The sequence below is a fragment of the Malus sylvestris genome, chromosome 15 (assembly GCF_916048215.2).
Source record: "Malus sylvestris chromosome 15, drMalSylv7.2, whole genome shotgun sequence".
Classification (NCBI taxonomy): domain Eukaryota; kingdom Viridiplantae; phylum Streptophyta; class Magnoliopsida; order Rosales; family Rosaceae; genus Malus; species Malus sylvestris.
Genome location: NC_062274.1, coordinates 36848435 through 36919360, shown reverse-complemented (window position 1 = coordinate 36919360; position 70926 = coordinate 36848435). Strand labels below are relative to the sequence as shown.

Sequence of the window (70926 nt, the reverse complement as noted above, 5' to 3'; positions counted from 1 at the left end):
TTTACGACAACGATCCAAGGTGTGACCCGAATGCCCGTCTTCTTGAGAATCTAACATATCAAGAGGTGATGGCAAAAGATCTTTCAGTAATGGACATGACTGCCATTACCTTATGCCAGACAAACAAAATTCCTGGTATGTTTAGACAAGTACCTAAAACCTAAAACACTTAGTGCCATTGAGATTGATATTGGCATGTATATATTGCAGCCACACAACCAAGTTGAACATGCTGTTGTTGTTTCTTTCCCATGTGCAGTTGTTGTGTTCAATCTAAACAAGCCTGGTAACATCTCAAAAGCGATAAAGGGGGAGAAGGTTGGCACGTTAATTTGTAAGGAGGATAGTTTACCGCTGAAGCTGTAAGTACGAAAAGCGTCACAATACAAGTTCAAAATGATTCGAGAGTGAGCAGCATGGGAAGTACAGTATGACTTCAGAGGATACAATGTTTTGCCAGCATTCGGCATCTTTTTCCTTATTTGGTGGAACGGTCTTCAGCATTTTAACTGTAAATAAATTTTGAATGTTGAAACTTCCATTTGGTCTCAATTGTTTTGAGGTTTCGAGAATTGTTAATAGATTCAGATTTCGAACAGTTAGGGCTCGTTTGAAAGAGTTTTTAAAATGACTGAAAGTGGTTTTGGTGAGTGTCTTTCAGTTATTTTAAAAGTATTTCCAAATGAGTTTAGTCTATAATGATCTAATCATATGTCAATGTAGGCATATATCTGCCGTTATTATATCATTAAGCTTTCTGATGTCCTCTCATCTTGATGTACCAATTCACAAGTTTCTGCTGACAAAAGGGGACATTGCATGAAACTCACAACAAATGTCCGTACATACGTAAGCACGTACATGTATACATACGTACATAGCAATGGATGATACGAAAAAATAACTGGTTTTTATTTATTTATTTTTTATTTTTTAACAAACGATAGGATCTATACTAAAAAAGTAGGAGAGTGGGCAAGCCTAACTGGTTTTTCTTGTAAGAACTAAATTGAATGGGGACAAAAACACAACCTAGCCTTCCCAATTTCCCATTAATGGTATACTAGTATTTTAAGTCCATTAGTGATATTTTAGATTTCATATTTTTACCAGCGATATTCAACATTTAATTCTACATTGCTACTTAATACAATGGTCAAGTACTAATTCTACACTTTTAGTTAATATTACGGTTGAGTGGTATTCCTCTTCGCTTGTAAATAAGAAGTCTTAAGTTCGATCGAACTCAAATCAAATTAATATAGCTAACATATTGTCAGTTTAACCTATATTTTTTTTCACCCTTTAGCATAAATAATATCGTATGCATTGAAAACACCACAAACTCTTGAATAAGGGGAGGGGGAAATCACGAGGGAAATCCACTATTTATAGTGATAGTTTTGCAGAAACTAGGCAAAGTAGAAACTGAATTCTATTCGGGAACACATTCGTTCTAGTCAATGTAGCTAATCCCATGTCGGAAATGAATAATTATCATAACAGTTAATTAGTAAAACTCCATCTAAATTACAAAATGATTACAAAGACTCGGGCTCAGGGTAACAAATTAATAACCATTGCTAAAATGTAAAATGTAAAAGGTAAATGCTTACGAAACATAGAAGCCAATACACCAAAAAGAAAGAAAAATCTAACCGGGGACTGGGCAGCAAATGTTGAATTGTTAAAAGTAGTGCAAGAAATTGTTAAAGAGGTCCCATGAGCAAGGACTGGGAGATATCAAAGCTGAAGACGGACCAGGGCTAAAAGCCATCCCCATCCAATTATTCGACATTGGGCTGCTTATGACGTCATGCTGATGATGCTGTGAGAAGAACCCACTTGTTACCGCCGGCAGAGACGCTGGCGGCGGAGACAATATTCCCGGAAACTGACCCATTTCATCAAGTTGCACTGACCCTCCGCCGCCGCCTCCTTGATCTTCAGGATTATTGAAAATACTTGTCATGAAGTCGTCATCAGTGGTCACGGGCTTGTTGTGGCCCGAGGTTGAATTAGGGCTTGTTTTGTGTACGGAGGCGAGTCTTGCAGCCGGCGAGAGGCCGTCGGGGGAGGAGGAGGAGGGCGAAGGGGTGGAAGGGCCGGTTAGGCGTTGGACTAAGGACATGAACTCGTTTTCAGTGGTGTGGATGACTTTGGGAGACACTGAGTAGATCACCACCGGCTGTGGATGTGGAGGTGGAGGTGGAGGTGGAGGTGGATGCTGGGTGGATGCTGGATGCGGGGGTGGGTGCGGCGGTGGCTTCTTGATCTTGACGGAGTCTTTGTTGACTTTGAGAGGGGAAGGGCGGGGACCTTGGAGTTGTATCTCCTTTTTGGGTGCTGGAGGAGGCCTTGCTGGGTTCATATTCTCCCTCTCTCTCAAATTCTGTTGAAGTACGAATTTTGCAGAGAGAGAGAGAGAGAGAGAGCAAGTGGCAGTGGTGGTGGATTTGGGTGGGGCTGAATAATCAACGAAAACTAATTACCAGGAAGGAAGACAATTCTTTTGTTTTATGTTTTTTCATGACTTAATGCTTGTGCGCTGTTGATTAGGGTGTTTTTTTCTTTAGTGGTGGGAATGCTTATCCATTTACTTAGTCCTATTAAATCAGTTTAATTTTAAAATGCGTAAATTATATTTTACCACTTCAAGTTTGGGTGCAATTGCAATCTTATCTAACATCTTTAAAACATTTCATTCATATACATTACTTATTGTTTCATTTCAATCTGATACAACCGTTAATCAAACTGTCAGTGTAACTGTTATATGATGACATGGTAAATACAAAAATTTACATTTTTACTGATGTGTGGCAGTCAACTTTGTCCACCTAAAATTAAAATCAATTTATATATAAAAAATTGGGCCCACTCTCTACTAACCCATCCATCCTCAACCTTCTTCCCCAACTCCATCTGTCTTGCCACTCTCTCCCTCCCTCATTCCTCTTCGCCCAACTTAGTTACCAGCCACTCCCACACCTCCTCCTCCCGACAACCCTTCTCGACTCAACCTCTCAGATCCGTCATAGGACCTCTCTCAGTCCTAACCCCACTCATATCTAGAAACTTCTGTAAACACGCAAATTTCTTAAACAAACGAGATAAGAACACATGTACAAAATAATATTTTGTATTAATGATTTTGTAGGTATTTTAGTTTTTTTTTTTCCATTGTAGGTATTTTAATTGATCTCCAAGTTTATTTAATCCCCAGCTTAAGGCGGGCTTAAATAGATTTTGGTGGTGGCTAAAATCCCTTTCCTAGAAGAATTTAATTCCAAGTTAAAGTGAGAATCTACATCAAATTGAGAAACAACTTTAGGCTTACCAAGACAGCTTAGGATTTCTACACCCACTGCCATTTCCTACGAACAGACCAATATGTGTGGATGCATTTGTGGAGCAAAAAATAATCCCAAATATTCTAAGGGTGACACGTGGATTCTCATCCAAGAAAGAAAAGATTACCCATATTAAGTGAGCAGGACATACCACTCGCAGCTTAGCATTCTAGGACATGCATGTAGTAGACTACGATTGCTCAGAGCTCGACTGCATGTGAAAAAGTCAAAGGTATTTAATGATAAGGATTATCCCTAAATTCTATCATTAATACATTTCCAATTAAACACAAACCTATCAAGTAAATAATCCCAATTACATTTATTTAGGGATAATTACCTTAAATTCCAAGATATCATTTACACAATATCTTGAGAATATTCTCACCAAAACCAACCCAAATGGTCGGCCACCTCCTCTATAAATACCCCATATCTCCACCGAAAATGGGAGGACTTTTCTACACCCAGGAAAACCCTAAATATTCACTGTTTTTAGAGAGACTAGCTTAGGCATCAGAGATCTATTGGCCAAACACCACCCCCAACCCAACTCATCGTGGGCACGTGAGTTTTTTGGTATTTAATCAAAGGTGTTGATTGTTTTACAGGTGCATTTTTGTCAAAACCAAAGACGCCAGAAATTTGCATCGATAGCTATCAAATTAAATTTTGTCTTACTGTTTCAGAAGCATTTAAACTAGCCAAATCGAAATTAATTTCCACATCTGTGATCAGACCCAAATTGAAAACCCTAAGAGAGGGACAGAGAATACCATTCGAATCGAAACCCTTATTTTATTCAAAATCCCCAAATCCAAACCCTAGTTACAATTTAAAATCCCCAAATTCAAACGCTTATTCTATTCTAGAATCTTCAAATAGACACCCTTATTACAATTCAAAATCTCAAATTGAAACCCTAGTTCTATTTCTGAATCCCCAAATCGAAACCCTACCCAAATTTTGTGAAATTTCGAAAAATCTCCATTTCAGAATCCCAAATCGAAACCATAGTTAAATTTGACGAATTAAGGTTTGTTGATGCACAAAATCGGTGAGGACTTTGGTACAACATAAAGTGTTAAGTTTATGACCTTCGCTAGATTGCTCCGGTCACTGGTGTGGACAAGTATGTAAATGGATAGGGACAGGGAAGCAAACACAAGATGTACGTGGTTCACCCAGATTGGCTACGTCCACGGAGTAGAGGAGTTCTCATTAATTGTGAAGGGTTTACACAAGTACATAGGTTCAAGCTCTCCTTTAGTGAGTACTAGTGAATGATTTAATACAAATGGCATTAGGAAATATTGTGAGAGAATGATCTCTATTTATAGAAGAGAGTTTCTAGTTTCATTATGACATTGACACGTGTCGCGCTATGATTTGCTTCTGATGTCGACACGTGTTGTGCTGTGATTGGCTTCCTGGTTGGAGGGAAACTCTTCTGGGTCATTGACGGTATAACGTTGACCGGTGCTCAGTAGTTTCGGGATTGGTCAAGTATGGTACAAACAGTGCTCCCCTAAGTTCCCGAGTGAGGGAAGCTCCTCGGTTGGGGACTTGTAAGATCCAAGCCATTGAGTAATCACGAAACTTCTAAGTACCGAAGTGTGGTATCATTTTCACTTGCCTTATCTGTCTCATATGTAGATGTGGCATCTTCTCTGGAAGTACTTTTCCTCCATCCAGAGGTAGTGTCTTTAACCGATGAAGATGCACAAGGTAATGTATGAATTTCACTTGAAGCTTACTTGTAGTTTCGGGCTTGGTCAAGTGCGATACAAACCCTATAGTAGGAGTCCCCCAAGTCGCTAAGTTAGGAGATTTGCCAAAGGAGGTAACAGACAAGGTAAGCAATCAGACTTTCAAGTAAGCAACCTGGATCGGAGGTTCGACTTCGGCTTCCGGTTGATTGTTCTTTTTCTCCTTGTGTCGTAAACAACAACAAGGATAAGGAGAAGCAAATGGAGAAGAGATGATATGAGATACTTTTGCTTTTGAATAAGTAACTTTCCACAGGCTTATTCTTGAACTGGGCTGGAGGGTTTTCTAGTTTCCTCCAAAGTATAAGGCCGACTCAAGAATTTGAGGGTCAAAACAAGTCCATCAAATCTAGAGTACGTTCGACCCTGATCATATGAGATACTTTTGCTGTTGACAAAGTAGTGGATGTATCGGCACATGTTCTGTTACATTTGTCTCCACATGCTTCCTTGTATCCTTCTCACTTGCCCTATATGTTCCTCAAGCAGATATGGTATCTTCTCTAAAAGCATAAGATGTTGAAGATGAGTACTCAAGAGCAATGCCAGGTAAGTAAGCAGGCAAGGGGGTCTAGGCAGTCAGTTCCTGACTGGAAGCTTGATTCCAAGTGCTGACTGATTGTTCTCTTTCTCCTTGTCTTGCAAGTAAGAACAAGGCCAAAGGAAAAGACAGGGAAAAAACATGATATGGGATACTCTTACTTTTAACCTTGATGATACGACATACTCTTGCTATGGTGTGGCTTGTTTGCAAAGGTATTATCGGGAGGAAAAAAAGCTAAGTATTTCGAAAGACTCTACTGAGAGTGCCCTCTCAGATGTGAAGAAAAGTTAAGCATTTTTTTTTATTTGCGGGTATGCCTGGCTGTGGAGGATGGAGGTCGACATATATAGGAGTCTCCCTAACAATAAGTAGTAGTGCTATTCCTTTACCCTTCTTGGTCATAGTAATGTAGTGGGAGCTACAAGCTTCACGTGTTTTAACTTTGTCAGAGCACTTTGAAAAAGTGGTCTGTGGTATCTAGAAAGCTGATGTTGAGGGTGAAGATTGCAGACAAGCTTTATCCAAGGAAATCTGGTTCTCGAAGTTCAGAGAGCGGTGCCTCTTTAGTTTTTGAACAAGCAATCCTGTTGGGGATCTGGCTCTTGAGATTCAGAGAACGGTGCCTCTTTGATTTTTGAGAAAGCAATCTTGTTGGGAGTCTGACTTTTGAGATTCGGAGAACAGTGTCTCTTCGATTTTTGAGAAAGTAATCCTGTTGGGAATCTAGCTCTAGAGATTCGGAGGGCGGTGCCTCTTCGATTTTTGAGCATATAATCCTGTTGGGAGTCTGGCTCTCGAGATTCGGAGAGCGGTTCCTCTTCGATTTTTGAGAAATCAATCATGTTGGGAGTCCGACTCTTGAGATTCGGATAGCAGTGTCTCTTCGATTTTTGAGAAAGTAATCTTGTTGGGAGTCTGGCTCTCGAGATTCGGAGGACGGTGCCTCTTCGATTTTTGAGCACGTAATCCTGTTGGGAATCTGGCTCTCGAGATTCGGAGAGCGGTGCCTCTTCGATTTTTGAGCAAGCAATCTTGTTGTGAGTGTTTTCTCAAATGTGAGTAAAGGTTGGGCATTTTTGCCAGTCTGCCTTGTCACGGAGCACGGAGGTTGACACATATTAGGACTTTCTAGTTATCAAGCAGTGGTGCTGTTCCTTTACCCTTGTGGGTAATAGTAGGGTAGCTGGACCTTAAAAATTTATGTGTCTAAACTTTGTTAGAGATCTTTGGCAAAGTTATCTGTGGTACCTGAGGAGTTGATGTTTCATGTGGAAAGTGGTGCCTCTTCGGAATCCGGAAAGTGGTGCCTCTTCGATTTTTGAACCAACGAGCCCTTTCTTTTATAAGGGCACCAATTGTGTGCAAGAAGTACATTCAGAGAGTTATTGCTTGTAGGAATTTTTCCCTTACTTCAGAGATTTATTGCACCTCATTTCTCCTTCATCATTTCTGAGAATGTCTGGCCCATCCGACCGTCGTTTTGACTTGAACTTTGGTGAAGAGGCAGCCATGCCTTCTCAAGACAACATATGGCACCCATCCTTCTTATCCCCTACTGGTCCTCTTACCGTTGGGGACTCTGTGATGAAGAATGATATGACCGTTGCGGTGGTGGCTAGGAACCTTCTCACTCCCAAAGATAACAGACTACTTTCCAAATGGTCTGATGAGTTGGCTGTTAAGGATTCTCTGGCTCTCAGTGTTCAGTGTGCAGGTTCTGTGTCTAATATGGCCCAACGCCTATTTGCTAGAAACCCCCCAAGTCGAATCATTGGCGGCTGAAGTGATAAATCTCAAACAGGAGATCAGAGGGCTCAAGCATGAGAATAAATAGTTGCATAGACTCGCACATGACTATGCTACAAACATGAAAATGAAGCTCGACCAGCTGCAGGAATCTGATGGTCAGATTTTACTTGATCATCAGAGCTTTATGGGTTTGTTCCAAAGACATGTGTTGCCTTCGTTTTCTGGGGTTGTACCGCGTAATGAAGCTCCAAATGATCAACCTTCGATGCCTCATCCTTCGTTCTCTGGTGCCTCCTCTTTTTGGGGCTCTGCCGACTGTTGAGACTTCTCCTAAGCAACCTTTGTGAAGGCTCCCTATTGTTTGTTTATTTTGATTCATGTATATGTACATATTTGTAACTTATCGGAGATATCAATAAACAAGCTTTGCTTCATTTCAACGTATTGTGTTAAATACACCAAGGCCTTCTTCACTAAGTTCTTTGAATTTTTCCTTTTGTTGAAGCTTGTATGTTGAAGCTTTGTGAGTGAAGCATGTAGGTTGAGGTAGTGCTCCCTTAATTTCCCGAGTGAGGAAAACTTCTCGTTGGAGACTTGAAAAATCCAAGTCACTGAGTGGTCGTGAGACTTCCGAGTATCAAGGTGCAGTAGCATATGGTAGGAGTCCCTCAAGTTTCCGGTCGAGGGAGTTGACAAATGAGGCATTTCCTTTCTAAGTGGTAGCCCAAAACTCCTTCTTCATATATATTTGTTATGAAAGTTGTTAGGCCCAAAGAAGAGGAGGCCTAGGCAATTTTTTTTTTCGAAATATTTTTTTTTTCGAATTTCCGAATTTTGAAATTTCCGAATTTTTGAATTTTTGAATTTCCGAATTTTTGAATTTCCGAATTTCCGGAAAAAAATATATATATATATTAAAGCTTTGGTGTTGAAGCTTTGTAGGTGAAGCTTTGAGGTTGAAGCTTTGTTGGGTACCATGAATTGATTTTGCTTCACACTATCTTGAACAAGATAATGTGAAGCTTTTGTAGGTGAAGCTTTGTAGGTGAAGCTTTTGTGGGTGAAGCTTTTGTCTTTTGTTGGTGAAGCTTTTATGGGTGAAGCTTTTGTGGTGGGGGAAGTTTTTGTGGGTAAAACTTTTGTTGGTGAAGCTTTTGTGGTGGGGGAAGCTTTTGTGGGTGAAACTTTTGTTGGTGAAGCTTTTGTGGTGGGGGAAGTTTTTGTGGGTGAAGCTTTTGTTGGTAAAGCTTTTATGGGTGAAGCTTTAGTTGGTGAAGCTTTTATGGGTGAAGCTTTTGTTGGTGAAGCTTTTGTAGGTGAAGCTTTGGAGTTGAAGCTTTGTAGGTGAAGCTTTGGAGTTGAAGCTTTTGTTGGGTACCATGAATTGATTTTGATTCACACTATCTTGATCAAGATAGTGTGAAGCTTTTGAGAATTTGTAGTTGTCCTCCATTGATGAAGTTTTTGTTGGTGAAACTTTTATTGGTGAAGCTTTTATGGGTGAAACTTTTGTTGGGTACCATGAATTGATTTTGCTTCACGCTATCTTGATCAAGATAGTGTGAAGCTTTTGAGAATTTGTAGTTGTCCTCCATTGATGAAGCTTTGTTGAATTTCCTTTTTTGTTTTTTTTTTTTTGGAAAACTAGAAATTTGAAAATGTGGGAGAGACAACATATACAAATTTTGCTTCCACACTGTTGAGTAAGAGATTGTGATGCAAGCCACACCTTGTAGTAGTCAAAGGTTTGAATGAACCATATAAATTGAATTTGCTTCAAAGGTTTGAGAATTGTAGTTGCCCTCCATTGATGAAGCTTTTATTGGCACCATAAATTGGTTTTGCTTCACATTGTCTTGATCAAGAGTGTGTGAAGCTTTTGAGATTGTGGTTGCCCTCCATTGATAAAGCTCTTGTTGGTACCATAAATTGGTTTTGCTTCACACTGTTTTGATCAAGAGTGTGTGAAGCTTTTGAGAATTGTGGTTGAACTCCTTTGATGAAGCTTTTGTTGGCACCATAAATTGGTTTTTCTTCACACTGCCTTGATCAAGAGTGTGTGAAGCTTTTGAGAATTGTGGTTGCCCTCCATTGATGAAGCTCTTGTTGGCACCATAAATTGGTTTTGCTTCACACTGTCTTGATCAAGAGTGTGTGAAGCTTTTAAGAATTATGGTTGAACTCCTTTGATGAAGCTCTTGTTGGCACCATAAATTGGTATTGCTTCATACTATCTTGATCAAGAGTGTGTGAAGCTTTTGAGAATTGTGGTTGAACTCCTTTGATGAAGCTTTTGTTGGCACCATAAATTGGTTTTGCTTCACACTATCTTGATCAAGAGTGTGTGAAGCTTTTGAGAATTGTGGTTGTCCTCCTTTGATGAAGCTCTTGTTGGCACCATAAATTGGTTTTGCTTCACATTATCTTGATCAAGAGTGTGTGAAGCTTTTGAGAATTGTGGTTGTCCTCCATTGATGAAGTTCTTGTTGGCACTATGAATTGGTTTTGCTTCACACTGTCTTGATCAAGAGTGTGTGAAGCTTTTGAGAATTGTGGTTGCCCTCCATTGATGAAGCTCTTGTTGGCACCATAAATTGGTTTTGCTTCACACTGTCTTGATCAAGAGTGTGTGAAGCTTTTGAGAATTGTGGTTGAACTCCTTTGATGAAGCTCTTGTTGGCACCATGAATTGGTTTTGCTTCACACTGTCTTGATCAAGAGTGTGTGAAGCTTTCTACAAGTTGTAGTGTTTGCATTGTTACAAAGGGGAAATGTCTGAAGCAGATGCAAGAGGGTTGAATAGCTTGATCTTCATATGCCATGCATTGAAGTTGTTGTTGGTGGCATGAAGGAGAGTACGGGTTGTATATTTTATCACCTGGATGGTGGCACGAAGATGAGTTCCTTCTTCACCTGGTTGGTGGCATGAGTGACAAGTTGCCAAATGATATTAGAGTATGGATTGTACATTTCATCACCTGGTTGGTGGCATGAAGGAGATTATGGGTTATACATTTCATCACCTAGTTGGTGGCATGAAGGAGAGTACGGGTTGTATATTTCATCACCTGGTTGGTGACATGAAGATGAGTTCCTTCTTCACATTTCATCACTTGGTTAGTGAGAATAAGGGCAAGGTGTCGAGGCACATTGTAGCAAGTGTCGAAGACACAAAGTATGTTGAACCCTTTCAAAGCACAGTTGGCTTATGTATGGATGTGTTGGAATGTATGATGTTTATGTATGAATGTGTTGGAATGTATAATGTTTATGTATGAATGTGTTTGAATGTATGATGTTTATGTTAATTGATATGAATGATGCTTATGAATGTTTTGCTATGCATGAAGGGATCCATGCTTTTGATATGTGAACCATGTTGGTTGTAACACTTAGTATCACATACTTTGTGTCAAAGTATGCATGTTGAAGCTCTGAGTTGGAATATAAGGGTAGGTCAACGTAGACCAAGTGTTCCAGTGCTAGGAACTCAAAAGACTCAGAATAAGTTGTATGAATTCCCTCTTCTTTAAATATTTTCCGAATGGCTTGTGTGACAAAAGATCTCAAACAGTTGAGAGTTAAAACATTTGTAATGTGTATGCCTTCTTATAATAGCATTTCCTTCAGTACCTAGTCCTCCACTTTGAAAGAGTGAGGCTTGGCCCCATAGTCATAATAGTCGACCGGTACATTCACCCTTGGTTGTCTTGATACGAACTTTTATCCCTCTTGTTGTAATGGGCTTGCTGAGAGTAAAAATTCTTCCTCTTACCAAGAGACAGATACGTTTGGTGACTTAGCGAGTAGCTAAATAAGGCAGGAGATGATGCAATGGGTGTCTAAATGGCCAAGATCTCCTCACTTGGTAGAACTTGACTTCCACTTCCCACTTGTTGATAGGGGTTAACCATATGAGGGTTCCCTTGGTATGTCCTTCGGCGGAGGCGTGGTTGTAAGCCTGTGTCATCACCTCAGAGTAAGTCTTCCAAGTGTTGGCATTAATCATGTACTTGAAGAAACAATCACGTAGGCCTACCGTGAAGGCCTTGAGGGCAGTCTTGTCATCTACCTTAGCGCAGCGAGAATACTCATGGCTGAAGCGACCGGCATACTCTCGTAGTGACTCGTTCGGCTTCTAGCGAATAGTGTACAAGTCATCTATAGAATGCAAGCTATCGGTCTGGAAGATGTGTTGAGAAACAAACATTTTCCTCAGTTCCTCAAATGAGTCTACTATCTCAGGTGGAAGACGGCAATACCAGTATAGAGCTCCGCCAGAGATAGTGGATGGGAAGAGAAGACATCGCTCTTCGTCGGTGTGCATCTGATATGCCATGGTGGACTTAAAAAGGTTAAGGTGTTCAATTAGGTCATCCCTTCCAGTATATAGTTGTAAACCAAGCTTTTGTTTTGTCTTCGCTTGAAGGAGGGTGTCAATGATCCTCTTTATGAGAGGGCCAGGCCTGGGTTGGTTCCAATCAGGTATCTCGGCTTGACGTTCGGCCTTCAACTTGTTTACTTCTTTAAGGAGCTGTAGGACAAGGGGGTCCTGAGTGGAGCCATGTACCACTGGAATTTTCTTTCGTAAGTCTCCATCGCCTCTTGGATATAGGAAAGTTGAGCAAGGGCGTGTGGTTTTTTCTTGGACTCGCCGTATTGACTTCTAGGGTAAGTCTGTCGGAATACCTCAGAGTCCCATGTACCTTCATGTTCCTCTGGGACCTGTTATTCCTTCCCTAGATTGGCAGCGGGCTTGGGTCATTGATCTTGGAGCATATGTGGAGGGGATTCTCTCGACGTTGCTTTAGGAAGTCTCGGCAGTCACGATAAACAGCTTTCTATCCTTCTAACCTTTCTGCAAAGAGGTGTCTTCCTCCACTTCTCCTATTTCGGGTCGAAGCATCTGCGTTGAGAGAAGTCTCTTGTTGATCAATGTTTTGATGATTAGCTCGCTCCTCATCAGGGATACCCATGTCAAAGAGAGGTGACCCTCCGTGTTGGGGGGTACCCAGATGATGGTTGATGTCCACAGGGGCAACAAGCTCGCGTGTTTGAGTACACCTAGTTTCGTGGAGCGTCTCGAAGAGCTTCTCATACTGCTTCTGGAGGACTTTATTCTTCATTACTATCTTGTTGTTCTGAGCTTCTAGCTCATCGACTTTAGCTTGAAGAGCAACCCTTTTTCCTTCATTCTTTCGTTGCTTCGCACTAGGTGCAAGAAAGGGTGTCATTCTGTGTGTTGTGGCTTCCTTCGCTCCCCATGTTGGAGAGGGATGCCTGGTCAAAAGAGAGTGTACGAATGGTGGAAACCAGCTTGGCAAAGCTAAAGAGAATGGGAATAAGTGTCGTTCCCACAGACAATGCCAAATGTTGATGCACAAAATCGGTGAGGACTTTGGTACAACAAAAAGTGTTAAGTTTATGACCTTCGCTAAATTGCTCTGTCACTAATGTGGACACGTATGTAAATGGATAGGGACAGGGAAGCAAACACAAGATGTACGTGGTTCACCCAGATTGGCTACGTCCACGGAGTAGAGGAGTTCTCATTAATTGTGAAAGGTTTACACAAGTACATATGTTCAAGCTCTCCTTTAGTGAGTATTAGTGAATGATTTAGTACAAATGACATTAGGAAATATTGTGAGAGAATGATCTCTATTTATAGAAGAGAGTTTTTAGTTTCATTCTGACATTGACATGTGTCGTGTTGTGATTGGCTTTTGATGTTGACACGTGTCGCGCTATGATTGGCTTCTGATGTCGACACGTGTCGCGCTGTGATTGGCCTCCTGGTTGGAGGGAAACTCTTCTGGGTCCTTGATGGTATAACATTGACCGGTGCTCAGTAGTTTTGGGATTGGTCAAGTATGGTACAAACAAGGTTAAATTTCTTACCTTGTGGTATGTATCTGTCGGAGGTGAGGTTTGTGAAAGACAGGGAGAAGTTAAGAGAGAGACTTAAGCGAAAGAGAGTCGGTGTGTGGTGTGGTGTGGTGTGTGTGGGGGTGGTGGAGTCGAGACTGGAGAGTAAGAAAGGAGTCGAGATCGAGATATAGGTGGACAGAGTCAAGAGAGAGAGAGAAAAAAAAAATCAGATAAGAAGTTGAAGTTGAAGAATACAAAAGAGGAGAATGGCTGAATGAGCCAATTGTTGAACATAATTCTACGACTATAATTAATAGGCCAAATCGGATGAATCATCTCTGTGGTCATAAGGTATTCGGAAGATAGTCTATGTGCTAAAAAAACTCGGATTTAAACCCCTGTGGTGTATTCCGTTAGCAAATTTAGTCCCAAAGTGATTTTTCCGTTAACTATCTGTTAATACATGGGTAAAATTGTATTTGACATGTGCACTCTTCCTCATCTCTCTGCTCTCTCTGTAATTTGAATTTTCACAAAATCAGTTATGAGAAAGCCGTCATTGAGATTAGCAGGAAGCTTCAAGACTGGCCTCTCGTTGCTTTCTACAAACAGCAAGACTGGAAAGGCTTGAAAGACTGGCCTCTTGCAGGACATGCTTAATGTTCCAGTCCTCTATATCATTGGAGCTTTTTCATGGTAGCCTTTAATGTGTGGTCTGCTTGGAATTCCTCCATCAAATGGAGTCATCCCAGAGTCTCCAGTGCATACAAAGAGTTTAGCTACTCTTAAACACCGGGTAATCACACAAAACCTTTTCTTTATCTAACTTTTTTTTTCTTCGATTGTACCCTTTTGATCATAATGATGTTTACTTGTGCAGTTGCTTCGTAATCGACTTGTAGCAACAACACGCACAAGTATGAGAAATAATTCTAGCTTGGGACAACTGTATGGAAATATGAAAGATGCCTATCGACAAATGCTCTGCCTTTGGTTTACCAGGAGGCCTCATCTCAAGTATGACAAGAATATATATTTTGACTTTCAAGTTTTTTGATATATTTAACCTGTGGCTTTGATTTGCAATGGCAAGAAGGACCATAGTTTAGAACATTTGATGATATTAATTACCAGGTGATCATCGTGCTTTAATTGAAACACTTTTGTATTGCAGGGACTGAATGAATTAAAAGAATCAACCATCAAGGCAGCTTCAAGTATGGGAAATTATATGGATGCACCAGTTGATGAGACAGTATTTGATATTGAGAAAGAGATTGATGATTTATTGCTGGTTGAGGTGAAGGAGCTGCATCTCAATAACCTGCTTCAAGCGGTATTGGTGGGGGATGTGTTACAGAGATAGCAGAGAGACGAGGAAGAGTGCATATGTCAAAATACAATTTTACACATGTATTAACAGATAGTTAACGAAAAAATTACTTTTGAACTACATTTGTCAACGGAGTACACCACATGGGTTTAAATCTGAGTTTTTTTTAGCACAGGGCTATCTTCCGAGTACCGTATGACCATAGAGATCATTTATCCAATTTGGTCTAATTAATATATAATAAAATTCGGTTCGGTTTGTTTTTACCAAACAAACATATTTATCATACTGATACCCGTACTGAAGTTTTCGATTTCGGTTCGGTTTTTTCGTTATTTTATTCCACCCCAACTTCCGAAGGTGCGCACTTTGGGTGCGTTTGGTACGCAGACGGGACGGGACGGGACGGGACGGGACGGGACGGAACGAAGGTGTAATTTTTGAAAAGGACATGGGGTATATTTGTCTTAAAATGGTAAAACATTGTGTTCCACAGACGTGGAACAAACCCGTTCCAGGGGGGAGGTGGAACGCAAAAACACCCAAAATCTGTCCCGTGGAACAGCCCGTTCCACCCATTTTTGGCGCACCAAACGCGGGACGGAACGCCTCGTCCCGTTCCGTCCCGTCCCGTCCCACGTACCAAACGCACCCTTTGATATCCGTTCACGCACAGGGCTAGCATTGTCGTAGCCTGCATACGTCATCACCAACAGTACCTTCCTACGCCTTCTCCCTAAACCCCGCGAGAGGGGAGACCAGCCTTCCGAAAACGAACAACCAAACTCTTCCTCTTCCTCCTCCTCCTCCGCCATTCGTATTTCTTAATTAATTCCTAGCCTTCAATCAACAAAAACTAGCATTTACCTGAATTTCTAATGGCTCCGGCCACCTCCTCCTCGCCTGCGGCTGCGGCTCCAGCTCAGCGGCTTATCCGCTTCAACCGGAGGACATCGGCTCCTCGCCAGCCTTCGCCGCCCGGGTCGCCGCCGCCGCAGAAGATGAAGCCTATGGCGGAGATAATGGCGAAGGCTAAATTCACGGTGGTGGAGAGAGGCGATTACAGCGACGTTACCTGCGAGCATTGTAGGTCGGGTGACCGATCCGACGAGCTGCTTCTCTGCGACAAATGCGATAGAGGCTTCCACATGAAATGCCTCCGGCCTATCGTCGCCATTGTCCCCATTGGATCATGGCTCTGCCCTTCCTGCTCCGGACACAGACGAGTAAGAAGTAGGGGATTTTTTATTTTTATTTATTTATCCTTTGGAGTTACAATTACATTCATGTTTTTATTTATAAATTTTCATTTTATTTTGTTTTGTTTGGTTTTTGGTTCAGGTTTCTCGCAGAAAAAAATTATTGATTTTTTCCGGATTCAGAAACCTAGTGATCATGATCCCAAAGACAAATGTGCGTCTCCTCAAGGTAAATTCCGGTACATATGGTCTTCAACTGTGCTTATAGTTTTCGTCATTGCAATTCCCATGGGTTTTCGTATCATTTCTTCTCGTGGTTGGTATACATTTCATGATCATTATATTGATTCTAACAAAGGAAGACATTGGGTTTATAATGTTCTTATGCTAGGGAGTTCAAATTTAGAATGTGAGGACACGATGAAGATCGTAAACAAGATTGAGTTATAGAGTTGACAAACTAGAAAAGCATACCAGTGATACTCGTGACAACAGCAGTTAACTATTCTGTTACATTGATTCTAACAAAAACGTCATAACATTTCTCAATGATATATTTATGGTATGTGTACTTTGATGGAATGGGTATTGAAATTATCCTAAATCTTGGCATACATACGTTTACTAGAGCATGGGTATTTAAATTATTCTAATTACTGACTTTCACTACGTTTGCCTTACTAACACATATGGAACTAAAAAGAAAGTGTGGATTCCACATTGAATTCCTTAATCGAATGCTTGGCAAAGTAGGAATCGTATCAATTAAGGCGTTAGTTGATCCCATGCCAATTCCTTCTTTCTCTTCCCCATTCACGACTTCTCCCATTTCAAATAAGTAAACATGCCATCAGTGTTTTGGTAACACATAATATCCATTCATTATCACTTCTTAACAAGTCCGATAAAAGTCATTATTGTCCAAATGTAGATTCTTTAATGTTAGTTCATTATTAACTAAGCAATAAATCCATGTTCCAGTGGTATCTCGACTGTCAGGTTCATATAAAACTACTAACAATGCATGAACTTAATAGTATTAGTTTGGAGTTAAGACTTTTAGGATGCATAATATTGGCTGACTTTGCTCAAAATCATAACTATAATAATTAGAGTACTTGTTTATACATACATACTGATGTAGTGCGAAGACGTGTGCTGCTTAAAGAATTATCAGATATTTTTCATCTGAGTAAGGTTAGAGGTGAGCTGTGTGATCTTGGATTGGAAAAGGAAAAATTCCAATTAGCAATACTGTCTGCCATATTCACTATCTAATCTTCTTTTACTCGTGCATAACCATTAACCAATGTATGAACTGCTCTACGCAATACAGTGAGGAATGCTTTCCTTTGTGTTCTATCTCCATCCAAAACAATTTAGCAAGGACATAAAACATTCTTGTAGTTTTCCATCGTATATAATATTTTGTCTTGCCTCTGACTTAAATTTCATGTAACTTGGTGCTGCTACTTTTCAAAACTGCCACTCTGCAGTGAACATAGTTACAGTGCAGATTCCATATCATTGGTCCATTTTCTGTCAAAATGGACCAGAATAATATGTTAAGTATCAGATTTTAGTCCATTTTGTGTTAAAAAGTATTACTAAACTATCCTGGAAGTCTCCATGTTGTATTGAGGGGATATCACATATCCCCACTTTATCCAAAAGAAAACCGTATAATTATGTTTCTCCAATAGCCTTGTTCCTGGTTGCTTACTCACTTACATTTAACAATTACCTATTGAAAAAGTAAAGCACTTACAGAAGGAAAGAATGGCAAAGCCCTATTAAGTATGTAAGATGGTTTTACCGAACATATTTAAACATTTTAATATTATATGAAGATTAAGTTCCCGCAGTGCATCCAGCACATTAGAAATCTAGTGGTTTATTATTTCTCTTAAAGCCCTCTTTTCTTTGTTTTGGTCTAGTAGAATCTATTCCCATGTTCTTGCAAATTAGGTAGTGAAAAGTAGAATACTTTAGATCATTACAGCGTATCCCTTTTAACTGTGAAGCAACATATAGGAGTGGAAAAAAAAAATAGCATTATGTGCCTATGAGCGTTGAATAATAATAACAGCATAAAATATATTTGACAAATTGCAGTTCACTAGTTTAGTGGAGTTCAGGGGTATGAAATGCTTTCATTCAATTGGTGAGAAAGGAAGCGGGAAGTTGGTGGGTTTTTCCATTCGTGCATCATTAAGGTTTCTGTACCATACGTAACGAAAAGGCCAAATTAGGCATGAAATTGACTTGTGAAAATGGGCTATGATTGAAATGAATAGTATTCTAGATAACTTATTACTCTAACAACACACTAACATACATATTTAAGGCACAATGCATCCTGAAAACCTAGGACAGTTCAGTTTGCTCACCATCTCCATTATTCGGAACTTTGTAAATTCTCTACCTCTTAATTGTATAGTTTTCTTCTACGAGCTATTTAGGGCTCTCAAACATGCATTTCTTTTCTTGCCAGGTTTTATTGATTTATTTATTCACACCCTAATAGGAAGCTTTGTAACTTTTCTACCCTTATATTCTTAGAGGTCATGTGTATACAATATTTGATTTCTTCAGTGAATTGTTTTTTTGTGATATGCTGTCACATAGATCAAAGATGTTAGGTTGTTTCTCTCTTGCATTACGTAATTATTTTTAAATTGATTCCTGTGCTTATTTTGTTTGCTTACTTGGTTGTTATTGTTTGAATAGATACCAGAAAACGCCGGAGGCGTTCAGGATCATTGGTGTTGCAAAAGAGAAGAAGAAGAATACTTCCATTTGTTTCATCAGAAGATCCTGCTCAAAGGCTGAAACAAATGGGTTCCCTGGCTTCTGCTTTAACAGCATTGCACATGGAATTCAGTGACAATCTCACTTACATGCCCAGAATGGCTCATAGATCTGCAAATCAGTCCAAGTTTGAGGACGGTGGCATGCAGGTTTTTTATCTCTTATTCTAGTTTCCTCAAGGCTTATTAGTCACCATTTGTAAGGCCAACTGATATATCAACTCCATCATGTGATTTAAGTACTGGCATTCTTACTATTAGATTCTTTCCAAGGAAGATACCGAGACATTGGAGCTTTGCAGAGCCATGTGTAAAAGAGGCGAATGCCCTCCTCTTACAGTAGCTTTTGATTCACGTGAAGGGTAACGTATCTCATAGTACTTTGTGGCGCCCTCTTCTTACAGCACTAATCTTTAATTCATGTGAAGGGAGACAATATCTTGAATGATATTACAGTGCCCTCTTATATAATCTTTTTATTCCTCTGAAGGTCTATTAGTTTTGTTGTGCACTGAACTATAGGGTCAATTACTGCAGTGGTCCCTGAACTTGTCATTGTGTTACATTTTCGTCCTTGAACCTTTTATTTTGTTGTGTATGGTCCTCAAACAGTCAAACTCACTCTCTAGTAGCATTTTCGTTCTTTTTATTAACTCCATCTATTTTCTTTTAACTTCAGGGCAAATTTATTGGTGAAATTGGTTGAAATGATCAATGTACAAATCTGAATTTTTGAAATGATCACTTTTTCGTATTTGATCAATATATTGCCAATGTTTGATTGATACGTTATAAATCTTATCCGTATGTCAATATTTGAATTTGATCGATTCAGCAATTGGGATTTGTAAAATGATAATTTCAACCAATTTCCCATTTATTGAGAGGGAGTATATCTTGATCTTTCCCATATAGGAGCTTAGGAAGGACTTGAAATTTTTGTTCTTTTCTGTTTTATTAAATTTTTTGGATGAAAAAAGTCCTATTTCCTCCTAAATATTACAGAAAAATGGACGGATCTAAGGGAAACGATCAAAATGCCACACAAGATTCAGAAATGAATATCAAACACGGAAAAGTTCAGGGACCTTTACTGTTACTAACCCCTGATTTATATGGTACCTGCATATTGAGTTAGGCTTGTGTTGAATTCATTCATTTATTTTTATGTAGTTTTACGGTAGAGGCTGATGAGCAGATCAAGGATATGACTTTTATTGCTGAATACACGGGTGATGTTGATTACATAAAGCATCGGGAAAATGACGATTGTGACAGTATTATGACCCTTCTGTTAGCAACTGAACCATCTAAAAGTCTAGTCATCTGCCCTGATAAACGTGGAAACATCGCTCGATTTATCAACGGCATCAACAATCATACCCTGTAAGCCTAATATCTTTTTTTTCTTTCTAGTTCAACACTACTTGTTTGTGGCCTCCAATGAACTTCATATGATAAAACTGTATATTTCTGTGTTGGGAATTCGGATCTATTGGATTGGGATTATCTGCATCCGTTGTGGTTAAAATGTAACAAATTTTGTGCAGGGAAGGTAAAAAGAAGCAGAATTGTAAATGTGTAAGATACAGTGTTAACGGTGAATGTCGGGTCTTTTTGGTTGCTACTCGTGATATTGCTAAAGGTGAGAGGCTATATTATGACTATAACGGATACGAGCAAGAATACCCTACTCAACATTTTCTCTGAGCTATCGTCTATAGACGTTAACGGCTTACCGTCTAGCAATCCTAATTGGGATTTTATTTGCTCCTAATGTTCTTCTTTCCCACTTTCAAGCTTTACTTCTTGTTGCAAGGTCAATAATTTTCTTCTAGTTATTCCATTGAGCCATTCATTGTATTTCTCTATAGAGCTGGCCTATGATTGGGCCCTTAGGTATAGAATTATACAGTAGGCCAAGGAAAACTTTTCTTGCTAGTTAAGCAAACGAAAAGAGTTTTATCTTTTCGGATTATAACTTAAGGGAATTATTATTAGCACTACAAAAACTGCACTTCTCTCAAATTTTTCCGCTATGGAGGAGTGCATGATCGAATTTTTAAGGATTGCAAGTAACAGCTCCCTAACTTATTAAACATCTTTCTTTGTAATACAGGTTTTAATGAAAGATTTTAGTTTTGAGTTGATCCTTGTTATTTCATGGCACCATTTTTATAATTTTTATTTTTTACCTTGGTTCTAAGGCCCCGTTTGGTATTGCTTTTTGTCGCCAAAGCTGCTTCACTTTAAAGTTAAACAATAAAAAGTGTTTGGTAAAACTAAAATATCCTGTTTATTTTAAAAGTAATGACCTCCAGACATTAACTCTTGAAAGCAGTTGTAGGTTGCTTTTAAAAGCTGATTTCATAAAAATCGGAATTTGAGAATCTCATGAATTTCATGACTGCCACAACCTAACACCACCACCCCCATTACTACCACCATCATTGCACCACTAACACACTGAAGGACGGAAGCTTGTTCATAGGCACTCAAAAACCTATCTTTAGCCACTTAATACTACAATTTAGTTTCACGCCAAAGGCGAATTTGAACCACATCATTGCTAGCCCACTGTGAGGCAAAGTCCACATCCTTTCCCCTAGTGTAAATAATAACGTTTGTTCAAAAAAAAAAAAAAAAAAAACCCTACCTTTAACCATGAAATTCAAAGCTTAGTAGGTAGTGAACTACTCAACTCAAATCAAAAGAAAAGAGATGAGATTTGTTATATCTTTGTAGATTCCTCTTGGCATAGGCAAAGGCTAATCCCCAAGAGAGGGCCTTCATTCCTTTGCTCCTTTACTAATTGGATTTGTGTTGGAATATGAATCTCCATGAGCCACCAAAGTAGGTGGCCTTTAAGTCTCTTCACCAAGCTTGACTTGGGATAAGATGAGTGCTAGAAACCACTCACCATGGTGGCAAAGTTTTAAGAGAGAAGAAGGTGAATAGTTGACATACCCTGATCTCGAAGTCCAGTGGACATAAAATTGAGGTGTGGCCATCACCAAGATGGATGACAAAACCATGATATGCATGAAATCATAACTGAAATTACTAAATATTAAAATCTACTAAAAATTTGGTAGAACTTTCCCTAAAATAGGGATGAGCCCAAATCAAATCACCTACAAGTAATCACATTTATTTCACACATCCCTGAAAGGTCACTTAATGGGTCTCCGAGCCTCGATCACATGCATGAGAATGGGTTCAGAGCATAATTACCAAAATACAAGTTCTATGAATATGTTGAGTAAGTACAATACTTAGTGGAATATGTCAAAGCAGAAAGTACCTCGATGTCAGATGTGATCACTCTTACGACTACTGAATCCTGAAGGTTTCTAAAACTATTTTATTTTTTGAAATAGTAACCCCCTGTTTTGAAAGCACATATAATACTATATATAATTTCTAAAAAGCCAAGAATGCCATAAAAACTTAAATCTGATTTATATACCTATATGCATTGAGAGCTGATAATTATATATATATATGACACAACATACAATATCATCCACTAGCTGTAGGCTAATGGAAGCTGGATAATATAATCATGTCATTGCCAAGTAATCTCTAGGCAATGATAAGTTGAGAATATAACTATAATCATGTCATTACCGAGTAATCTTGAGGTAATGACAAGTTGAGAGTATAATTATGGTACCCCAATACACATGTAAGCTGATATATGTAATCATCCACTAGTCGTAGCCAATGGAAGCTGGAAATATAATCATGTCATTGCCGAGTAATCTCTAGGCAATGACAAGTTGGAAAGACATGTCCATAATGTGGACAAGCAAAATAGTCATACACATGCAAGCTATGTCCTACAGCCGTGGACGTGGTACAATACTCTAAATCTGTATGGGTGTATGCATGCCACAAGATAAGTAATAAAGAATCCAACGTTCATTAAATCATAAACTATATATCATGAATCGTACACCTGGTAGTAAAGTCTCGAAATTTGTCAAACTCGTAAATCATAATTCATGACTCTGAAAATATATCATGAAATCGGTGAATCGTAAAATATAACTGAAATTCATTTTTACCTAGGCATGCTTATAATTGAGATAAATAAGATATTTTTGAAATAAAAGTCCACTCATTGATCATCAAGGAAGCCTTCCTCAAGTTGGGTCTGTCCTCTAGGGCCTTTAGAATTGATGGCATCTAAGCATATAAATGACATATTTGTAAAACGCATCTAAAATGATTGAATTTGAAAAAAAAAACGGAGTGCGAATTTGGAATCAGCATGTTGAATTACCCTAGGATGGGTCTTGGGCCAAAACTAAAAAAAAGTCAACAGTCAACGTTGACCGGTTAAGGTCAGTGGTCAACCCTGACCCGACCTGCCTGAAACCTCATCGGTTTCTGGAAAAATTCACTGGGAAATTCAGAGAATTTTTTCAGCTTCGTTCTCACTTGATTCTCAACCGAATTATGCGATCCATATATCAAAATTCATCTACTCGATGAGACGGATACAAATAAAGTGGTTTTAGGCCTTACCTCCACTAGAAACAATGGGAAACTCGCCGAAAAAAAACTCCTTACAATGAAGCTCCGAAAACTGCGTCTAAACTTCGAATTTTAGAAAACAAAGACCATGGTTGAACTTGTGGCGACGAGAGGAAGACGATGGTGATTTTAAAAACACAATCCAATGAGGACTTTACGGTTGTGGTTTTGTGTGTCATTGAGGAGGAGAAACCAAGAAAGAGACAGAGCTTTCCAGAAGTTGAGAAGGAGATAGAAGGAAAGGAAAATATCTCCTTCTCAGTGGGTCCCACTGCACCCATAGAGTCAATTAGAACTCTCCATAAATGGAGAGAAATGTACAAAAATGCCCTAGCATTTAACAATCCATAAAATCTTTGTTTTAAGTCCAAATCTTGTTCATCTTGTATCCATGCGTTCGTAGCGATGAGTATTGTTCAAATATAATAACTAATATGTCATAAGTGTCGCAACAAATAAAGTCAATGCAAGTTCCTTGTAGGGGCATTTGGTAATTTTACATTAGTGAGAACGCTCCGCCTAATACAAATGTCTGTTCCCACTCTTGGTGCCTGCCGGTGGAGAAAGACATGAGAAAGCTTAAGAGCGCTAGTTGGATTTTGTGGACAGAGGGCACATACCGATCGATTAAACCCATCATTGTAGAGTTTACCGAGGAAGTATGAAATTAAAGTCATTCACGTGTGCCGATTTCCTTATGATTGACTTAACAATTAGGATACTGGTTTCACCGTACTTATAATCTATCTTTCATTATATGTAGGACTAAATTACTAGAAAATTACGGACGGGTTGTAACAATCTACCTAACTTAAGAAAATTTCGTCCACAAAATTTCTACAAGAAGTTACTGAAACATATACAATACCAAGCTCGCATAAGTGCTTCAGTCTCCCAAATTGCTTCATCAACATGATGATTCATCCAAAGAACCTTCACTAAATGTAGGACTTTATTTCTCAAAACTTTATCCTTCCTATCAAGGATAGCCACTGGTTCTTCTTCATAGCTCAAGTCTTGTCTCAACTCTAATGGTTGCGGTTGTAGAACATGAGACATGTCTATTACATACTTTCAAAGCATGGAAATATGGAACATATCATGTATCTGTGACAACTCTGGTGGTAACTCCAGCCTATAAGCAACTATGCCAATTCTCTCAGATTCTGTAAGGACCGTTATATTGGTGACTTAAGACTATTTTCCCCAAATGCTATTACGCAAAACACGTGCAACTTTCCCTACACATGCCATGCTATCAAAGCCCTAAAAGATCTAGCTAGCGAAAGTGTGCTATACGTGTTCCCAAGCAAAAACATGTTATATGGAAAAAAAATCATGCCAAGCGGATCAATGCAATTGATCAATCGATCCCGCTCAAGCACGCACCAACATGCAAAAAAAATTAGGCTAAATGATAGTTGCACAGTATACATGTAAAGCAAGAAAGAAATCATAGAGGGCAAACACATATGGTTTTGAAACAGCAAGACTACCCAAGGAGTGAAGTTTGATTTCTCGAAGGAATGACGAGCACCCCTTGTGCGTCCATACTGAAACCCCAAAATCTTTGAAACACATAATCAAGAAGGAGAGATGGATTCCTAATTGCATCACCACGGCAAACAGAGAAGATAAAATGAGAAGAAAAGTTCAAAAAATGTGTCAAAGGAAGAATTTCCTTACCTAAGCAAAGCCTTGTTGCAGAGCACAGAGAAGCATGAACGAGAGGACACAACCCAGTGCAGGAAGCAAAGAAGAATTTGGAGAGAACAACAGTTGTGAAAATTTTTAAGAATGAAGGAGAATTAAAGGATGAGAGGAAGAACAAGGACAAAATAAATACTTGTCCTAGGGAGAATAGCAGCTTGTAACGGTTACCAAATGGAGGCGGGGAAATACCTAGAGTTTCTCTTTATGATTGAACGTGCACAAGAAGCAAGGGAGCACAATGGCAGGGATTTATCTGCTGCCACGTGGGAAGAGGAAAAGTCTCATTAGAAAGCCCACGTTCAAAAAGGAATCCTTTAGGCCTGGGGTTGATTATTCAGCCCACTCAAGGTTTCTCATAACCCAAATAATCAAGGGGCTAATGTTGAGGCCCAACAATGTCACACACCAATCTAACCAAGTCTCAAGGCCCAATTGTCACGCAAAGCCTACATTCAAGCCTAAACACATGATAAGGCGCCGGATCGACGAGGAATATATTTACCAACATGCCATGCCACAATGATTAAGTTGTATATTCATGCCATGCTTATGCCTATTCATCACGCCATACTTCCTTAGTCATTATTTATGCTAAGCCCAAGTCTCTTATTCGGGGCTTATCAAGTAGATTGTGTCATGGATGATTACAGAAGGTTATCAGGCGTACGTGGAATTAGTGTCATTGAAGAATTTAGGCTACTTGGGGGTCTAAAGATCCAAGCCCATACCCTTTGTATCTCACGCATGTAGAATTAGCCTAGTCTACCTCTTTCCCGAGCAAACCAACTCCCTTAGTTAGGACTAAACTAGATTATTGCATTAAATGCATATTAAGCTCAGCAAGTTAGGTATTTAGTGCTGACTTTCAATTCCCAGCCTGCACAGACAACCAATGCGTGAAAGCCATAAGGCATGCTACTAAAAATAGCGCCTACGAAAGGTCGACCTGGGAAAGTCGCATCTTAGGAAGAAGTAAACTGTAGGTCTCAACAGTGCAGCTATCTTACACCAAAATGGGTATAATATGAGGGCTAGGGAGAAAGAATGGGAATACCAAGCCACAAAGGGAGATTCCTTTGAAGCCTAGAGAATAACCCTTCATCTACAAAAGTAAGGAGGGAAACCATTATAGGGAGGATTGGAAGAACATGCAAAGTAACACAAACACAGAGAGAGATAAGAGAAATACAGGAAGAGAAAACCACCCAAGAAGAAGCCCAAAGAGTTCCATTTAGCCCATAAACACACTCCAAGCCACTAGAATCACCATTCATGCAACTTAGTAATTCCCATAGCCTTCCATCAAACATCTCAGCCATTATAAGCCTTACTATTACCCCAGGAAAGCCCAAATTAGCAGCTAAGAATGCCATGCAACCATGCAAACCATTTCTCTCTCGTGTAAACTGATAATCTTTTAGCTTACACACCACGCTTTGTTTGAGCAAGTCATTATCCTAATCATTCATGCTATCTTCGAGCCATTAATGTTACCTGGGTATTTCCTAAGACAAGCTAACTCTTTTGAGATATCCCGAGACTTGTTACGAATCTATACCAAGAGAAACAAGAGGACATTCTCAAAGTCCAAGTCCACCTCGACCTAAAAGTCCCCCAACATCCCCTTGCGTGAAGAGTACTAATATTGGAATTACCACTAGAAGAACCAGAATTATACCTACTTCCCATAAATAACCATTGGTGTCTTGGCCCTGTAACTAGAAATGATTCTTTGATATTTCTGGATCTCAAGTTACTAAGACCACTCTGACTTGGCCAATTCTATTATTTCGTAGACTATTCAATACTGAAAGTCATCCGATAAGCAACACCATATGTCTCACAATCGAAAGACAAAATTTGCTGACGAGCGCTTATTTTTATTGGGGTGTCTTATCCACACACTCCATTTTACTTCTTACACATCTCTTTATAATTTCTGTCCGTTGATCTTCTTCAATTCATCCGATCCGATGGTCAAAAATTAAAAAGGTGTGTGAGAAGTAAAATGGGGTGTGTGGATATCACGTCCCTTTTTATTTAAGGAAAATATTAAACACGCTTGTTTAGCTTCTCAAATACTTATATATAATCACGTTAGTTGAGTTATTTGATGGGAAATTTTATTTAAACCCATCTAACCTTTTTTTACACCTAATGTAAGTGTTAATTGTCTATTTTACCCTATTTCATAATTACTATTATGTACAAAATGAAATTAATAATAAAACTCAAATTTCTCAATAAACCCAGACATTATAATTAAACCCTAACATCACCCTTTGTTTATCCTACGTTCATTCCGGCTAAAACCCTAATAGTTCTGATAGAGAAAAACAAGTTTTTTTTATTGATGGATAGTGATTTTGAAGTTTTGAATCCTCCAACTAAGGTATGACTTGATTTATGGATATTTTGTTTGTTTGCTTCTTCTTTGGATTAAATTTCATACTTATTATATTATATTGTATTTATTTTTCTTTGCCGTCTGTCTGCCCCCCAAAACACCATTGCAATGACTTTTGATTAGTAGTGCAAAGACATATAACTTGATTCTTGTGCAAATAACGATTGCCCAACCTCATAAACCTTGACTACTCACTAGCGGGTGGCATGTCTCCATCCAAATCCAAAGCATCATGGTCAAATGTTTTTCTGGCAAAGTGATAGACTGAACTGGAGCTTGCATTACATCCTCTGGCAAATTCAAATCTATGGAAGGATCTCTTGGATCCCAAGTCTATGGATGGGTTTGGTAGCAAGAAAAAAAAAACGGCCATGGAAATGCTAATCATATGCAATTATACAACGGCAAAGGATGCCTCTTTGAAGAAAAAAAAAAAACATTCAGTTAGAGATGTTATTTTATAAAGGGAATGAGTGTAAATATAACTTTACATTTTGAATTGGGTTTAAGAGGATAGTTTAGGTAATAAATTTGGGTTTAAAGAGATATTAATTCTTTAATTAAAAAAATATGGGTGAAGAAAGTAAGTTGGGTGTAGAAAATGCTAGATGGGTTCAAATAAAATTTCCTTTATTTGATTTATTTAATTCGATAATCAAACTTAACAAAGGGTGGTGAGAAGCTAGAAGTGATGTATGAAATCAGCTCTCTTTACTTAAAAACAAATTCCAAGTGCAAATTGACAGTAGGATAATCAAGCCCTTTATTCAAAAGGATTCCCATTTTTGGGTAAAAATGGGGACTAGTTGTTTTGCCCACTTCGAATTTCAACGATCGGAACCGTCTACATTTTGTAAGTGCCGATTCATAAATGCTTTAAAAAATTCAATTTAATCTGAAACCATTTGTCTGTTTAATTGTTACGATGAAATTTCATTATTTCTTATAGAACAAAGTGTTCGTCAATTTTTTTGAATTCAATTAGATGTTCCAAAACAATTTTTTTGAATTCAATTAGATGTTCCAAATATTTTTAATTTAGCTAATATTTTATAAGAATGATAATATGAGGTCTAACTTGATAAAAAGAAGGTATAGTCCTCGGTCGTTCACCGAATTTAAGCCCAAATCCATAACCTAGCGTTTTTCATTTCCAAGGTATCCTCTGTTCTTTTCACAGTCAGTGTTCGAACGCGAGGCTCGCGAGGGAGGAGGATGACGAAGTTCAGGAAGCTAAACCGACCCACGGGTCACCGCATGTCCATGCTCAGGTACCTAATCTCACAGCTTGAGCTTTCGAAAGCCAAAATATTTAATTTTTTTTTTATTTCTAAAATTGAAAGAATTATGGTGGTTTGATGCGCAGGACGATGGTGTCGCAGTTGGTGAAACATGAGCGCATTGAGACCACTGTTTCCAAGGTACCTCTTTCTCTTTTTATCTCGCTTCTCATTTTTCTATTTACTTGTTGGGATTTTCCCTTATTTTACAATTTTAGGGGTTTTCTGGGTTTAGGGTTTTAGTTAGTTTCTTTGACTGAAACAAGCAATCTGATTATATATTCTGCTCTGTTTTATGATTTTGTATTTTTTGTGATAGTTCTATTAATATTTTTTTTTATTTGGTGCCTGAACCCTGACACATTTTTGGTGCCATGGTCCAACAAATGTACAAGGACAAAAAAATTTCAGCATAAGCTTCTTCGGAGTTTCGGGAAATTTTAATATGGTTAGAATCAACAAAAAGTCATTAACTTTACGTTTAAATGTTTTGTTTGTTCTATTTGCAGGCCAAAGAGATCCGACGCGAGGCTGATAAAATGGTGCAGCTTGGGAAAAATGTATGTATTGATTCTGCTATAACTGTGTTTAAATATTACATTTGCGGGTAGTTTCTTACAAATCTCTACATTTTTATATTTAATAATGATTTTTATAAAATGAAGTTTTCGTTGACAGAGATTTATGTGAGCTATAGTCCATTGAAGAGATTCTTTGAGTGACTGTTTCAGTTAACTTATAGGCCCTGCTTCTCTTTCAATTGCACAAATTAATAGGTTTGAAATAACCCACCTTCTGATTTTTTTTTTTTTTATGAGGAGCATGTGCTTGAGTAACTCCTAGTTGCAAGTTTGTAAATTCTTTAAATTGTGACGTTATTTCAATTAGATAGAGACTTTTATGTAATCTTAGATAGGCCAACATGAGATTGAAATGTGAGGTTCAAGTATTGGAGTGAGGTTGAGTTGCATGAATATGCTCATGTTATCCTTTCTCATGGGATCAAGTATTGAGATTTTTGAAGTTCAAAAACATGTTTGGTGCTTTTATTTGGTGGTCTATAGATGTTCTGTGGACTTCCAAATAATCTCAAGATGGTGAATCTTTGATGATTCAATCGCCCAGTGTTCTTTAGTTGTTGGGTGTGAAACATAGTGAATGTTTGATGATTCAATCACCCCTTGTGCGTTTGTTGTTGGGCCTTGCATCAGTTTTTTGATGAAAGCCTCACTAGTTATTTGAATGAAAAAGGCTAGTCGGACTATTGTTGGGTCAAAATATCTTCCAAAACGGATATGTTAATATTTGATTAAAGAGATTACGTATACCTTTTTATTTTCTTTTGGGTTTGGAAAAAGGGGGTGTAATTGTGGGATGTAAACCAGTATCTGCCAACAGAATCTACAAGCAAGATAGTTTCTAATTGAAATCCAAGATACCCAATGCCCAATAAGTCATGCCCCATAGAACCCATACTGTCAGTCAGCTGTGAGCTTCATGATAAATATCACTTATTTGAAAGTCTTCTATATTAACCAGAACTCGGTAGTTTGATATGGTTCTTTGACATTCGTGAGTGAACATTTTTATGTAATTTTCTTTTTTTATCTATAAACACTTTATGAGGGTAGTTACCAAAGTTCTAACTCAATGTTTGGCTATATGAACATGACGAATTGGGGTTTGAAACGTGCTTCTGTACTCTAGTTGTGCGGTGCAAAGTTCTGGAAATATCTTTACTGTAGATCCACATTTTATGGGTTTTTATCTCACGTGATTCTTTTCTCTTTCAATATTGAGACAGGGCTCCTTGTGTGCCGCAAGGCGTGCTGCTGCTTTTGTCCGTGGGGATGATGTACTTCACAAGCTATTTACAGAACTGGCGTATCGATACAAGTGAACCTCAAACCCCTTGTTTTTTTTTTTTTAAGTCTTCCATATTTTCATTTGTTACATTGATTGGATATTATTTTACAGGGATCGAGTAGGCGGATACACAAGACTACTTCGGACTCGTATACGAGTTGGTGATGCTGCACCTATGGCCTATATTGAGTAAGGCTGCTATTTATTCGTTGACTGACGTATGTTTGTCAATCTGGCCAATTTAAAGACTTATCAAGGTGGTAGTTTCTACCCATGTCCAAATGCCCAGCCTAAGTAAAAGAGTGTAAGGCCGCCCATTCTAACCTTTGGATATAAATGGCCCATTTATGACCATATAGATTTGAATATATAGGCATAGACAAATCCACCCATTCAGAACTGATCAATTCAAATCCAAAACAAAATCAAGTGAAGCCAAAGAAATGTCAAATGAAATCAAGCACCAAAATGAATTATTATGAAAATTCACAAAGAAAAAAATTCTTGAGAAAAAAATCAAAGGCAGTTTGATATAGCTATTTTTTTGGGCCTCTGGCCCTCATATGTACCAAAAGAAGGATATTTATTGGGAGTATGATGATTAATAAATAATCTAAGCGCATTTGGTGTGTGTGCATGCCTTCATTTTATGTCGGTAAATGTGCATGCCTTCATTTCCTCTGTAACTGCCTTTTTTGCATCTTTGTATGCTCATCTGCCATTCTGAATTCTTTTCTAGTAGTGATTGTTTTTCTTAAAAGTTTATGCGGACATTGAATGTCCAATATGTGATGTGATGTGATGCTTTCTAAATGTTACCCAGACATTGAATGTCCAATATGTGATGTGATGTGATGCGATGCTTTTTAAATGTTAACCTCATCGTTCTTGGGATGGAAAAGCAAGAGGAAGAACACCCTTTTCATGGAAGAAAATGGGGATTGAAAAACATAAGCAACACGGTTTACTTGTCTAGTACACCTACCTCATTGATTAAATAATGCACTTTCTTCGGTATTTTTTATAATTTTTTTAGTAGTAACGAGTGTAATTCTATCAAGTAGATATCTCTAGTAGCTCACAATGGTTCATTGACTGTTTTGATCAATACTGGTTGATGTCGGGCTACATTTTGACCATATGTTGGCATACTTGTATAGGTTCATCGACAGAGAAAATGAGCTCAGACAATCAAAACTACCAGCCCCTCAACCACCAGAGAGAGTTCCTTTAGATCCTTGGGCAAGATCCAAGCTTTGCAAGCAGTTTGCACCTCCTAAAGAAGATAAGAGCTCTTAGATTTGATTTTCTGTATTTAGACTTTATTTCTGTAGTTTCCTAAGTTGCCGATATCTTATGATTCCGTCGAGGGAAAGTCTTCGATTTCTCGTGGTTCTCCTGATAAGAAGTCTCTGATTTCTTGTGAATCATAGGCGCAGATTGTTCTGATTATTGGCATGCTTCATAATGCAGTGATATACAAATTTGTAAGCTGCCCGCCCTTTCATCAAATTGCTTAGGAATGAACAATTGTGTCGGACTCGATATGCATTTCGACATGGAGTCGAGAAGTTGATGCGCATCAATTTTTATTTATTTTGTCATTAAAAGAAGTTGATGGATCATTGAAGTCATCGTTATGTGCATGTGGCAAACAAATTTTCAAGCATGTCACCTGTTTGTCCAGGAATATTCTTGCTTGCCACCCTTAAGTGAGGGTGATGCTTGTCATCCTATTTATTACTATTAGATGAGTTTAAATTTCGAGATCTATAACACAAATTTCAAAATTTCAAAACTATTTTTTTAGTAAATTAACTCATGAACTATTTAAAATCAGCCAATTAATCTTTTGCCGTTCGATTTCGTTCATCATTCCGTCAACTTCAAGAGCAAATTAGTTATTTCATCATCAATTCTTACTTGTTAATGATAATCACCAATAAAATTATGACATATGGACACAAAATAATGTGTAAAACATATAGTATAATAAGAAACATAAAAAAAATCAAACGTTTACATAATGGATCATTTCTCATTGTCATTACACCTTATTTTGTGTCCATGTGTCATAATTTTATTGGCGGTTATAGTTGACAAGTAAAAATTGATTATGGAAAGACTAATTTGTCCTTGAATTTAAAAAAATAGTGGATGAAATCTACCAACAAGGAGTTAATTGGCTAATTTCAAATAGTTCAGGGGTTTAATTTACCAAAAACAAATAGTTCAAATGGTCAATTTCAACTGGGTAATAGCTCAAGGATTAAATAGCAGTTTATCCTTAAAAATATATATCACTTGGTAGATAAGGTTGATATCTCCCAATTGTAAGGTGCATTAAAATATATGTGACGTAGCGGGAACATATGATTCAAGGATTGATAAGCGTCAAATTTGATAGCTTAATTTGAATTCCATCAGCGATTTGAAATTCACTAGAAAATAGAAAAAATTCTAAAGTTTAATTGATAGTAATATGAATTGATTACAAATCTAAGGCCAATATGACATATTTATTATGTATCTAACCCTACAAATCCTAGGAATTCAAATACGAAAGGAATTAATAAGGGAAATTTTATTTGAACCCATGTAATTTCTTTATACACCTAACTTAAATTTAAATTGTTAATTGTCTATTTTACCTTATTGCATAATTACTATTAAGTACAAAATGAAATTAATAATAAAACTCAAATTTATCAACAAGCCCATTAAACCCTACCATCACTTCTTGTTTATCCTACGTTCATTCTGATTAAAACCCTAATAGGTCTTGTAAAGAAAAACTTTTTTATTGATGGAGGGTGATTTTGAAATTTTGAATCCTCCAACTAAGGTATGACTCAATTTATGAATATTTTGTTCATTTGATTTTAATTTTTTTTTTTAAGTTTAGAAGATCAGTATTTGGGTTTCAATTTTTTTTCATCAATCCTGAATGGTTTGTTAAACTTTCTGCAATTGGAAAATTCTAAGGAAAAACTTCTTACCAATGTTCTTAGATTATAAATTTCCTTGCTTGTTGATAAATATAAGAGGATGAATTGTTTGATTTGTTGCTTATGCACATCAGTAGAAAGAAAAAAGGCAAATATCTGGGTTTGGTAGCAGAAAGAAAAAAAAAGTATCCATGAAAATGCTAGTTGGGAGAGGGGGTGGGGCAAGGACACCTCTTTTAAAAAAAAATTCTATTACATATGTTATTTTAAAAAGAGAATGAGTGTAAAGATAACTTAACATTTTGAATTGGTTTTGAAATTGTAGTTTAGGTAAAAATTTGGGTTTAAGGAGAGATTAATTCTTTAATAAAAAACAATATGGGTAAAGAGCGTAAATTGGATGTGGAAAGAGATTACATGGGTTCAAATAAAATTTTCTAATTAATAATAACAAAATATCAAAAGTGTCGCAAAATCTTAAATTCCCATTTTGCGATAGTAAACAACATAATTCAGCCGAACTCTAGTAGGTCTTTTCGTTTTTCTTTAAATACATATATTATGGACTCAAATTTGGCATGCCAATTAGTCCGCACAACTTGAAAAGTCCAAGATATCTATTTACGGGGTATGGTTGCAGAAAATTATTTATTAACCTTTGAATTGTCAATTCTCCAATCATTTTTTTCATTAAATGTTGTTTCCTCCTTTTACTTTCATTGCATGTGAAATAATGAGATTATTGTCCTACATTAGTCTCTCCCACTTGTAAATAATTCACTGTCGAGTTCATTTTGAAAAGATTTAGGGTTGACATGAATATTCTTGGCGTTTAGTTATAATTACAAAGGAACTAATACCATACAAAAGATTAGAATGTGCAACTTGATAATCTAACCTCTTCTTGGCTGAATCTTCTTGCATCCAAATTCAATTGTTTCCTATGACTTACAACTTAATTCCATATTCACCTGTTAAGCCTTTACCAAATTAGCTACCAAATCAACATTATCTACAACGATGTCAATCATAATATTTTCAGATACGACAATATTTTGATTTTCATGGAGATATTCTTGTGGGATTTTAACGTGCATGATATTTAATTCTTCGATCTTGTTCTCTTTTCTTATATTCTTCTCCACTTGAGAAGAACTCGACCTCTAGTTCTCTTGTATTTGAGATGCCTCTACTTTGGTAGTATGTTGCTCATCTTCTTTTTGTCTCTCATTCCCCAACACTTGTGGAGTTTCTCGAGGATATCTTCTTCAACCCTGATAGGATCAACTTCTTTTTCTTCAACGTCTTCCTCCATCTTTCTTGGCATATGGGATCGTCAAATAATTTTTCATCCACTACTTTTTCTTTGAAAATAGTGTTTTACGTTCTTAAAATATACAAATCATATTCAAACGGGACCTATACCTTTACAATGACTCTCTTCATCCTACGACAAGATCGAATATGATTTTTTCCTTCTTTCTTTCATGCCTTTTACAAACCATCCAACTTTCCGCGTAGTAATTATGAGTGCGTATGGAAGTGACTTTAACATGCTTAAAATCGTTTATTGTTGAAAGTGTTTTTAGAACAAATCCTTAGTCAGATGCTAATGAATCTTAAAAAATCACTTGAAGTGCTTCCTGCAAGAAACACATTACTGATGCTCTTCCAAAATGACTTTCAAGTGCTTTTAGAACCTAAAAAACTTTACCCAAAAGCGTTTTTCAATCATCTTAAAAGAACTTCCAAACGAGCTATAATTTTTCAACCCCCTCATCCAATCTTTGAATATGTGGGCCGTTTTATTTTGTTGGGCTCCATAGATAGAAGAAATCTTTTAGTGGGTCGCGTACATGGCCCCGTACCATGTGTCTAATATAATTGGTTGGAATTTTTTGTTTTTCAAATTTACAACTAATTATATTATTATACTTAATGTATCAAAGTATGTTCTGGGCACATTAAAAAATTAGAAAAACTAATCGAAAGGGCTTCAAAACTTTGAATTTTAACCAAAAACCATGTTGTAAGTTTATTTAATGGTTAGTACAAAGCCCACTTTTAAATGAGCCCAACTAAAATGGCCCAACCTAAATAACGAGCTGATTTGTCAATTTTGCCCCTAATAGTTTTAGGTTAAGCTACGTTAATTAATCGGTTAGTTTAGTTACTTTGAAATTAGCACAACCAACTGGAAGAGCTCTTTTTTGCTAAAACGTTGCAGAGTTCTTCAATCTGCAAATTTTAATTTGTTTTGTGAACTAGGGAAAGGTTTTGAAAGTCGATTTTTTTGAAATCCTGATCTTCGTGTTGTTCGTTTAGGTCTTTCGAAGTAAGTATTAGTCTTCAATTGAAGGTTCTGAGATTTTATTTTATTTTTCGAAACTGAAGGTTCTAAGATTTTATTTTGAATTTGTGATTCTCGTTGTTCATTGTTTCACTGGAGTTCCGTAATTGATCGATGTTCTTCATAGTTTTGTTGTTTGGAGGTAATTGGCACTGCATTATAGGTTCTAAGATTCTAGTTTCATAATTTTTCAAGTTTTTGCATTGACTGATATATTTTATGTTAATTTGTGTTTGAATTACAAGATATCAGGTAGTTGATTCCTTTTTTTTTTTTTTTTTTTTTGAAATTTTCAATTTGGATCTTTTTGTCTTGAAGAATTTGTAGGTAAGTCTTGATTTGTTCATCATGCTTTCTTTGTTTAATTTTTCATAAATAGTGGATGTAGTATTATAATAGTTTCTAAAACAGTTGTTATTATAGTACTTTTTAGCTTTTTAATTTTGTTTGTGATGTTTTGTTTTAGAAATATTATTAGTTTTTGGTTCATTTTATGTAATATGATTTATGAAACAGTTATTGTTTTGTTTTACAAATATTGGGTTTAGTTTTGCAACAGATTACTAAACAGTTTTGGTTGTGTGCTACATTTTGTCGTTGTGTGTTTAATTTTCATAAATAGTGGATGTAGTACTATAATAGTTTATGAAACATTTGTTATTATAGTACTTTTTAGCTTTTTAATTTTGTTTGTGATGTTTTGTTTTAGAACTATTTAGTTTTTGGTTCATTTTATATGAATATGATTTCTGAAACAGTTATTGTTTTGTTTTACAAATATTGGATTTAGTTTTGCAACAAATTACTAAACAATTTGGGTTGTGTGTTACATTTTGTCATTGTTTTTTTTTTTGTTATCTGCATATAATATTTGTGTACTGATTTGTAAGTGTTTGCTTTTTTGTTCATTAGTTATGGAGAATGGTAAACTAGCTCAGTTTACATATGGTAGTTTATCTGTTGTTAGTTCTATTTCATCAACTTCTACATTCGATCAGATTTGTATTGATATTTGTTCTAGGTTTAAGGGTTTGAGACTTTGTTGTTTTGAGTTGCGATATGCTTTGAATGAAGATCCTACTTGTCTCCTAGATTGTGATACCAATGTTATGAATATGTTGAAGGTTCTTAATGTCGTTGGAAAATCTATCGTATGAATATTGGTTATGGATAAATGTGATGGTTCTATAGTCAATTACCTACAGAAAGCATATCTTCATCTTGCCGTACATCAAACTCTATGATTGTTGTTAGTGAAAATGATCATTTAGGGAAATATGGTTCTCATGGTATCCATAATTATATGTCATGTGAATGTGATAGTTATATAGAATCTGAGGGGCAAGTTTTTAGGGGAGGTTATGTTGATTTTCGAGATAGGTTGAAGAAGTTTTCTGTTGAATGTGGTTTTGATTTGAAGTATTTGAAGAATGATAAGAATCGCATTAATGATGAGTGCTCTAGGACGGAATCTGATGGTTGTCTTTGGCATGTGTACGCATCTAACTGTGATATTAATGACTTTTTCATTATTCGGAAGTTACATAATGTGCATACATGTAAAGGTATGATTAGAAAGAAGAAAAACAAAGTTGTTGGATAGCAGTTTGTTGCTTCTCTCATCAAGGATAAGGTTTAATCAAATCCTCTTATTAAACCGAAGGAGATTATTTCAAACTTAAAACAGTTTTATGGATTAGATATTGATTATGCTACTGCATACTTTGGCAAAGAGATGACAATTTTTGAACTAAATGGTGATGATGTTGATGCTTATCACCCTCGTTTAAGCTTGAAGTTGTACCGGAGACCAATAGATTTCTTCGTTTATTTATTGCTTATGATGCATGGATAAAATGTTTCATGTTTTGTCGCCCCGATGTTATTCATTGATGGTACTTTTATTAAGATCAAATACAAGCGCACACTTCTATCGTGATGTGCAAAATATAGGAACCACGTTGAGTTAATACTTTCTGACTTTACATTCAATATTATCTATTTTTGTGTTTTTTTTTTTTTTTGTATATTGTTGTGCAAAAACTTTTCATAAATAGTTGAAGCATAGTTTTACGAAATAGTGCCATAACATTTATACTAGTTGTTCTATCACAGTTTGATAAGTAGTTGACAATTGACTTTATTTATTTCTTTTTGTTGTGCATATATATTTGATTTTATTATTAAATAAAGGAAAAAAGTTGCAAATATGCTTTAAACACAATTTAAGAAATAGTCTAATCAGAGTTTCAGAAGTAATTTATATTTTGATAGTACATTTTCCTTTTTATTGCGCAAAGATTTTTGAGGTTGCTTATGATGTTGATTCATAAATGATAGCAAATTGGAGATGGTTCTTATCAATATTATCTGGTATATTGAGGCCTCAAGCAAGGGTGATCACGTTTATGTCAGATAGACATGATGGTATTTTGAAGAGCGTTGCAGAATTCTTTCCCGAGTCTCCACATTCATTTTGTATTGTTCATTTGAAACGGAATGTCAGTACTTTATTTCCAAAGGCGGCTGGTGGGGGACTAAAGAAGAAAATGATGAATCTTTTAGCAAATTGTATGTATGCATGAACTCTATCTGATTTTGATGATTGCATGGCGGAATTCAAGGATAACGGTCATGGGCATGTGAAGAATTTTGTCTGATTTGTCAAAAAAGAACTTTGCTATTGTCCATTTTCCTAGTAAAAGATGGGGATCGATGAGCAATGCACTTTCAGAATCTTTTAATGCCATGGTGTCGAATAGTTGTTGTATGCCAGTTATGGATCTTCTTGAAGACATTAGAGTTCGGCTGATGGTTAGTATGGCTGAGAAGAGGATATTTGATCAGTTGATAGGTATTTTTACCATCTGCAAAAGTATGGATAAAAACACTTTAAATACTTACAAGAGTACAAGGTAATTGTAGTATAGATGACTCTAGCAAGGTCGTTCTCCACAGAGATTGAATGAATAATTTATGTTAAATCAAATCTTAATAAATTATTTAAAACAAAGTTTAGAAGAGGTTGATTTAATGACCTAAAATAATAAAAGCGAATTTAATAGAAAATAATTAAATAAAGTGATAAAATAAAATAAACTAAAAGAAAATAATTTTTGAAAATTAAAATGTAAAATCCTAGGGTTCCGCCGTCACCTTAACAATTCTATGTAGTTCTTCCAATTACTTATGAATTACACATGCATATTTTGAAAGTTAGGTTTTCCTAAAATATGCCTACTTGGGCCCCCAACATAGAGCGTATATCAAACATACAATTCATCTATGGTATTCAAATCAAATCTAAACATGCATACTCATTAAGCTTTGTGAAACCTTTTGAAATACTATACAACCTTTAAGACGTGGTATTCATCCTAAGTGAACTTGCACATATTAACCACAAGAAGCCTTCGTCAATTTCAGGGACCGACCTTCGACCAAAATTTCATCAAATTACTTTTCTAAAGATCCTAATGGTAGCTAAGCATTAAGACAATTAGACAGTATAAAACGGTGATTAATAATTCAAACTTGCATGCATAATATCATAAGCAAATTGAAAAGAAACTACATATTCTTGCTAAGGCTCGTGGCATCGCCCTACCAAATGGAATTTAGTTACTAGCAATCATACAACGAAATATTATTAAAAACAAGGATAGAAAACACCTTGAAAATAAACTTGGATCCAAAAGCTCTCTAAAGTGTGCGTGTGTTTTCTCCCTTTTTCCCCTAATGGCTAAATATCTTATTTATACTAATACAAAATAAAACCCTAATAAGTCTTAGAGTAAAATTAGGAAACATAATTAAATAATAAAACAGAAAATAAAAAGGTTTCCTATTTGAACAAAAATTCGGACTTCTCAGAAAATCAAACTTTTGACCGACCAAATCAACTCCGATTTGGTCCCAAAAGATCTTTTTTTAAAGCTGAAGACATCCACTACAAATCCTCAGAATGAATCTTCCTCAAATATGCCCTTTTGACCTCCAAAATACCCAAAACGTCCAGAAACGTCAATATGAGAAAGCTGCGCGCTGGGCCTTTATTTCATCGCCACAGTCAAGTGGCTAAGTAGAAAATTCTGAAAATTTGATACAATCATCTTGAAAGACTCACGAACATTCTCCAATTAGAACTACTCCAAAATTCATCCGTTTGGTAACTTTTAGCTCCAGAGGAAGTCAAATGTCCTACATTGAAAATATATAACAAATTATCAAAATTCTACCAAAATAACCAATAAACTATAACTAAGATTAGGGTAAAATATATGGTATAATATGGACTCATCATCAGTCTATTCATAAAATTTTGCATCCAAAGAAAGAAAATGAGATGAAGTTGCTGTTGAAGAAAGGCATGCATTAAAGGATTAGTCGTTCTGATGTGGATGCTTTTGAAGTTTCCTGAATGGAATTAGTTTGTTGTTTGTTTGGACGATAGGACATGCTCTTGTGTGCAATGACAACATTATTGTTTTCCATGTTCTTATGCATTGCAGGTGTTGCAACATGATAATCGTGATGTATTTGAGTATGTTGATGATTACTGTAAAACAAGCTTTTATCGGGAAATATATCAGTTTGTCATGCATCCATTTTCAGATTTGGATAAGCCGAATGTTAATACTATCATAAATGGTGTGAGGCCTCCAACTATGAAGATTTCGTCTAGAAGACTAAAGAAAAGTAGGATTAAATTTATTGGTGAAATCAATGGGACTAAGAAGACCTTTACTTGTAGCAGGTGTGGATGTTTGGGACATAACAAGGTTTCATGTAAAGTTGTTATACAAGATGGTTGATCTTTTGAGATATGAGAGTTTATTAGTGATAAGTAATTTTGGAAATTGTTTATTTTTGTTTTGAATTGATGTTTTGGAGAAAGTAATTTTGGTTTTAGAACTTTATTCGGGTATTATATATGAATGCAATGATTTGAGTATTTCCAGTTTTTACGAAATAGTATGTTGAGTTTGATAAACAGTTAATACATAGCCAAGTTCATGGCTTTGTGGTTTCAATATCTGTTTACTATTTTGTTTAGATTTAAAATTAGTTGATAGTTATGTGCAATGGCTTTAACTTTATATAATTTGGTGTGTAATTTGGCCATTTTGTTGTAATTATGGTATTTGATGTTTCAACATCTTATTAATGTTAATTTGGTGTGTAATTTGGCCATTTTGTTGTCCAACATACATTTATACAAAGCAAACTAGATGAAACTTTAGATTATTAAATGTATGTGAAACCACATTAACATTAAACTTGAACAATAATATTAAGACTTAGTCACAACCCCTCTCCCTTTTTCAAAAGTCCACCTTAACTTGATATTTTTAAACTAATTAACTAGCTGATGATCCAAGCATGATGTTAACTAATGATTATGACTCGTTTATTTTTGAAATGGTACATCTATAAAGAATACTTTTGTATTTGATGGAACCGTTGAAAAACAATTTTAAGATTTAGTCATGGAATGTTTTAATTAGCATGTCGTTTTTGAATGGAACACGTCGAGATATATTGTTATGGAATGTAATGACTAAATCTCAACGTCGAGATATATTGTTATGGAACGTTTTTGAATGAAATTTTTTAATTGGCATGTCGTTTTTGAATGTATAGCACTATACTACAAACTTAATCATTGATAAAATGAATACCTTACTACAAAAAAAAAAAAAAAAAAAAAAAAGAGAGAGATCAATATGCATATTGGCATCTTATCGAACAATTGATAATTATTTTCCATATTGATCTATTGATATTTCTTATCATCATGTTAATTTGTAAGTTACGTGACATGTTTATGGCTTTTGGATAACAAACTTAATCACTAATAAACAGTTGTTATTTTTTTTTTACGAAATAATGTTGATAACTTCAGAAATAGTTGCCTATGGATGCAGAAATAGTGATACTTATTTTTAGAAAAACCAATGTTTATGGCTTTAACATCTTATTAATGTTAGTTTGCTATATAATTTTGGTTATTTTGTTGTTCAGCATACATTTATTCAAAGCAAACTGTATGAAACTTTAGATTATGAAATGTATGTAAAACCACATTAACTCTAAACTTGAACAATATGTAGTACATGTGAAACCACATTAAAACTAAACTTGTAGAATTTGTAATATATGTGAAGATATTTAGGAGATTATTTATAAACTGAAGATATTTTGTGGAAACTATTTATGAAAGTGAATCATACTATTTTTGAAAAAGGGTTTTATCACAAATGGTCCCTGAAATTGACCCCATCAATCATGATGGTCCCTGAAATTGAAAATTTTCGAAGACAACAAATGCTCATATTTACAACATTTTGAATGATGTGTGTGTTGTGTGTAGACGGAATGTAAGGAAAAGAACCTTGATTGGTATAAAAATTTCTCATTCTCTCATTCTCTCATTTTGAATGATGTGTGTGTTGTGTGTAGATGGAATGTAAGTTCATAGCCGCTTATTCTCACAGCACAGCTTCTTATTCTCACAGCAGTTTTTTTTCAAAGCACAACAATACCAAACCAGCCCTTAGAAGTTTCGTGATTACCCAATGGCTTGGATTTTGCAAGTCCCCAACCGAGGAGCTTCCCTTACTCGGGAACTTAGGGGAGCACTGTTTGTACCATACTTGACTAATCCCAAAACTACTGAGCACCGGTCAACGTTATACCGTCAAGGACCCAGAAGAGTTTCCCTCCAACCAGGAGGCCAATCACAGCGCGACACGTGTCGACATCAGAAACCAATCATAGCGCGACACGTGTCAACATCAGAAGCCAATCACAACACGATAGGTTTCAATGTCAGAATGAAACTAGAAACTCTCTTCTATAAATAGAGATCATTCTCTCACAATATTTCCTAATGTCATTTGTACTAAATCATTCACTAGTATTCACTAAAGGAGAACTTGAACCAATGTACTTGTGTAAACCCTTCACAATTAATGAGAACTCCTCTACTCTATGGACGTAGCTAATCTGGGTGAACCACGTACATCTTGTGTTTGCTTCCCTATCTTTATCCATTTGCATATTTATCCACACTAGTGACCGGAGCAATCTAGCGAAGGTCACAAACTTAACACTTTCTGTTGTACCAAAGTTCTCACTGATTTTGTGCATCAACACTATACACATGTGATACTTTACTATACACATGTGGGCAAACATACCCACTATTTACAACACTCCCTCTTGGATGCCCACATATTAGTATCCATTGCCTCATTAAAACCTTGCTTGGAAAAACCCAGTGGAAAAAAAAAAAAAAAACCATAACGAAGGAAAAAGAGTACAACTTTACCTGGATGGTGTTGAACATGCTTATGTTGCCTCATTAAAACCTTGATAGGAAAAACCCAGTGGGAAAAATCCTAATCGAAGGAAAAAGAGTACAACATACATGTATCATGGATGCTCCCCCTGAATTGTATCTCCCTCTGATTCCGCATTCTTCAAATTTGTAAGCTGACGTAATCCGATTCCCTGCACCAACTTCTGAAATGTGCACTTTGGTAGAGATTTGATGAACAAGTCTGCTAAATTTTCATTAGAACGGATTTTTCTGACTTCAATAACTTTACCCTTCTGAAGCTCATGTGCACTAAAAAATATTGGAGATATGTGTTTAGTCTTATCACCTTTGATGAATCCTTCCTTCATCTGGGCGACACATGCTTGATTATCTTCATGGATGACAGTTGGACGTCTTTGAAGGTAGACCACATGAATTCCGAATGTGATAAATCATTGATCTTAACCAAGAACATTCACGACTTGCTTCATGTAAAGCAATTATTTCCGAGTGATTGGAAGATGTAGCAAGTAGCGTTTGCTTCGTTGATGGCCATGAAACTGCAATATCTCCATAAGTGAACACATATCCATTTTGTGAGCGGGCTTTATGTGGATCGGAGAGAAAACTAGCATCTGCATATCCAACAAAAATCTGATCATTTGTGAGCTTGTCTGAGTAGAAGAGACCCATATTTGTTGTCCCATGAAGGTATCGTAGAACATCTTTGACTCATTTCCAATGACGAATTGTTGGAGCAAAGTTGTACCTGACTAACAAGTTAACTGAAAAAGCTATATCTGGTCTAGTACATTGTGCTAAATACAATAAAGCACTTGCGCTCAAATATGGTACTTCTGGACCAAGGACCAGTTCATCATCTTCTTTTGGACAGAATGGATCTTTCTTAATGTCCAAAGAACGAACGACCATTGGGGTGCTAAGTGGATAAGCCTTGTCCATCGCTTCAGTATCTTTTCAATGTAAGCTGATTGATGGACCAAAATTCCATTAGCACAATGCTCGATCTGCAGGCCGAGACAATATTTTGTTTTCCCAAGGTCTTTCATTTCAAATTCGCTTTTCAGATATTCAGCAGTTTTATTGAGCTCTTCAGGGGTTCCAACTAGGTTCATATCATCGACGTATACTGCCACTATAGCAAATCCAGTATTTGATTTCTTAATGAACATACAAGGGCAGATGACATTGTTGGCATATCCTTCTTTCATCAAATACTCACTGAGACGATTATACCACATTCGCCCAGATTGTTTCAACCCATATAGTGATCGCCTTAATTTGATTGAGAACATACCTCGTGGTTTGTTAGTTGCTTCAGGCAACTTAAGTCCTTCTGGGACTTTCATATATATGTCAGTATCTAATTCTCCATATAGATACGCGGTGATGACATCCATAAGTCGCATGTCAAGTTTTTCTAAAATCACCAAACTTATTAAGTAACGGAACGTAATTGCGTCCATTACAAGAGAGTATGTCTCTTCATAATCAATTCCAGGTTTTTGTGAAAAACCTTGTGCAACGAGTCGTGCTTTATATTTTGCAATCTCATTTTTCTCGTTGTGTTTCCTTGTGAACACCCATTTGTAACCTACGAGGTTCACACCAGGCGGGTTTTGAACTATTGGTCCAAAAACACTTCGTCTTTCCAAGGAATTTCATTCTGCCTGGATTGCATCTTTCCACTTAGGCCAATCTTGTCTCTGTCTGCATTCATCAACAGAGTGGGGCTCAATATCATCACTTAAGATAATTTCAGCGGCTATTGCAAATGCAAACATGTCATCGATGATTATTTCATTTCGATCCCACAATTCATTAGTACATGTATAATTTATGGATATTTCTTTACTTTCATGTACTTCTGTCTCTTCAGGGACATATGTCTACATTTTCTTTTTCTGGAAGTATAAAATCATGAATTATGGATTTATTATTCAATTTCATTTCTTGAATGATATCATTTGGGTTCAACTGTGCTCTCATCTTTCTCTTTCGAGGGGCTGAATCTTTTGAACCTGGAGGTCTACCACGCTTCAGGCGTGCACTGGATGAATCATTCGCTGCCACTTTATTTTGTACAACAGGGACATCAATTTTTGCAGGTGCGTTTGCAGCTGGTATATGTGACTTTGTCACTTTCAAAAATCATTAAATGCATCTGGCATTTGATTAACGATACCTTGAAGATGAACGATCTTTTTCACTTCATTTTCACATTGAGTGCTTCGTGGATCAAAATGAGATAAGGTGAGAACAACCCATGTCAGTTCTTACCGTTCTTCTGGAACAGTCTTTTCTCCCCCTAACGATGGGAAAACTATCTCATCAAAATGACAATCAGTAAAACGAGTTGTAAACATATCATGTTGGAAATATGCCCTGAAAGTCAATCTTTGGAAGAAATCTTTCAGGACAAATGAATCGATGTATGGATGATTCTTATACATGAAATGGCAAAGATACTAATTAGGACTATCTCAATAAACGATATAAGTCTTGAATAGTGAATCCATGGACAATGGATCGATTGAAGAAGTAATCTAATGATGTTAGACTACAGAGACCTTCTTCACATAACCATTATGTCCAAAAGGTTCCTGGTCGTTGGATTGTCGGAGGGATACTGACAATGCTTAGACCGGTACATACTGTGTCCGCTTCAATTGGAAGGATGGAAAGTCTTAACCCATTCGTGTTGTGACACTAAGACAAGTATGTAGGTGCTCATTAAGGGAATGAGTTCACTGAACACAATCGAATCAGAGTACTTGCATGGAGGTCTACTCACATGTCAAGCAAGTAACTCAAATGGTTGGAATAATGTAAGTAATCCTTTGACCTGAGGCATCGTCGTTGTCTTGTGGTTAAGTACTTAATCTTGATTATGTCAACGTCACTCTATCAGAGTGTCAACGGCATAGTTGGGGTTAAGCCACTTAGTCATGAAGGCAAGTGTATGCGCAACAAGGAATCTCTAATCCTCGATAAGAGAGGAAGAATACTCTAAGATATGATTCGGGAATCTTCGGCCGAAGTATCGAGCGTAATAAAGGGAAGCGTTCCTATACGACTCAATTGGATCATATAAGAAGGAATAATCACATTAGGGGTTTGACATGATATATCCATACCCTAATGATGTGATTGAGAGTATTGTATTAGAGAAGGATTGAATTATATTGTAATTCCAACTGACTAGGTTCTTCGAATAAACTTCTACATTAGCTTGGGTAGCTATGACATATGGTTAGATGTCACTCATAGCTTGTGAGTTCTTCTAGATGATTAAATGTAGTCGTCAAAGAAGAAAGGTGAATTAAAATGAAGTTTTAATTCACTAAGTGATTGAATTAAATATAAGCAATTGGATTGATGCCAATCACCTCACTGCCTTGCTAATTAGAACCTAAAAGATTGTTCACCACAACACTATTGTAGTGAGTAACTAATGGATGATGGAAATAATTAATTGGATTGATTAATTGTTGTGATTGATTTAGAAAGTCTAAAGAAATCATAAAAGCGATAAAGATCGTTTTGGGCTTAAGAAACGTTCGGGTTTAATTGGGCCCATTGGGCCTAAACCCATTGGGCTTTTATTCAAGCATTGGATGACTTGAAATAATAAAAGCCCAAAGCCTAAACAAACAACAAAGAGGCCGGCCACTTTAGGTGTGAAAGGAGTGAGATATTTAGTCAAGTTGTTGACTAGGTTTCTTTTGTCTATATAAGGAACTTTACAAGATATTGTTCATTAGGGTTTTTTGTGTGTTAAAACAACAAAGAGGCAAAAGAAAAATAGCTCTCTAAACTACATAAAGGCCGGCCACCAAAAGGGGGTTTTTACTAACATCTCTTACACCCTTTTGGTTATTCCTTCATCCTTCTCACTACACTAGTGGGTGAGGATCTTTAGAGGTTTCCTACTTTGGGAACTTGAAGAGAACCTAGGAGCACTCATTATAACAAAGTGGAGGAGGCAAGGAGGGAAGCTAGGCTCAAGGATTTCAAGGAGCAAAGGGCTTGGAGGTGGTCCATCCTTGGTCTCAAGTCTAGATCAAGAGGTATAAGACTAACCTTCACTTTGTTCTTGATTCTAAAATTTGTTTTGATGCATTATATATAAACCTATGAACCTTGAAGGGGATTTGCATGACTATAGCTTTGATAAATTGTTATAAATGCTTCCGCTGCTTTCGTATATTAAATTTGATTTGTATATGCATGATAGTCATTATGAAATCCCATGCTAGAATCTCATAAATTTCCCTTCATATCACCAGTCAAAGGTTCCAAATATCTAATGATAGATGGTGAATCAAAACCCACATAAATTCCCAGTCTGCGCTGAGGTCCCATTTTAGTTCATTGTGGCGATGCAATAGGCACATAAACAGCACAACAAAAAACTTGTAAATGGGAAATGTTTGGCTGTTGTCCAAACACGAGTTGTATGGATGAATATTGGTGGTTGGCTATGGGTCTTAATCTAACCAATGATGCAGCATGTAATATGGCATGTCCCAATGCAGAGACTTGCAATTTCTTTTTCATGAGCAGAGTGCGGGCTATTAATTGAAGCCGCTTGATAAATGCCTCTGCTAAACCATTTTGAGTATGGACATAAGGAACAGGGTGTTCAACATCAATGTCCAGTGCCATACAGTAATCATCAAAGGTTTGAGACGTAAATTCACCAGCATTATCAAGTCGAATGGACTTAATAGGATGATCTAGGAACTGTGCTCGTAACTTAATTATCTGAGCAAGAAGTCTCGCAAAAGCTACATTTCGAGTAGACAATAGGCAAACATGTGACCATCGGGTAAATGCATCAACCAAAACCATAAAATATCGAAATGGTCCACAAGGTGGTTAAATAGGTCCGCAAATATCCCCTTGAATTCTTTGCAAAAATGATGGGGATTCATCATCAACCTTTAGTTGTGATGGTCTAATTACCAACTTCCCTTGGAAACAAGCTTTACAATGGTTATCATTTGAGACATCAATATGTCTGCTCAATAATGGATGTCCATTAGAATTGGTAATGATTCTACGCACCATGGTAGATCCTGGATGACCTAGACGGTCATGCCAAAGCATGTAAACCTTTGAATAAATGAACTTCTGGTTCATGATAGTATATGCCTCAACTGTCTTTATGTATGTATAATACAATCCACTCGATAAACCATACAACTTCTCCAATATACGCTTCTCGGTATCATTGGAGGTAATGCATAAATATTCCACATTTTCTACACTTTTCGTTTCAATGTGGTATCCATTTAGACGTATGTCTTTAAAACTCAACAAATTTCGAATGGATCGAGTAGCATATAATGCATTCTTTAGGGATAATATTGTTCCATTTGGTAACATAATCTAGGCTTTTCCTGAGCCTTCAATTACATCTGATTGCCCTGATATTGTTGTTACCTTTACTTTTGCAAGTACCAAATTCGAGAAATACTTTCGATCTCAAAGTATTGAATGCGTGGTTTCACTGTCTGAAAGACAAAATTCTCCGCCATTGCTCTTGTTTTGAGAATAACCATAATTTTTATCCATGTTCTCTGAGTAAAGAAAAAGCAGTTTATTCATACTGGAATACTACTTTTATTGAATTGAAAATGCGAGCATTAAACCACAAGTACAAATAACAGGAGTACATTAAATATAAATAATTAAATCGGACCCATAAACTTCATTCCCTCTTTCATTAATAAAGTCTGTAGAATCCAGGTGGGTTGTGTTTAAATGTCCTGATAAATTGGTCACTGGATCAGGGGTTTCCATTGGTTGAGCCTGGTCGAAGAAATTGATCTCGACAACCTTTTCCTTGAATGATGCTTAATACAGCTCCACCAGATGCTTTGGGGTGCGACAAGTACGCGCCCAATGTCCGTTGCCACCACACCTATGACAACCTTCTTCAGGATTTCTAGGAATGTTCACATGAGCTTTTCCTTTATGGCGATTTGCATTTGTAAAGCTCGAGTCTGGATTATGCCTTGGAACCTGGTTATGAAACTGATTGTGAAACTGGACACCATGTTTCTTGCCTTTCCCTTTCCACCGACCTTGCTTGTGGCCACGTCTTCGTTTGTAATTATTGCCACGGGAGGATATGGTATTCCTTTCAAGGGAAGTAGCATTCACTTCTGGGAACGGTGTTGATCCAGTAGGTCGGGAATTATGGTTTTTCATCAGGAGCTCATTGTTCTATTCAGCTACGAGGAGCACAGATATCAGTTGGTTGTATTCAGTGAAGCCTTGCGCTCTATACTGCTGCTGCAGGACCATGTTAGAGGCGTGGAATGTGCTGAAAGTCTTTTCCAGTAACATCTTCTCAGTAATAGTATTCCCACAGAGCTTCATCTAAGAGGTAATTCTGAACAACGCCGAATTGTACTCAGCCACTGACTTGAAATCCTGGATCCTTAAGTGAGTCCAATCATAGCGAGCTCTTGGAAGAATCACCGTTGTCTGGTGATTGTATCTGCTTCTCAAGGCATTCCAGAGGGCTAACAGATCTTCAACCGTTAAGTACTCGCTCTTTAGTGCCTTATCAAGATGGCGACAAATAAAAATCATGGCCTTTGCCCGATCTTGAAAAGATGAGCTGCTCTCTTCCTTGATGGTATCTCCAAGATTCGTTGCTTCCAGATGGATCTTGGTATCCAGTACCCAGGTAAGGTAATTCTTTCCAGTAATGTCCAGGGCAGGGAAATCAAGCTTTGCCAAGTTTGCTATTTTCTTTTCTGAAAGAAAAATGAGGTGTGTAAGAACTTGCAATAATATGTGTTCTGGAGGAATATATTGTTAGAATTTCTGGTTCTTACAAATTTTTGATCTTCATGCCAAAATGTTAAGTACTCGAAACTTCAGGCTCGAGATTTACATAATTAATGAGAAGGGCAATTGTACCGCACCATTCTCATCGAAACAAGTACAGGATGAGTGATTATTCCGCACTACTTTAAACAGAAGGAAAATTTAAATATGTAGAGCAAGGTGGACGATTATACCGCACCACCTAAAATTGCGATAAAATTTAAATATGTAAAGTAGGTTGGGTGATTATTTCAGACCACCTAAAATTGCGATAAAAATTAAATACGTAAAGCAGGGTGGGTGATTATTTTCACACCACCTAAAATTGAGATAAAATTAAATATGTAAATTTAAATATGCAGGATAATTAGATCTGTAGTCCAAGATAGGCGATAGACCGCACAATCTTGGATTGCATAAATAATCAGTGGGTTAGTAGTCAATATGTACACCAAACAAGAAATCAAAGATATAAGTAACTGTTAGTTGGAGAACTAGAAGTAAACATGGTGCAAACAGTTCTTCGCGAGGGTATATCCAGTAATTGAGGCAGAGGAAGAAGAAGAATAGTAAAAACCTTAGAGGAAACATTTATTTTTCTTTCGGTGAAGGGAAAAGAGAAAATGATTAAGAGTCGTGCTGATAACGTGTTATAAATAGGCAAAATTTAGAGAGATAACATTTACTCAGGGCAGGAACGAAGCAGTTGCAGAGGATTATACCAACACAAACTGTTGCAGAGGAAGTAAGGTATATTATTGCTATTAGATGTTTTTCTCTTCCTTTTCTCTTCTTGATGTTCTCTTTTATTTGAACAATCTAAGTGCTCTATTTATAGAGCCACTTCAATGGAAAATTACAAAAGAATTACTATTTAGCTTGTGAGTTTATGCTATACACATGTGATACTTTACCATACACATATGACCCACTATTTACAACATTTTGAATGATGTGTGTGTTGTGTGTAGACGGAATGTAAGGAAATGAACCTTGATTGGTATAAAAATCTCTCATTCTCTCCGGTTACCCTTCCCCTTCCTTCTTCCCCGCTGTACTCTCCTAGTCTTTTCAGAATCCAGAGTTCACACACTTCTTTTGACAAAGGGAGTGATTCAAATATGGCAAACTCCTGCAGGCGGCGGAGGTCTCCCATCGCCCTCTAGGGTTTCTCTCTAATTTCTGTAAGTACTCTCTCTCTAATCTTCAATTCCTTATTTAGGGTTTCCTAATTATTCATTTTTAACGTTTCCTTCTCTCTATTTCTGTATGTTTGTTTCTTCAATTCAGTGAACAAGGGTTACATTTTTATTCAGCTATGTGTTTGTTCTTTCAATTGGTGTTCGAAGTCAATTGGTGTCCTGACTTCGAACAAGTTAAGCCTAGTCACTTTTTATTTTCGTTTAAATTGTATTGCAGCTCTCACTTCACACAACAAATGCTCCTATCAGATTTATGTAGACAACAAGCCCTACTCGGAAGCCATCGTCCCGTCTTTTGACAAATCACTGTACACATTCAAACTTATTGACAAACTACAATTTTTCATCAATAAGTAAATTAGTATTTCTTATGGCAAGGGTCTACATGTTGTTTATTGAGTTACTAAGGGGTGGTGGCATTCCTTTCGCCACTTGTGATTAAATTTGAGAACAATTAGTAACAAATTGGCGGTTTTAGAAGATACAAAGGTTAATTTCTTGATTCGTCAAATGTATCACATCATTTGTTTCCAACCACATAGAGCGGCGGTTGGTTTTTTTTTTTTTTTTCTAATGACTAGTTGATCTTAAATTAATTCAGTTAGTCTCAGAATGAGATACCTTAAATTGTGGCATACCTTCAACTTCAAGGCAAGAAGAAGAGAAGAAGGGAAATGAGAAAATAGAAAATAAAAAAGTTAAGAGGAATAGCATTAACATAGATAGAATAGAAAATTCTCTAAGCCGCATGGACTATTCTTCGTTAGTCAGGAGGAGTTGTCAATGTCAAAGTTGTTGACTGACGAATGGTATATATATTCTCATTTCGCACCATCCCTAACCTTTGCCCCACTGACACGCAAACTTGCTTCACACGGTCCTCATCTTCCGCCTTCTAACTACAGTGCCAAGCCTCTCGCAAAATCTTCAATGGCCCTTTTTTGTCTTTCAAAAGAGCCGACTATAGGCCTTCCTCCTCCTCCGTTGCAAACCCCTCAAGTCCGTTCACTGCCGTCCGATCTAGGGTTACCAACTTTCAATAATCCATATTCAGATGCAAAATCAATTGCATTGACATACTCCAAGTACTTTTTTCACTCCCTTTCCCTCCTGTTTGTTTCCACGGAAAATTTACTATACTGGCGTATTAATGTGTTATATATGTGTGTGTGTGTGTGTATTGAAGGATAAAGTACTTACTCGAACATGTTTTTGTTTCTCTTATTGTTGAGATAGAAATTTGATTGGAAACAATAAGGGAGAGATAATAGGAGTGTTGTGGAAGTAGAAGAAGGGGAGAGTAGGAAGAGCAATGCTGATGGGGTTGGGATGGGTGGGCGCCATTTTGGTAGGAGCTGGTTGGCTTGCTTTGGGGTATTGCTTTGGCGTGCGTTACCCTCCTGCTCGCATTATTTTCTCAGCCAGACTCGCTAAGCGAGCTGCACTTGCCAATGATTCTAATAATGGCAAGAATAAGACGAAGAAGAATAAGCAGAACAAGGACAAGCCCAAAGACCCTCTAGAGATTGAAAACCTCGCCGACATTCTTGAAGATTTCAAAATGGTATCGCTTTAAGTTTCATCTCTGTCTCTTTTCCTCTAATACTTGATGATTTCAAAACACTGATTCGCGGCATTATATTTGACAATATTGGATTGCTCCACCTATGTTTTTAGTTGTTTGTTTCCGTATTCCTTTAGTTTGTGGCAGGATGTGCCTGTGCGACCTATTCACTTTCTTGATTGTTTTCTTCAGGTTTTGGTGGTCAGGAATGATCTAAAGATGGGTAAAGGGAAAATTGCCGCTCAATGCAGGTAGCTATAGATACTTTTTGCTTTCCTTTTGTGTTTGGTGCACTAAAATTCAAACTCTTTATCTGAATGTTTGTGTTCATCATTTAGCCATGCAACTTTAGGCCTCTATAAAAAGGTCCTCCATCGAGCACCAAAAGCTTTAAACAGGTAAACCAACACACTACTCTGTGATTTTTTCTCTGTCGAACAATGTGGGATTTTACATACCTTTCTTTGTTTCGTGTAATGGTGTTGTTTCAATCCGCAGGTGGGAGATGTGTGCCCAGCCTAAAGTTGTAGTGAAAATAGAAAGTGAAAAAGATATGCTAGTTTTGCAAGTCAGTATTATATACAAATCTCTCTATATTTTCGGTGAGTGCAACTTTATGGTTGATGTAAAAATCGTTGTGGGTTTTGACAGGAAAGGGCTAAATCGCTAAATTTACCGACACACATTACAATTGATGCTGGCAGGACTCAGATTGCACCAAGTGAGTTGCTTACATTTCTATAGCTGAGGTTAATCTGGATTTTAATATTTTAAGCTTTTGGTGATGTCTACGTCAGTATTGCCAATCAAATAAAACACTATGTTCACTCACAAAAATTTCAATATATTACTAAGAAGTGGAGGCTTTCATCATCACAACTTGAGAAAGATCGAATTAAGTGGATCAGCATAATGCTCTCAAACAGTGGGAGTTTCCAAGTTTTGTGTACCCCCATTCTCTTTGAAGTTTTTTAACTGTATAATCATGTTGTTTTCTGATTACTGCTGTAAACAGATATGCTGTAACTTGTTTTATTTGTTCCCCATATGCGCCATGAAATTTATATTCTTCACTAGTTCTTATTCAGTTGACCATCCAACGTTACTTATTTGGTCCAATGTTTCCTTCCAGATTCAAGGACAGTGATGGCTATTCTTGGTATGTTTGTCTTCTCCATTATCTTGTCTTTTGATGAGCCTTTTTAATTTGTACCCAGAGGTCACTTACGTATAAAAGGAATTTTGTAAGTCTTTAAGTATAGTCCCCATGCGCGTGGGGTTGTCGACTTAGATTGGGAGTTTGGGAGGCCAAGCCCCTCTATATTATGTTGGTAGGATATTGTGTAGGAGAGGTTTTGAGCTTGTGAATGTAGCATACCAAAGTCTTATGTCTGACAAAATCTTCAAAAAATATCGAAATGGAACTTTGATTTTCCCTCATTGCTTTACCGCGACTTGACTGATTCCAAATTTCCAACATACTCGTGTGCAGGACCTGTTGAAGTAGTTGATGATGTAACAGGTGGACTGAAGCTCTTGTAGATTGCTTGATTTCAATGGTGTTTATCTTATTGCAATGTGAGTTTCAAGGATATGAGTCAAGTGCCATGGGCAGCAACATCAACCATACCGGAAGAGACTCATTCCAAGTTCATATTCGAATATCCATTATCTGAAGGACCCCGACTTAGAAATACAAGTACTTGTGTCCTTCTATCCCAAGGATTGCTTATGATGACGAAAAATCGCAGAAATTGCATTATTTATTATCATTATGAAGCTTGTACTGTACTACTGTAAGGATACTCTTTTTTCGAGTTTTTCCATTACTTGGCATTGAAATTGAATTCAAAACATAAGCGATGTTCCTGGTTTTCGGTTTGGTAGCATTGTCTCATCTTCTTATCGATGTTTGGTTCTCTTAACTCTATTTTCTTGTTAAGTTTTTGGTCAATGATAAAAAAGGCTTTGTAAGATGACGTTGCGAACGTAACTTATACTCTCTACAGATATTGGCTGTTTTAATTTACATGATCTTGATAGAGCACAAGAAGCATGGAACGGGAAGCGATTCCTCCGGCCATCACCGTCTCCATATTTGCTGTCTCTGTTTTTAATAATTTTTAGGAAGAAAGCCGTATTTATCGAAAGAAAATTAAACAAAATAAAAAACAAAATAATAATAATCGTCGCCTTCACAACTAATACTCCCTATAGATATTGGCCGTTCCAATTTACATGATCTTGATAGAGCACAAGAAGCATGAAACGGTAAGCGATTCACAAATTACAACTGGAACTGATCCTTCGGCCATCACTGTCTCCGTATTTGTTGCTTGTCGCCTGAGAGGTTCGAACTCTCACGGAAGATTCCCATGCACCTAGGAAGCACACGCCTTAACCACTCGGGCAAAGCGACTGTTGATGACGTTATATTATTCTTTATTCCAACAAGTAAACCAATATCCGAGGTTGAATGAGCTAGAAGTGGAAAATAAGAAATTCTTGTGATGATCATTACGTATCAAAACACAAACACAAAAATGAGAATCTCATCATTCTTTCAACTTCCAGTCAAATAAATAGAAAAATCACTCAAAAACGTTGTTGTGTTATAAATAGGCAAAAGTGAGAGGGTGAACATTTGTTAGAGGTCGAAGTAGAACGAGAGTAATGAATCGCATTGTTTATTTTTGTAACTATACCAGACAATGAATGCAGGTAAAGTAAAAAAAGAAGAGGAGGGAGATTGGTATTATTACTTTCTACTTTTGATCCTTGTGTAAGGGAAAGAGTTGGCACAAATTGTTTACTGATATATGTAGATAGAAAGGTGGGAGGTAATCTTTATATTACAAAGGTCCATTTATATAGGAAAGCCTTACATCCGTAGGAAACAATGGTATGAATGAAATAGCATCATCCATCTTAACAATTCTTCTCCCTAAGAGTTTTCCACCCAAAGTTTTCAATTCTTGTCATCAAAGTTCATTTTGGTGGTATGTTGGTTTGCTTCTTGCATTCATATGTGTGGCATTCACACTACATTTCACAACACTCTCCCTTGGATGCCCATATATCAACCTTAATTGCTTCATTAAAACCTTGCTGAAAAAAAAAACTTAGTGGGAAAAAATCGTAGCGAAGGAAAAAAGAGTACAACTTTGCTTGGATCATTGATTTAGTGTTAAGTTTGTTTATGCTGCCTAGTTAGAACCTTGATAGAAAAGCCTAGTGGGAAAAATCCTAGTTGAAGGAAAAAGTACAACATGCATGTATCCTAGATGTAGCCCCCTGATATATCTATCTCTCATTGATTCCGCATGCTTCAATTTAACTGATTAATAAGCCAGCGTAATCCGATACCTTGCACCAGCTTTTTAAAATGTACACTTTGGTGGAGATTTTGTGAATAAGTCTGCCAAATTGCCATTGGAATGGATTTGTCTAACTTCAATAACTTTAGCCTTTTGAAGCTCATGTGCATTATAAAACTTTGGAGATATATGTTTAGTCTTGTTGATACACAAAACCGGAGGGGTCTTGGAACAACATAAATCCGACCGTGAATCTGCAAGAAAGTAAAGAACACAAGATGTATCGTGGTTCACCCTAATATTTAGGCTACGTCCACACTGATGTTGATATAGTTTCACTTTGAATGGTGAATATACAAGAAAACTAGAGGCATTGTGCTCTCTAGCCCATTTTCTGTGGCCTAAGCCTTGCCCTCAATCTTGGCCTAAACTTGACCTCTCCAAATGAGGAGGGTGAGGAGTTCTTTTATAGAATAAGGGCTCCTCACTTATTAAATATTTTCCCCTTCATTTATTATATAATTACATTTGAGTCCCCTGAGTATTTATACGAGAACTAAATACGGAGGCTCTAAGTATGGTACAAACAGTAGTCCCCCAAGTCTTCAGTCAAGAGAGTCTTTTGGCTAGAGACTTGAAATTCAGTCCATGTGTGGGCTGAAGTAACTAGATGTCATCTATAACTGATACTCGATATGAGGTGGTGCTCAATGTGCAATGATTCTCAACTAGAAGTAGCACATGTTGCGAGGCTGCTCAGCTTGTGGTTTATGTTGCCTTGGTTGGCTCGGCTTGTGGCGTTGGAGGTGAGGGGGTCCCTTTTATAGAATAAGGGCTCGCTCCTCAATACATAAATGATGGGCCAGAGTTGATACTTGCGGCGAGTCGGTTGCTCAGTAGGCGGCAATGCTCTCTAATGATGGTGAGGGAGTCTCTTTTATAGAATAAGGGCTCGCTCCTCAATACATAAGTGATGGGCTAGAGTTGAGGCTTGCGGCGAGGCGGTTGCTCAGCAGGCGGCGATGCTCTCTAATGATGGTGAGGGAGTCCCTTTAATAGAATAAGGGCTCGCTCCTCAATACATAAGTGATGGGCTAGAGTTAAGGCTTGCGGCTAGGTGGTTGCTCAGCAGGCGACGATGCTCTCTAACGATGGTAAGGGAGTCCCTTTTATAGAATAAGGGCTCACCCCTCAATACATAAATAATGAGCTAAGAGTCTCTCTCTAATGAAGGTGAGGGAGTCCCTCTTATAAAATAAGGGTTCGATTCTCAATACATGAATAATGGGTGGTCTATATATGGTACACTATAAATAATGGGCTAAGTCCCTCAAGTATTTTTCATAAGGCCCAGTTGCGGAAGCCTAATATATGGTACATAGTGTAGTCCCCTAAGTCTTCAGTCATTAGAGTCTGTTGGCTGGAGACTTCAAAATCAACCATGTATGGGCCGAAGTGGCGGTTGTTCGGAGGCGGTCTTTGTATACCATGCACTGAAGCTTTGTAGGCGAAACTTTGAAAGTGAGGCTTTGAAGCTGGAGCTTTTGTAAATGAAGCTTTTAAAGCTGATTGACATGAGTGATGCTCATGAATGTTTATGTTGATTGACATGAGTGATGCTTATGGATGTTGACATGAGTAATGCTCATGAATGTTGACATGAGTGATGTTTATGTATGATTGACATGAGTTATGCTTATGAATGTTTATGCATGATTGACATGAGTGATGCTCATGTATAATTTTGGAGTACTGGACGTACTTTTGATCACCTGGTTAGTGGCAGGCTGCCGAATAATTTTGGAGTACTGAACGTACTTTTGATCACCTGGTTGGTGATAATAGCGGTAGGCTGAATAATTTTGGAGTACTGGGCGTACTTTTGATCACCTGGTTGGTAATAATAACGACAGGCTGCCGAATAATTTTGGAGTACTGGGCGTACTTTTGATCACTTGGTTGGTGATAATAGAGGTAGGCTGTCGAATAATTTTGGGAGTACTGGATGTACTTTTGATCACCTGGTTGGTGATAATAGAGGGTGAACCTTAGGGCTTGACTCTTTTTGGCATATGGGTCTTCGCCCTCTATATAACATTCCAACCAATTATTTTAGGCTTGCCCTTTTTTTTTATTTATTTTTTATTTTTTATTACCCTTTGATGGGGTTATACAGATGTCTCCGAAAGATAAGAAAAGTAAATTACATCATTCAAAAATAAATCTAACCCTCATCTCAATGGGTCACGCCCATAATTCCTTTTTCTGCATGCCATCATCACCGCAATTATGTCTGCTTCTTTTTATCTGCTTTTGCTTTCTTCTTTTGCTTTCTGCTTTTACTTTCTGCTTTCTGCTTTTGTTTCCCACTCCATTTCCAGACATCCTTTTGCTTTTTCTTTTCTCTTTCCACTGTGCCTCTCTCTCTGTCTCTGTCTCTGCGCTGCTGTTATGCATGTGCACCCTGCACTAAAGTAGGTATTGGAGAAGAACACCGACATCCATGGAAGTTGAAAATGTGATGATTGTCGACATCACTGGATTTGGAGCGAGAGGAAGAGTTGCAGCAGGTAATGCAGAGTGATTTGAGCGAACGACATCGTTTTGGTGATCTGATAGATCCTAACTGAATCGTGCAGACCAAGTGACGTGAAGAAGAGGAGGAAGAAAAAGACCTTTTTGGAATCGGATGGATGGCATCTAAGTGATCTGGGCCGTGGCATCGAGCTCTGGCTCCGAGCACTTCGGTTTCAACTAGGCGCTGCCGTGGGGTTTGAGTGGAGGAGGACAGTAAGAGTGACCGAGCATGAAGCTTTGTATATCGGTCAGCTCTACTGGTTTCTGCAGATCCACCTGACTCTCTGTAGAGTTTATCGACTTGGGAAATCTCAACGCTGCTTACCGGTGTGAAACAATGTCATCACTAACAGAACTGACCGAGCAGGAGTAAAGCTTCCTGGGCTTACAGTCCCGGTCTTCCCACACATACATTTCAACACGCATGACATTTTTAAGGAAAAGTAAGGTGAAAACTCCTTCCTCATAAAGCTGAACAAACAAGGAATAAAGGTCGTCATGGGAATACTCTTGCCTAGTGAGCTTACTGGTTGCCGCCTTATCAAAGATAAGGAGTATAAAATGCTTTCACTATCAGAGCACCACGAAATGTAGCAATAACTGCTGCTGTGTTGATCTAATAGAAGCTTGTTCAAGTACCCTAAGACAACTCATATCAATGGCGCACTTCGACGGAGATGTGGCTTGTGAGACGAGCCGAAGCCAGGGCGATGTGCAATGGCATCAGCGACTGCGCGCAGGTCAATTGGCCCGCATTGACCGGGAGGGAGAAGAGGGTGAGGCGAGAGTTGCTGCCGAGAAGATTACGAAGCGGAGTGCAAGGAAGGGATGAGATCGACGGAGATGATCGGAATGTTGAAGCTCTTGTGGTTGAGATCAGAGACCTTGACAAGGACGACCCATATCGCCACGCCATATCTTTGCTGGCTGGAAATTTGGGAATTGCAAATGGGGAAATTTGGGCTTGGGTGGAGCCGATGCTGGAGTGGGAGAAGATTTGGGGGTGGCAACCGGAGATGGTGACTTGGGCTTAGGAGCTGCAGCTGGTGTAGTAGAAGAAAGTGAGCGAGAACGATGTGTAGAGAGAGAGATATATAGGACTGGTTTCTTGGGTTTTTGTGATTTTGCAGATTCACGGCGGATGTGAAAAAATGAAAGAGAACCGACATAGCTTTTCGTGTCGTTTCCCACAGACGGTGCCAAATGTTGATACACAAAACCGGATGGGTCTTGGAACAACGTAAATCCGACCGTGAATCTGCAAGAAAGTAAAGAACACAAGATGTATCGTGGTTCACCCCAATGTTTGGACTACGTCCACACTGATGTTGATATAGTTTCACTCTGAATGGTGAATATATAAGAAGGCTAGAGGCAGTGTGCTTTCTAGCCCATTTTCTGTGGCCTAAGCCTTGCCTTCAATCTTGGCCTAAACTTGACCTCTCCAAATGAGGAAGGTGATGAGTCCTTTTATAGAATAATGGCTCTTCACTTATTACATATTTACCCCTTCATTTATTACATAATTACATTTGAGTCCCCTAAGTATTTATATGAGATCTAAATACGGAGGCCCTAAGTATGGTACAAACAAGTCTTATCACATTTGATGAATCCTTCCTTCATTTGAGCAATACATATTGCATTATCTTCATGAACGATAGTTGAAATGCATTTCGGATCTGATGGATCATTGATCTTAACAAAAAAACATTCATGATTGGCTTTATGGAGATAAAGTATTTCTGAGTGATTCGAAGTTGTAGCAACTAATGTTTGTTTTGGTGAGTGCCATGATATTGTTGTATTTCCATAAGTGAAAACATATCCAGTTTATGAGCGGGCTTTATGTGGATCGGAGAGAAAACTAGCATCTGCATATCAAATGAGATTCTGGTCATTGTGGGCTTCTTGGAGTAGAGGAGGTCCCATCCATTGCCCTACGAAAATTTCGTAAAACATCTATGACTCCCTTCGAAGGTCAAATTGTTGGAGCAAAGCTATATCTTGCGAACAAGTTGACTAAAAAAACTATATCTAGTCTAGTACATTGTGCTAAATACAACAAAGCTCCAATTGCATTAAGATATGGTACATCTGGAACAAGGACCTTTTCATCATCTTCATTTTGGAGAAATGGATCTTTCTTAATCTCAAGAGATCAAGCGAGTATTAGCGTGTTGAGTGGATAAACTTTTCTTCGGTGTTCATTAGTTAGGCTAACGGTGTTTGTTATTTTGTAGGTGTGATTTCCTCAATCTAGCCTTGTATGAAATTTGCACCCACAATGTCCATATCATGCGTTGCCAACTCATGTGCAAGTTCAATCATTTTACAGTGGTTATACAAGCAAGACTATAATTTATGCTACAGATGGAGGAGCTTTGATGGGAAAAACAGAAGTTGAGGCTTACAATTTGCTGGAAGAGATAGTTTGTAATAGCTAGCAACGACCCATTGAGAGATCAATGCCAAAGAAAGCCGGAATTCATGAGATTGATGCCATTTATGTACCGACTGAGCAAATTATACAGAGTTTGGTGCTTCATTGGGAGAGGCCGTTTTATTATGTTGGGCTCCATAAATTGGACTTGTTCGTCAATAGCCCAAGAAAAAAGCTCCTCTTCAAGCGGGCCCACAGTAAAAATGAACTTTTCAATGATGTGTGCTGTGTGCATAGACGGAGTTAAAATCTGTCATTCTCTCCGGTTCCCTTTCCTCTTCAGTCTTCCCTCCTCCCTCCTCACTCCTCCCTCCTCCCTCTTCCCTCCCATCGCACTCTAGGTTTCTCTCTAATTTCTGTAAGTGCCCTCTCTTTACTCTTCAGTTCCTTATTTAGGGTTTGCTAATTATTTATTTTTTAATATTTTCTTCTCTGTTTCTGTATGTTTTTTTATTTCAATTCAGTGAATAGGGTTTAGGGTTACATGTTTTTTTTGAGTTCTTTGTGTTTGTTTTTTTTAATTATATGAGTGCGAATCTTACTGTTTTTTTGTGGGCAATTGAGAATTTGAGGTGGGTTTTGTTCTATCGTAGAAAGATTTGAGCTTTTATGCCCCAGAATAATTCTACTGCAACTTTGTGAGTGTGATTTGAAGTTCTTGTGGTTGCTTAACTATGTGCTTCTTGGTAATTAGTATGGCTCAACTGGTGTCCGGACTTCGAACTAGTTAATTCGAGTCAGTTTTTGTTTTCATTTACTTTTCGTTTCAATTTTATTGAGAGGTAGATTGGCCTGACAATAAGTTAGTTTCAACTAGTTTGAATGTATATGCTTCTAGTCGAATATTATTGTTTCTAAAATAAAGCATGTAGAGGTGGTGATCATTTTATGCCCTTTACGTTTCAAATTTATGTTGGGTCAAACTGTCAAATGATATATGGATAGGTAGGGATGTGATATGCCAAGGAAATTATGTCTTGGTAAATGTGAAGGAGAGAAGTTGAGGTCTTTTGAGCCGTAGCAGATATGAATGTAGGGAGGCTTATTTTTCTTTGGCACCTTTCTATTATCTGGCTATCACCTTCTTAAGAATGATTTGCTTTCATTCTGATTTTTTTGTTTGTTTCCTTGCTCTTTCATTTTTTTGTACTTTTGTTCTGTTATTCTAGTAGCCTAGGCACCTTGATAGATGGATCTAGCATAAACTTTAGATCTATATAGAGTGCATTTACCTGGGTGCTAATATCTAGTATAATTTTCTGCAGTAATTTCATGAGGGTCACTGCATGGAGGGATTACCAATTTCGTTGAAAAGTAACTGATTGCAATAGCATCCTTACGAAAGAGCTACATTGGGATATAGTTCATATTATTCGATAAGTTCTTAGACTGGAGGTTGCTCTGAAGGGGTTTGGGAATAAAAAAATAGAATTACTTCATAGTCCAACAAGTTAGAAGAGTACTCATGAACCTTCAACTTTGATGCCCCTGATGCTAAATGTTGATCAGTGTTATGATGAAGTGAGGGAGGAGCTTGTTAGCATAATTATTGAAAGATTACAGCCTTCAAAAGTTGAATAGGAATAATTGTTGATTGAGGAAGATTCTGCATATTTGGTTTAATCAAAATGTCACGAGTGCAGAGAGATATGATGCCTTCATGTTACTTTTCAAAAGCTATGCAAAGGTGATCGTTTATGTGCTTGAAGTTGAGCATGTGTTAGTTGGTGAAATTGATTGACTTGTTTGGAGACAGACGTGAGCGTATCTTCATTTCCTTGTGGTTGCCATCAATTTGGCTCGGGGCTTACGAAATTGCTGATTGTTCTTCCCTGTTTTAAGGCTAGGTGTTTTTCGTATCTTGATATTACAACATGGTAACTGGATTCAGATGAGAAGTATTCACATTGTTTGAAATTTGGGGTGTTTTTATTTGAAGTCTCAAACATATCAAGGTCAATGTCATGGCTGATAATAACATTCAATAACCACGAATATTCCTATTTCATACATGAGCTTATGTGTCCAAATGAGCCTCTTGCAAATGTAAAGATTAACATATTCTTGATAGTAGCCTATATTTGACCCATTGGTCACTAGTATAATTAATCTTGATCCAATTGATAGAATTGTAATTTGAAACGATTGGATCTTGTCTCAGATCCATGCGAATAATTCCTTTCAGTTGAGCTATTTCCTTTGTCTTTATTTGAAAGTTACAGGAGAAAGAATAGATGCACCAGAAGGATCTTTAAATAAAGTGTCACTCCTGATTTTCTGTATGGTTGTCGGGGTTGTAAAGGGCTTTGAAAATTGTATTGTTCCAAAAATTTATGTTACCCCAAACATTGAATAGTTTTGCCTTAGTGTCTCTCTGACTTCTCTGTTGGAAGTTACTCCATGCAATTTGTGTTATATCTAAGACACAGGACAAACCCTTACTTCGTTAAAACAAAACTCTAGGCTGTTTTATTTTCCTGTTGACAATTTCATTCAGCCTATAACTTCAGCTGACGGTAGCCATCACTCATTGTATGCCAATAATATGATGTGGGATTTTAATGTTTATGAATCTATGAAATCATCTTTGAAAAGGAGGATTGATATACCACACAAGAAACCAGGAAAATTTTTTCTCCAATCCCCTATTTTGAAATTCACTGTCTGGAAAACCGTTTTTGAAGCTTGCTTTGGGGTGAGGTGTGAAATCTCCTTTTCCCTATTTTGAAATTCATTGTCTGGAAAACCCTTTTTGAAGCTTGCTTTGGGGTGAGGTGTGAAATCACCTGAGGCCTATGGTTGTTTAGTAGAGTGCGTGGCCCGTGCATGTGTCCGGTGTGAGGTTAAGCTCTGTAACCGAATGCAGCATTTCTTTTAAAATATTCAGCCACCATTGGTGCTAAATGACCATAGTGTTGTTTTGATTTTTATTTATACCTAATTGAATCATATGCCCACAAAGCAAATAAGTTTCGCAAAATAACTCAACATTAACAATTACTTGTCTTTGACCTAACTAAGAGACAAAAGTACCAGTGGTCCTCTTCTGCTAACTACATTGTTTAGTAACTGGAATCATCTTCATATCTATTCTTCACCATAGGCCTGTATGAAGCATTGCCTCTCCCTTGTAGTCTACCTCAACACCTCTTTTGTTGGAAGTTTGTTGATCAAGTCCACCAGATTGTAGTTTACTTCATCTTCAATCCTAAACACAAGACTCAAAATGATAAGCGGGAGCTAGACACAAGGCATTCTGTTTGTGTAAAAAATTGTCTTCTATGTATGTCTTTCCTCGTATCTGTTAACAATGTGAATCACACCAAATTCATAGCATTATTGAATGGTGATTGTAAATCGAATTCCCACAATGTGTTTGATGTTTCAACATTTGACAGTAAACTTATTATCATCTTGCTTGTTTCTTGGATGTTAGGACACACCAATTTAAGTATAGAAACAAAACAGATAACTGTTAAACAAAAACATAGGGTTATGGCATATGATATGCCAGTTCTAAAAAGATGAATGCTTGGGTATGTGTGTGTGTGTGTATATAAAATGTACACATGGCTTTTGTTTTATGGGACTAACTATACAAGACTTTTCACCAGCGACACAAATGTCGAACTTTTCCCATGGGATAAGTTGATCAATATATGTATATCATCATTACCGTACCTGTCACGTTCTTGTTCTTAAGAACCGGACACATTTGTTTGAAAGAACTTCTATCTCGAGTATGGACCTCCCTGCCATGTGTCAGGCTGAATGACGGGCACTGTCCCTGTCCACTCCAAACATAATATTGTGTTTTACAAATAAAGGGTGTATAAATGTATTGTAGAAAACTTATTACACATGTCATGCTTTATCTAGACAGTCTCCATGTATTCTTACATTTCATTTTTTTCTACTATATGCATGTCGCCTTTAAAAAAGTACACTTTTGTATATTTTTGATATATGCTCCATGACAAATTGTATTTGTCTTCTGCATCCATTTTCTCTTTGGTCAATCTAATTGAAGTACGATTTTATTCCATTTTAGCTGTTATTAGTATCCAAAATTATCAACTTGCATTCCTTTTTGCAAAAAGTCAGAGGGAGGAGTGCAATGACTATTTTTTTAGTGCTAACAGAAATGCCCTCAATTTTTTGACAAAAAAATTGTTATTAAACTTAGCTGAGATTGATAATATATTCTTAGTTCTGGTCATGGTTAATGGTATAAAATTTTTGTTTTCATTGATTCAGTTTTATTGTTTCACATGTATATTTTGTCTTGTTGGTAACATCAATATTTTATACACTCTAGTAGACTTAAATTGATACTAAGAAAGTGTAAAGAAGCAAAAGAGTGATCAGGAAAAGTAATGAGATTGATTGATTTTTTCAATGCCTCCAGATTGTTCTGAATAAGAATAAGTAAAGGGTATTGATTTAAGACTGAGAGAAATGAATAGAAGCAGCCGAAAGCGGTCTTCTAAATGGGATTTGGTGGACGAGCCTCAGTTTGAAGATGCAAATATGCAGGACAACGGTTGGATGGGAAAGGCAGGTAGGACATTTCGTCCTAAGGAATCTGGACATGACTGGCCTTCTCCAGAGACAAATGATCTGCAGAGACCTAAGCATGATTTGGATTTGGCTTCCAGGGAACCTTTGCCCGGAAGCAGAGGTTCACATAAGCATGGGAGTATGAATAAGAGATGCAATAGATACATTGATGACTCTATGGTGTGGGATGGAGATGAAAATTGCAGCACAAGGATGTCTCCTGGTTTTGATGACTGGAGAGAACATCGTAGTCAGTCCCCAAAAAGTGGTTGGAAAAGGTCACTGAGGTTAGCCTTTTTTTTATCCATTGTCAGTTTCTCGCTCACTGTTTCTTTTTCTTATGTTAATATATAATCGAGATAGCATTTTTTGACGCATATAACAGTAGAAACTCTCGGTGGATGTTATGTGCAGAGGTAGGAGTAGAAGTAGAAGCAGGAGCAGGAGTAAGAGCCAGAGCTGGAGCAGGAGCCCTGATCGTGGCTATAGGCGGGAATCACTTTTCCTTGACAGAAATAGAGGCAGGCCAGGCATTTCAGCTCAATTGTGCAAAGATTATATGACTGGGAGATGCAGGAGAGCTAGTGATTGCCAATTTCTTCATGAGGGTAATTCCAAGTATGATGATAGCTGGGAAAGTCGACACAGGAAACGTGGTGCTTTGAGATATGCTAGTCCTCCTGAAACTACCGAGTACTACCCATTAAAAAGTGAAAGATATTCTGTGTCTTGTAGTGATTTTGTAAAGGGGAAGTGCCGCAAGGGTGCCTCTTGCAAGTTCAATCACCATCGTCCTTCTGATGGATTCAGCAAAGATTCTACAATTGATAATACGAGAGAAAGGGAAAATGAAAGAAGGAACAGAGATACTTCTACAGAGCGAGGTGCTGAGCGTGTACCACACAGAAGTGGCGATATTCCTTGCAAATTTTTTGCTGCGGGAAATTGTCGTAATAAAAAGTATTGTCGGTTTTCTCATCATATTCAAGCTTATGTAAGTCCTGAAAGAAAGTCAAAGGATGGCCGGTGGGGCCCGGGTCACAGTTTAAATGATGCAGGCCCAGCATGGAATGGTCCAAAATGGAGTGATACCGTGACTCTGTCAGATGCCCCAATGTTGACTGTAGATAACAGAAATATTGGTGTTCCAGAGGTACGGTCTAGTGCTTGGTCTGTGGATGATAATAGATGGGGTTGCGATCAGAACGATGAGAACAAAAATTGTGCTGACCGCAATGTTAGTCATGAAGCAGCTGAGAGGAATGAGAAGGATGCAAATCTGTGGAAGGAAGATAATGTGGGTGCTCGTGTGGATCTTCCAAAATCAAGAGATACTGAAAAATGGCTTGGTGACATGTCTCCTGATTGGAATTACACGGTGCAATCCTCCAACCATGTTGGGAAACAAGAGCATGGTTGCATTACGCGAGGTTCAGAACCTTCAACTCGGGTACATGGTGCTGCTTCAATTATTGAACAAGAGATAGCTGAAAGATCTGATTTTCTGCAGAACAAGGATCTGAGGGGAGATGGAGTTATTTCCTTGCCATATGACAATAGGAATGCCATTGAAGAACCTTCTAGTTTTCGTAATAACCTAAGTGTTACTGCAAATATTGTGGGCTGCCAAAGTTTTGACAACAGTGGCCAGAGTTCAAGTGCTTTTCCTTTTTCAGGATTGAGCACAATTGGGCAAAGTCAAACACTAATCCCAGGCAGAGGAATTGTAAAAAGTCCGCATGATACACTGTCCCCAGAGGGTAAATCTGTGAACAAATTAGATATAGGTGATGCAAAAACTTCACTAGTTGATGGAATTCCTCAAGTTCCAAGTTTGGTAGGTGGTAAAGAACTTAAGCAACTTACCAATCTTTCAGCCTCTCTGGCTCAGTTACTTGGAAATCGGCAGCAACTTCCACAGATTTATGCTGCTTTAAATGCTCATAATGCGGTGAGCACCCCACCTCTCCTTCCCAAATCCAAAGGATCTTCTGAGCAGCTTTTGGGAGCAACTTCTCAGCCCGATCCAGCCATGTTATCTCATAAGCCGTATGATCCTATATGTGATAGCATAGAACATAGAATTAATAACAATCAAATGTGCCTTTTGCCAAATAGTGCTGGAAACACAAGTGTTGATGGAAAAGTAGAGAAACTGTCAAATGTTGTATCTCCATCTTCTTTACCTAGCGGAGCAAATACAAACAATTATCATCAGACTAATAATCCAGTACAAGAACCTACACATGAGAATCACCAGTTAAGTCAGCTGGAGCGTGGTGCAAAACCTGTGGTTGTCAAGGGAAATGGTGATCTTGGGGCCGAGGAAATCAAGAGCGATCAGGAAGAAAATAATTCCCCAGTTAATGGTCCCATGGAGGTCACAGAAAAAGATGGTGCTGACGGGGGCAAGAAACTCAAGGAAGTGAAGGGGAGTCGTGCATTCAAATTTGCACTTGTGGAAAACGTTAAGGAGCTTTTAAAACCCTCATGGAAAGAAGGTCAAGTCAGCAAAGATGCTTACAAAACTATAGTGAAGAAGGTGGTTGATAAAGTGACCAGTACCATGCAGGGGGCTAATATTCCCCAGACTCAAGAGAAGATTGATCATTATCTATCATTTTCAAAACCAAAGCTTACTAAACTTGTACAGGTAAGTGCTGTTTAGTGTTGAATGTTGATTAATTCATTCTAGCTGCATTCTCTGTTTTGTTTAGGAATACTTCTTTGTTGGCATATGTTTTTATTCTCAGATGAAATACAGTTTTAACGAGTGTCTTTTTCCCCTGTACTGGTTCTGGTTTTAGGTTGCTAGTTCTGTGGATGAGTCCATCGCTTTGTACATTTTCTTTGTTCTTAATGAAAATTTGCTTTCGATAAAAAAGGAAATATTTATTATACATCTAAACTCCCTTTTTGAACGTATTTCAGGTCATGTTTTCCTTCTATTCCTTCTCTAGGTTCTCTCTATTTACCCACCATGTGAGTCTGTGATTTCTTATTTGTTTTTTGTTGTCTGTAGAAAGGTGATAATAGGAGTTTTGTATTCGTTATTTCACAATAAGTTAGTCAAAATGTAGTCTTCAATTTGTAGTCATCTCAACATTCTTGTTTAATTAATAATATTCTTAGTTTCGTATTTCATAGTATTATATATCTGTTTGTTTGTTTGATTCGTATGTGAACTTTGATTTTGAACTAATTTATGTTTGTCCAACACAATAAACAATACGAAGCCAAGAAATAAAACTTGAATAACCGGGTTCGGGACAGAGGTCAAGGCCCTTTGCTTGTTAGGTTGGAAGGTGCAACGACAATAAAGTACCAAGCACATTAACTTACGTTAATATTAATTAAAAAACACAATGGATGTGACTCTTTGATGTTTTTATAGAGAAATAATATGTCACAGAATCCATGTATAGGTAACATACAGATTTTTCTCCGAATGTGGATATGTAATCGATATGTTGTTGATATCATCAATGCTTTCATAGGAGAATACTAAAGCAAAACAAAAGACATCTAAACTTAACGGACAATAAATTCTAATCCTTGACCCACAAGAAAACTAATAACTCAAATAAAAACCCTAAATTCCAACAATTAACTGTATATATTATAGTCTAAACGTATGAGGTCCATGCATGTTTCCATTCAAAATTCTTTCACTTAACCAAGGCTGGAATATTAGGGGTATGTGCAATTGCTTCGTTCTTTTGTTTCTTGACAACGTCACATTTAGACTTAGCTATGTAGTAATGTGGCACCTCTGTATAATTGTCTGCATTTTTGTTAAATAAGGTCACATGCAGCTCCCATGACCATTTTTAAATCATAACCCTAACTCTTACCTCTCTTCTTCGCTTCTCCATCTCCTCTCTTTTCTGTACTCTTTTCTTTGAAAAAAGAATTTGAATGGGTGCTTGAAAATGTCAAGCTCTTTCTTCTCCATTTCTCTACTCCTCCCCCAGAGTGTCATCACTCCTGCCCTTCGAAACCCCCTGCTCTCTAACATAAGCTTGGACGGATTTGGGTATGCGGAGAAAAGTCCAAGGTGTGTCTATAGACATATTTCACAGAAAGTTGCGTGGGGCAAATTCTCAGATTTTTACATTTTTCTTTGCCGGTGGCAATTCTGGTGGTTTTTTGTGCAATCCCTACCAAAACTTTTCTTAAGTTGAATTTGCTTTGCAACTAGTTTCTATTGTGTCTGATGATGATATGAAATCTTACTATTTATTCATGTTAAGAAATGGTTGGTTCTGAGTTATGCCGAAGGGGTATTTTGAAATTTAAAACTCAGAAGATGAAGGCAGCAGCATGGGACATCAAAATCAGAAGTTTTGGAATGTAGGGGTGTTCATTTGAAGTTGATTTTTTTTCTTTTTTCCTCTATTGTCCTGCTCCAATACAGCATTACACTTTATAATTTCTAATCCTCGGAGTTTAATATGTGGATACTAATTTGGAATTGATATAACTAGGCTGTTTCCTCTGTTACAAATTTCCGGTGGTTAGTAGATTCTGAGCCAATGTTTCTTACAGTATTTGTATTCACTTTTGCTGCAGGCATATGTAGAAAAAATGCACAAGGCCTAAAAGAGAACAACTTGCGTTTTTTCACTTTCCTTGTGTCATACAAAACTTCGCCTAACGCTCCTGGCGTGTTTATGCTCTGGCAGCCTTTTGCGTATCTTAGGTTTGTTTTTCCATTTTCCTTTTTCCGGTTACGTAAGACATCTTAATTTTTTTTAGCATTCCTTTGATGTATACTATTTGGTGCAAGGATAGTGAAACTCTTGGACTAAGATGGGCATATGAGAGATTAATTATTCTTCTTCATGTGCGTTATGTTGGTGCGTCTTTCTTTTGCTTCTTGTTAAAATGGGCAATTATTATTTTTTGAGGAGCCTGTCGTGCAGCTTTGAGTAACTGTGCCTTTAGTTCGTTTAATTGGACATGTTTTTCTTTTGGTGTAAATGAGTAAGTAATGTAACAAGGCATGGCCGAAATTTGGTTAATTAAGTCTTATGACAGCTTTTGACGTAAATTTTGCTGCAAGCTTTTCCCATAGGTTTAGTCCCTCGACTACATTTACTACCCTAGCGTATTTCGGATGCTTGAAGGCCCTGCTGACCCGAAGTGATTTAGAAAGATTCTTCTTTATCGATGGTGATCGGTCATGGTATCCATAGCGTTGCTTCTTTTTCGGCCAAATCCAAGTTTCGTTTTGTTCTTGTATATCGCCGCTTGAGTGAAGACATCCCACCAGCCCTTCTCCCGGGCTTGGAGTTTTCGCGTCTTTTCTGTCGTCGTGGTTGACGGGGAAGAAAGA

The 70926-nt window shown here is 37.4% G+C and overlaps 6 protein-coding genes and 1 pseudogene across 10 annotated transcripts in view; 6 read left to right on the top strand and 1 right to left on the bottom strand.

Annotated features, from left to right (window-relative positions):
* Nucleotides 1–761, top strand: part of LOC126603304 (uridylate kinase PUMPKIN, chloroplastic-like) — a 4350-nt gene extending 3589 nt beyond the window's left edge. The window contains exons 6-7 of the mRNA XM_050270110.1: nt 1–135; nt 260–761. The exon at nt 1–135 is cut by the window's left edge and continues 42 nt beyond it. Coding sequence (XP_050126067.1) covers nt 1–135; nt 260–366 — 242 coding nt within the window. The 3' untranslated portion in view covers nt 367–761. The remainder of the gene's footprint in view (nt 136–259) is intronic.
* A 717-nt stretch (nt 762–1478) lies between these two features.
* LOC126603305 (protein MKS1-like) lies at nt 1479–2531 on the bottom strand. Its single transcript, XM_050270112.1, has one exon. It carries the CDS (start codon nt 2369–2371, stop codon nt 1688–1690), a length of 684 nt encoding a protein of 227 aa, XP_050126069.1. The 5' UTR covers nt 2372–2531; the 3' UTR covers nt 1479–1687.
* Nucleotides 2532–15252: 12721 nt separating this feature from the next.
* Nucleotides 15253–20776, top strand: LOC126603303 (probable Histone-lysine N-methyltransferase ATXR5). Its single transcript, XM_050270109.1, has 6 exons — nt 15253–15852; nt 15961–16047; nt 18549–18778; nt 18890–18990; nt 19802–20014; nt 20179–20776. The coding sequence occupies exons 1-6, from the start codon at nt 15498–15500 to the stop codon at nt 20336–20338; spliced, it is 1146 nt and encodes a 381-aa protein (XP_050126066.1). The 5' UTR covers nt 15253–15497; the 3' UTR covers nt 20339–20776.
* A 7618-nt stretch (nt 20777–28394) lies between these two features.
* Nucleotides 28395–32070, top strand: LOC126603306 (uncharacterized). The gene is made up of 6 exons (XM_050270113.1): nt 28395–28561; nt 28657–28711; nt 29080–29130; nt 30375–30466; nt 30548–30625; nt 31597–32070. The coding sequence occupies exons 1-6, from the start codon at nt 28506–28508 to the stop codon at nt 31733–31735; spliced, it is 471 nt and encodes a 156-aa protein (XP_050126070.1). The 5' UTR covers nt 28395–28505; the 3' UTR covers nt 31736–32070.
* Nucleotides 32071–36639: 4569 nt separating this feature from the next.
* Nucleotides 36640–37589, top strand: LOC126602941 (uncharacterized; annotated as a pseudogene).
* A 13301-nt stretch (nt 37590–50890) lies between these two features.
* Nucleotides 50891–54577, top strand: LOC126605511 (uncharacterized). 2 transcript variants are annotated; one of them, XM_050272919.1, is made up of 9 exons: nt 50891–51109; nt 51345–51435; nt 52364–52691; nt 52884–52942; nt 53030–53089; nt 53190–53259; nt 53343–53412; nt 53824–53850; nt 54184–54577. In XM_050272919.1, exons 3-9 carry the CDS (start codon nt 52440–52442, stop codon nt 54231–54233), a joined length of 588 nt encoding a protein of 195 aa, XP_050128876.1. In that variant the 5' UTR covers nt 50891–51109; nt 51345–51435; nt 52364–52439; the 3' UTR covers nt 54234–54577. The 2 variants fall into 2 exon arrangements, with proteins under 2 accessions (XP_050128876.1, XP_050128875.1); XM_050272918.1 differs by lacking the exon at nt 51345–51435.
* A 6659-nt stretch (nt 54578–61236) lies between these two features.
* Nucleotides 61237–70442, top strand: LOC126603965 (zinc finger CCCH domain-containing protein 38-like). Of its 4 annotated transcripts, none has more exons than XM_050270996.1 (6): nt 61244–61386; nt 62294–62715; nt 65437–65875; nt 66003–68241; nt 68520–68570; nt 70161–70442. In XM_050270996.1, exons 3-6 carry the CDS (start codon nt 65487–65489, stop codon nt 70188–70190), a joined length of 2709 nt encoding a protein of 902 aa, XP_050126953.1. In that variant the 5' UTR covers nt 61244–61386; nt 62294–62715; nt 65437–65486; the 3' UTR covers nt 70191–70442. The 4 variants fall into 4 exon arrangements, with proteins under 4 accessions (XP_050126952.1, XP_050126953.1, XP_050126951.1 ...); XM_050270994.1 differs by having other exon boundaries at nt 62294–62786; XM_050270995.1 differs by lacking the exon at nt 62294–62715 and having other exon boundaries at nt 61237–61386.
* The last annotated feature ends 484 nt before the right edge of the window (nt 70443–70926 follow it).

Coding starts and splice junctions, on each gene's coding strand:
- LOC126603305 (XM_050270112.1), bottom strand. CDS start 2,371: ATGAACCCAGCAAGGCCTCCTCCAGCACCCAAAAAGGAGATACAACTC.
- LOC126603303 (XM_050270109.1), top strand. CDS start 15,498: ATGGCTCCGGCCACCTCCTCCTCGCCTGCGGCTGCGGCTCCAGCTCAG. Junction 15,853..15,960: donor CGGACACAGACGAGTAAGAA/GTAGGGGATTTT, acceptor TTTTTGGTTCAG/GTTTCTCGCAGAAAAAAATT. Junction 20,015..20,178: donor GGCATCAACAATCATACCCT/GTAAGCCTAATA, acceptor AATTTTGTGCAG/GGAAGGTAAAAAGAAGCAGA.
- LOC126603306 (XM_050270113.1), top strand. CDS start 28,506: ATGACGAAGTTCAGGAAGCTAAACCGACCCACGGGTCACCGCATGTCC. Junction 28,562..28,656: donor CACCGCATGTCCATGCTCAG/GTACCTAATCTC, acceptor TTTGATGCGCAG/GACGATGGTGTCGCAGTTGG. Junction 29,131..30,374: donor TGGTGCAGCTTGGGAAAAAT/GTATGTATTGAT, acceptor ATATTGAGACAG/GGCTCCTTGTGTGCCGCAAG.
- LOC126605511 (XM_050272918.1), top strand. CDS start 52,440: ATGCTGATGGGGTTGGGATGGGTGGGCGCCATTTTGGTAGGAGCTGGT. Junction 52,692..52,883: donor TTCTTGAAGATTTCAAAATG/GTATCGCTTTAA, acceptor TGTTTTCTTCAG/GTTTTGGTGGTCAGGAATGA. Junction 53,260..53,342: donor AAGATATGCTAGTTTTGCAA/GTCAGTATTATA, acceptor GGGTTTTGACAG/GAAAGGGCTAAATCGCTAAA.
- LOC126603965 (XM_050270995.1), top strand. CDS start 65,487: ATGAATAGAAGCAGCCGAAAGCGGTCTTCTAAATGGGATTTGGTGGAC. Junction 65,876..66,002: donor GGTTGGAAAAGGTCACTGAG/GTTAGCCTTTTT, acceptor TGTTATGTGCAG/AGGTAGGAGTAGAAGTAGAA. Junction 68,571..70,160: donor TCTCTCTATTTACCCACCAT/GTGAGTCTGTGA, acceptor CTTTTGCTGCAG/GCATATGTAGAAAAAATGCA.